Source organism: Hyalella azteca, unplaced genomic scaffold (genome assembly GCF_000764305.2).
Source record: "Hyalella azteca isolate HAZT.00-mixed unplaced genomic scaffold, Hazt_2.0.2 contig12391, whole genome shotgun sequence".
NCBI classification, from domain to species: Eukaryota; Metazoa; Arthropoda; class Malacostraca; order Amphipoda; family Hyalellidae; genus Hyalella; species Hyalella azteca.
The window spans coordinates 71930-131279 of record NW_025942351.1 but is presented as its reverse complement, the minus strand read 5'-3'; the positions used below and the strand labels follow the sequence as shown (position 1 = coordinate 131279).

At 37.5% G+C, this 59350-nt stretch overlaps 4 protein-coding genes across 7 annotated transcripts; 1 reads left to right on the top strand and 3 right to left on the bottom strand.

Annotated features, from left to right (window-relative positions):
* Positions 1–15832: 15832 nt before the first annotated feature.
* LOC108679628 (probable cardiolipin synthase (CMP-forming)) lies at positions 15833–22013 on the bottom strand. 4 transcript variants are annotated; one of them, XM_047883257.1, is made up of 7 exons: positions 21994–22013; positions 19130–19741; positions 18745–18882; positions 18232–18361; positions 17839–17924; positions 16692–16852; positions 15833–16296 (listed from the first exon to the last, which is right to left on the bottom strand). In XM_047883257.1, the coding sequence occupies exons 2-7, from the start codon at positions 19691–19693 to the stop codon at positions 16164–16166; spliced, it is 1212 nt and encodes a 403-aa protein (XP_047739213.1). In that variant the 5' UTR covers positions 19694–19741; positions 21994–22013; the 3' UTR covers positions 15833–16163. The 4 variants fall into 4 exon arrangements, with proteins under 4 accessions (XP_047739213.1, XP_018023775.1, XP_047739214.1 ...); XM_018168286.2 differs by having other exon boundaries at positions 21953–22009; XM_047883258.1 differs by lacking the exon at positions 21994–22013 and adding an exon at positions 21961–21980.
* Positions 22014–23861: 1848 nt separating this feature from the next.
* On the top strand, positions 23862–31851 carry LOC108679627 (probable glucosamine 6-phosphate N-acetyltransferase). The gene is made up of 6 exons (XM_018168285.2): positions 23862–24030; positions 24564–24729; positions 28678–28740; positions 29719–29849; positions 31075–31136; positions 31458–31851. Exons 1-6 carry the CDS (start codon positions 24004–24006, stop codon positions 31603–31605), a joined length of 597 nt encoding a protein of 198 aa, XP_018023774.1. The 5' UTR covers positions 23862–24003; the 3' UTR covers positions 31606–31851.
* A 1816-nt stretch (positions 31852–33667) lies between these two features.
* On the bottom strand, positions 33668–49281 carry LOC108679619 (prostatic acid phosphatase-like). The gene is made up of 8 exons (XM_018168278.2): positions 49057–49281; positions 44870–44968; positions 43508–43750; positions 42084–42269; positions 41409–41445; positions 40090–40355; positions 39365–39575; positions 33668–36524 (listed from the first exon to the last, which is right to left on the bottom strand). The coding sequence occupies exons 1-8, from the start codon at positions 49171–49173 to the stop codon at positions 36400–36402; spliced, it is 1284 nt and encodes a 427-aa protein (XP_018023767.1). The 5' UTR covers positions 49174–49281; the 3' UTR covers positions 33668–36399.
* A 622-nt stretch (positions 49282–49903) lies between these two features.
* LOC108679618 lies at positions 49904–58989 on the bottom strand. The gene is made up of 7 exons (XM_018168277.2): positions 58865–58989; positions 56609–56783; positions 55914–56036; positions 55172–55294; positions 54326–54467; positions 53192–54201; positions 49904–52877 (listed from the first exon to the last, which is right to left on the bottom strand). The coding sequence occupies exons 1-7, from the start codon at positions 58987–58989 to the stop codon at positions 51021–51023; spliced, it is 3555 nt and encodes a 1184-aa protein (XP_018023766.1). The 3' UTR covers positions 49904–51020.
* Positions 58990–59350: the final 361 nt, after the last annotated feature.

Below are 59350 nucleotides of genomic sequence, written 5' to 3'. Positions count from 1 at the left end.
AAGGGTTAGCATGTAGCAGCAATATAGAGCACCACATTACAGGGATCAGAACTCTAGTTCACATGTGAATTTCTTATCATTTTACAGAAGCTTCATCAGACCTCATTTTTATGGGACTCATATGACTCATATCCTGCGAGGCTATGTATGACGTCAGCAAGCGACTAGCATTTGCTAAGATATGAAATAATCCTGTACGAACCTTTATGGTTTGAATGCTTATCAAATAAAACGGCGCTTATCATGATGATATCTGACGTGTTCGTATAGGTCACGTCATCAGCCTGAAGTTCATTGCTATATAGGCTTTAAACTACTAGAATTATGCCCGAAATAGCCATCATATATTGATTTAATGGCATTTATATGATATATGATGCCTTTGATATAATATATTTTTTGTTAATTACCGAATTGAAACAAGAATTGTCATCAAAATTTATATATTCTGTATGTTAACATTGAGTTAACATACAGAATTATTCTGTATTATTACACAGTATATTCTGTGTGTTAACTATGTATATTCTGTGTGTTAACTATGTATATTCTGTGTGTTAACTTTGTATATTCTGTGTGTTAACTATGTATTTTCTGTGTGTTAACTCTGTATATTCTGTGTTTTTTGTATATTCTGTGTGTTAACTCTGTATATTCTGTCTGCTAACTCTGTATATTGTGTGTGTTAACTTTTTATATTCTGTGTGTTAACTCTGTATATTCTGTGTACTAACTGTGTATATTCTGTGTGTTAACTGTATATTCTGTGCGTTAACTTTGCATAATCTGTGCGTTAAGCCTGTATATTCTGTTTGTATATTCTGTGTGCTAACTCGTGTGTATTCGTATATTCTGCGGGCTAACTCGTATATATTCGTATATTCTGTGTGCTAACTTGGTAAATTCTGTGTGCTAACTTCATATATTCTGTGTGCTAAATCAACACAAGAAATATTTAGATGTCTTGTTTGTTCACTAATGGATATTGACAACCAAAAACAAATTTAATTCAAGTGATCACGAAAATTGAAATTAGACTATGAAGAAGTAGGAAAATAAAAAAACATGGGAATGTACCGTTTTTATTTCGTATTGAAGATTATGGAATTATTTTTTCAATTAATTAAACGACTACAGCATTTCTTAAAACAGCATTTAGTATTACTGCTATTCTGTTGAACTAATTAAAATCCTAACTCATAATGCTATTTCTACCTACCAAATCTTTATTTTAGTTACAAATAAAGTTTTTGGTGTAGAAGTAGAAGACAATACGTACACCTATAACATTTGCAACGTTCAAGACCATTCACGCGGATTCTTATCATTTTAATCATTGCTATTTTAATCAATACAATATTATAATATCACATAATATTTAATATTTATAACTAACATAATATTTAGAGCTAACTGTTTTTAAGAAGTTTTCGAAAATTGTCCCAGTCGTGCAGCTCTCAGGCTTGACATTGGAATACGACGACAAAATTGTTGACAAGGAACAACAACAATTGTACATCCGGCAGTTAAATTAATTTCGGAGAAGATTTCAATTTATGTTTTCGGAGAAGATTGTAAGCGGAGTGATACGTTATCTTAAACGTAGTCTGTCAAAGTATGTTATCTATTGCATGTACAACGGCAAGATAATAGAGCACCGTTGTGAAAACTTCATAGCTTACTAATAGATGGAAATGAAGGCTGAAAATCGAATTTCATAGTTTTAGTGCACGTATAAAACGAAATATAACTAATACCGGCGAATTAATACGTGGTTGATACTCCACGTCGATAATTAGAATTTTTCAAATCATTACAAGTTGATCCTTCGAGTTATCGAGCTTCTGGGCTTAATTTCACAAGTTTTTTCATCAAAACACGTTTCAATGGAATTTTTTTATCTAAAACCATCTGAATGTCTAGCAAATAGTTACAATTTAAAAAGAATAGCATTTCTGGGGCTGTAAATGAAACTGTATTAAACTGTAGCTTATTAAAATATATATTATGTATTAAAATATATATTGTGTAAAATCTCTATAACAGAAATGAAACTGGCAAAATTTTTCTTGAGTTTGGGCAGTTTCGATGTTCATAAACGATTTAATCTTGTAATTATTTTAGAATAGAATAGAAGTGTCGGCGTTGAAGAAATAGGCCCATGGCCTGTTGCCGATTCTTGAACTTTTCGTGACTTGATTCACAAGGGATCCGGCCTNACGTGTAAATGTGAACAAAATTATTTCAAGCTGGCCTAACGTTTGAAAATAATTTTTCACAGACAACTTTATGCACGGATTTACCATAAAAATTTCAAATGGAGCAAAAATTTCGACCTGATGGTCGACAGCTAGCGCTCGAAGTGTCCCACGGCACTTTTACCAATCAAATGTATATATGATCAAATTAATGTTTAAAATTGCAGAAATTTGAGTTAATAAGATCAAAAAATGTTTCTGTTGGTCTGACTCCCAACGCCATTTGTCTCTCAATTTATAGAAGAGCTTCTAAAGAAACTTCCGGTTTGACGAAAAACCAACAGGAGCAAGGTGCATATTTTTCATAATGCGTAACAAATCAATCGTTATTTGCCTCTGGCAAGATAGGAAGATATCGTAAATCCTTGCTTCTTATCTTGAACTAATCGCGTCACTAACGTATAGTTCTTTTCCTTATCATTAATCTTGTTGCAATAACACAAGTGGACGTCATGAAAACGATCAAACTATACGAGGAACGATGAACCAAACTCAAGCGACTCAAATGAATTCAATTTTTTGTGGTCGCAGATGTGTATAAGAGACAGCTTCTGGTGTGGTAGCAGCTGTCACCGCCACCAGCAGCGTCATCGCCGCTACAAGCGACCACAGAGGCATGCCTCTCGTCCTCCTCGAAATGAACTTCATTTCTGGAATGAAAAGTATTGTATCGAACCAGGAACTAAGTTTCTAATGATTCATTTTAATACATGCACATGAACCATGAGTAATGATTCATGATCAGTGATAAGATGGATCATGTGTATTGATTCATGATAGAGGTAACCTTCCTGAATTTTCAATTGACTACTAAATTCATGATATGCGCGTACAAAAGGCCAATTAATTTATTTTTATTTAGGTATTTGAACCCAGGCGGCAGGGAGTCTAATGTGCTAGAAGTAACCTGGCTACCACTCTCAACTAAATTAATTAATTAATTAACAGTTTATCAATTGTTCTTTATGTTGCAATCGAAGTACGACTAGTTATATTTTTTCAATTAATATATAGTAACGCATTGCGAATTTGGTTGTAACAACAACATCGTTAAATCTCGTGAAATAAATCCATGTTCAAAGCAACACAAGCCTGCGACGAGCCAAGTAGGAGGTTCATTTCAACTCAAACTTGTGGTCATTGTCATGGTGAAACAGGGTCTTTTGAATCTGAGGTTACGTTTCGGTCTGCGTGAAACAGAGGCTTTTGAATTTGATGTTATGTTGTGGTCTGCGTGAAACAGGGGCTTTTGAATTTGATGTTATGTTGTGGTCTGCGTGAAACAGGGGCTTTTGAATCTGATGTTATGTTGTGGTCTGCGAGAAACAGGGGCTGTTGAATCTGATGTTATGTTGTGGTCTGCGAGAAACAGGGGCTTTTGAATCTGATGTTATGTTGTGGTCTGCGTGAAACAGGGGCTTTTGAATCTGATGTTATGTTGTGGTCTGCGAGAAACAGGGGCTTTTGAATCTGAAGTAATGCTGTGGTCTGCGTGAAACAGGGGCATTTGAATCTGAAGTTATGAGTTATGTTGTAGCATCAGATTCAAATTTTTGTAGCAAATTTTTTCAATTAAAATAGTACACTTTTGTATTGTTTGAAATGAGAGCCAAACGGGGGTTCTATTAAAAATATGGATTTGACCAAACTTATATCGTCAATTAGCATATATAATCTTTATTATTATTGTTAACAGGACTCAGGAAAACGGGTTTATAAAATAACGCTAATACTTCGTAAGATTGAAGATGGTGTAATTTTTGTTATTTTAATGCACTTTTAGTGTCACGGTTTAACATTCTGTAATTTAAATCCTCATAAGAATGAATTAACATAAGCCGTTCATTGTTAACGATAAATATGCGCTATAATTACATACGTTAAATCTTATACGAGCGGTGCAACTGTTTCTAGTTTTTTTTCGCACAGACGTACGTGCATTTAATACAAAGCGTTAAAAATACAATTTTCAAAATGCATTTCAACGACTGAGACAATTGGTGACAAGTCACTTTCATAGGTGCATGATGCAATTCAAATTTAATGTGTCTCTGACTATAAAATATTTCGATGATATTATTTTCTTGATATAACAAAGTTAATTAGTACGCACCACAAAGCTGTTGGGCTCCATTTCTTGAATAAGGAAATACTTTTTTCCTGAATAAGAAGTATATTTTTTAAGTTAAAGGTATAATGGAGTCTTTTATTATACTTAAGATCATGCATCATAAACGAAGAATCTAAATCCTCAACAGAAACTTGTTATAAAGACGATCTAATTCTCGTAATATTAAGGTCATAATAACCTTCATAATAGTGAAAGCCATCACATTCTAATAATGTAAATTTACGGCAATTGCATCAGAATTACAATGGAAATACAACGTTTTCTGTTGATCTCCTAAACTTTTTAAACAAGAATAATCTCGAAAATATGTGAAGCTTGAAATGAGCCATAAATAAATGTATCATTCTATCGTACCAATGAGTCGCATTAAAAGGCTAAAGACAAGATTTATATATTCGAAGACCCTGAACCAATGCTTTAATGAACAACGATTTGTAGTCAGTACATACATATGCAAAGTATTCCCATGTTCAATTTATCATTTAGTGAATAAGAATATATATTGATCAAAAGTCTATAATAGCTTATCAGTGCAATATTTAATTATTATTTTTTCAGATGAAACGAATTTTTTATATAAGACAAGTTTACACTCAATGAAATGAGCGAAACTATGTCCAAGTAACAATACGATATAATTTGATCTTATATCGGTCAAATTATATTACTTATATTATCTTATACTATCTTATATTATATTACGATTACTTATATTATCGATATAAGTGTGTCATTATTAGGGCAATACGAGCTATTTATTTTTTCGTATGAATTATGTTTACGTTACCTAAGTGATTTCGGGATCAGGGGTGAAGATTTGTTCCGCAACAACAATAACGAAATTATTATTATTACGTAGTAATTATTAGGTATTTTTATTATTTATTACAAGTAAATTAGCACGTAAGCAGCCCTGAGAAAAAGGTTATGTTGTTGTGCAGCGTTAGCATCTTGGGTACTTTAAAATACCTAACTTAATACCTTTAGAAGTACCTTCAAGTACCATAAGTAGTTTCTGAAGTATGAATTTTATAAGCACCTTTAACCCTCTACCGCCTGACATGAGTAACCGGAGCAATATTGTCACAAGCCTACTTCTCAATAAGGATACGTTCTATTGAGCACAAAATGACTTGCACTGATGGTTGCCGCCACGTGCGACAACTTTAAAATGTTCTCTGTTGCGTACAAACGTAATCAGGTTGTTACATTCAATAGTTTACGTATAATTTAAGTTGAAAGTTATGTTCCCGGAGAGTGACATACGGCGATAGAGGGTTAAGCAAATTAAGTAGTACTTAAAGTAGGAATTTTATAAGTACCTTCAAGAACCGAAAGTGAGAACTTTTAAGTACGTAAAACGTACGAATTTGCCTTCACGCAAACGCAGACCAGACTTCAGCGCGTGAAGTCGATCGGGACAAGAATGAGATCTTTCATTCAAGCACCAGTCGCTTTGGAAGTCATAAAAATTTGTTATCAAACTTTTATTGGCACCTTGAAACTTATGGAGGCGTTTGAACGCGATGTCTGGGTCAAACGGCAATGGTGATGCCGATATCTGAGTGAATAATTTCACGTGGAATAAATTTAAATGTATCTTAAACGGAAGTAAAGCGTCGTACATCTTATAGCGACGAACATGTAAAACTCAACCCGAATATTTATTTAATTAATTTAGAAGAGATAGATCCTTTCCCTAGCGAAATGAGAATTCATTAATTTCTTGCAACAAAGTGTGAACTAAAAAAATCCCTCTTGCTGCTTTACCAACTTGTAATGTTATTAATAAAAAAAGTTTTTCTAACTTTCTTGAAAGATGGAAATAATTGGGTTGCATAAAAATCTAAGAGATTCAATTCTTTGAACATTATTTTTACATTATATTAAAAATGTTTAGCCGGTGCATGCTCAAACGACGTTGCCTCGAGGTTCTATTAATTACGTTGAAATCAGACTGATATTAGATTTATTAATGAAAAAAGAAGCAATGTAAGAATGCAGAATAATCATCCATTTTGCTTCACGAAATTGCATAACGTTACATATATTGCGTGGAAATAGTGTTCACGTTGAAGCAAATAGAGTTAATTAAAGCAGGTATTCCTACAATTTTCTAGGCACATTCAGCACGAATTTTGGTCCCGAAATTTTCAATTTTTTCATAAAATTTGGTTCCGAAATGTTCAATGATTTCCCTCGTTCATTCATCGCTATTTTTCTGCGAATAATTCTATTCTAGTTCTATTCTATTCTTGTTGAAGGACTCAAACGGATCGAAGAGCTACTAATCGGCTGATACTTCATATTTATATGAAATTATGCAAAAATTACATCAAATGAAAACATATGAAAGTATGTTAACTATATTTAACCCTCTACCAGCGTATGTCACTCTCCGGGAACGTAACTTTCAACTTAAATTATACGTAAACTACTGACTGTAGCAACCTGAAGACGTTTGTACGCAACAGAGAACATTTTAAAGTTGTCGTACGTGGCGGCAACCATCAGTGCAAGTCATTTTGCGCTCACTAGAACGTATCCTTTTTGGCTATGCTTGTGACAATATTGCTCAGGTTTATAATGTCAGGCGGTAGAGGGTTAACGATATTTAACCTAACTTCAAAGCCCTAATTAAGCTCGTAAATTGCGATAGCTCAACTCTATGATCTAACCAAACACACAACATCATTGCAGAAAACTCCATTATCTAACATAAATTATTATTCTTGTATACAATCTTGACCTGTCCTGTATCATTTTCCACACATTCATGCTCCCAAAACGCAAAAATTTTATAACATTTCTTCTTCAAAAGATGAAATCAGAAGGAAATAATCTATTTTAGCTTCATTGCAGCGTTTTTGCAGCATCATCTCGAGTCCGCCTTTTATTTCTTGAACGGAATTCGCAAAGAATTACTGGACGCCAAAAAATTTTAATTTGTGTTACATTTTTTCAACTTAGCGGCAACGAATTTTTTTTACGAAGCAGCGTGGGTTGCACAAGGCTTGACAAATTGACGAGTATAAATTCTTAAATTCGAAAAATTAGCAAAATTAAATAATCTAAATGAATGTTTGAATTAAATGAATAAAAAAATTCTAATGAATGCATATCAGTGGTTTTAAACAGATATAATTCATCTTACAACAAAATATTCACAACAGCCTGGTAACAATCAAGTTTTACATGATTTTTTTCGGTGTTTTGTTTCAAAATTGTTATTGGCTTAAAAAAAGTAACATATGTCATGAGCAATAATATTGTTTTGAACGTCACGATGGCATTGACTTTAATATTGTAGTATGCTTCTATTGTAGAATGCATATATGGGAGTTTATACCGTACATTCAGAAAAATAAATGTGTTATGTGGTTCAAATAGTGACTCACTTTATGCACATAACAGAAGCAGAGAGCGGACGTAGCACTGATACGACAAAATTAGGTCAAAAATGACCCATACAGGAGCAAAAAATGCACCACTATTTAAGTAAAAAAATCATTCATTTTTTTATTGTATATTATGGCGGTGATTGTGCTTTGAACCGCAGAAATATTTTTTTCCAGATTAATTAATATAAAGCTATGTTTAACATGATAATCGATTAATTAATGATCCGACATTTGTGCATTCAATTGATCTACTGTTTCAATCTGTTCACTATCAATTCTCTAGTAATAAAAGCAACGAAAATTTTTTCTGCGAAAAGCAACTCACTCAGAAATTGGTTCACGAATTCGCTGAGTACGCCGCATATAGCTTAAAAGCAAGGTACCTGTAAAATATTAATAAAAATTTCAAAATACGTCAACTAAAATCTTCGGAGCTAATATCTAAATTTTTTATATTCGTATTTTGTGTTAATAGCGTGCTGAGGACCTTCATTCACTGCCAAGCCTTGGAGCTTAACGTATTATTTTAATTTGGGTGGAGAATTAATTGAGATTTATTAGACCAAGAACATTAACAAACGTGGATCATATTTATTTTACCAACACCTTTGTCGGCTCATTCTATTGCAAATGACCAAATTTTCCCTCCGTTCATAAACATAATTGTTGTGCGAGATCCGCGGTGCCCGAAGTCCGTTATTGTAAAGTAAAACTTAAAATAAGGCACGTTGCATTTACAGGATCAACCTATCCGAAGCTAACTACATGACAAGGGTTAGCATTGAGCAACATGCATCACATGACAAGGGTTACATTGAGCAACATGCACCACATGACAAGGGTTAGCATTGAGCAACATGCACCACATGACAAGGGTTAGCATTGAGCAACATGCAAATTTAATGGCATTTATATGATATATGATGCCTTTGATATAATATATTTTTTGTTAATTACCGAATTGAAACAAGAATTGTCATCAAAATTTCAATCAATTTTCGAAAATGGAATATATCACCGACAAAATTCTCGTTGAGGCTATATTTCATAATTTAAAATTTTATTGAATTTCATCAAGTTTTCAGAGCCTAACTCTGTATATTTTGTGTGCTAACTTTTATATATTCTGTGTGTAAACTCTGAATATTCTGTGTTTTTTGTATATTCTGTGTGTTAACTCTGTATATTCTGTGTGTTAACTTTGTATATTCTGTATGTTAACTATGTATTTTCTGTGTGTTAACTCTGTATATTCTGTGTTTTTTGTATATTCTGTGTGTTAACTCTGTATATTCTTGTGTGACTTACGGAAAGTCATGCTCGGTAAAAGACTGTTTAGTATTTTATCGTTATCAGAAGAACTGTTTGGTGATCTATACACGACGCCTATGCTAAAATTTTTTTCAATCTGAACAAAGAACTTTTCGAAAAATGCCTTCGAATTATATTTAGACTTATAGTTATATTCCAAATTATAATTATATATAGAATAGAATAGAAGTGTCGGCGTTGAATAGAAATAGGTCCATGGCCTGTTGCCGATTTTTGAACTTTTCGTGACTTGATTCGCAAGGGATCCGGCATTTGGAACCTGATCTTTCCATAACTGACGATTGATTGAGATAGCTGCTGGTCTTATTGCCTGATCCGTAATTTGCTAGGCATTTTAAGACTGAACATATGCTCCTGCATTAAACATGACCTCATCTCTGTCGTAGAAACATGACCTCATCTTTGTCGCAATAACATGACCTCATCTCTGTCGTAGAAACATGCCATCATCTCTGTCGTAGAAACATGATCTCATCTTTGTCGTATAAACATGACCTCATGTCTGTCGTAGAAACATGCCATCATCTCTGTCGTAGAATCATGATCTCATCTCTGTCGTATAAACGTGACTTCATGTCTGTCGTAGAAACATGACCTCAGCTCTGTCGTAGAAACATGACCTCATCTCTGTCATGTTTCTACGTCATTCTTTTCTACTCATCTCATGTTCAAAAATATATTTATTTTTGTATAATTATACTTATATGCCATTTATAAAAGGTTAGGCGTTTAATTCTTATGTTCAAAAATGTCTGTTTTCTAAGCTTTGGCCGTACGTGGCTAGAATATTTTCAGAAATTAATTGACTTTTTTAATTGAAATTACTAGGAGGTTTGAAAGCATTTAATTTATTTGTTGGAACGTTATTTAATTAAGTTAATAAGAGTCTGTATCCTCACTCTCAATACTGAAGGAAACATTGTCTGTTGTGAAGCTGCAGTAGAACGAAACATTCCCCATGGAATGAACTCGTGATTAACAGTTTCACGTGGTCCAGTCATTTAGATCTAAATTCATTCCACGTCAATGATATACAATGTAAACAAATTAATAGAATCCTCCTGCATAAGGAAAATATTAACGATTTTGTAAGGACACTATAGTTGAAAACGTGTAAATGTGAACAAAATTATTTCAAGCTGGCCTAACGTTTGAAAATAATTTTTCACAGACAACTTTATGCACGGATTTACCATAAAAATTTCAAATGGAGCAAAAATTTCGACCTGATGGTCGACAGCTAGCGCTCGAAGTGTCCCACGGCACTTTTACCAATCAAATGTATATATGATCAAATTAATGTTTAAAATTGCAGAAATTTGAGTTAATAAGATCAAAAAATGTTTCTGTTGGTCTGACTCCCAACGCCATTTGTCTCTCAATTTATAGAAGAGCTTCTAAAGAAACTTCCGGTTTGACGAAAAACCAACAGGAGCAAGGTGCATATTTTTCATAATGCGTAACAAATCAATCGTTATTTGCCTCTGGCAAGATAGGAAGATATCGTAAATCCTTGCTTCTTATCTTGAACTAATCGCGTCACTAACGTATAGTTCTTTTCCTTATCATTAATCTTGTTGCAATAACACAAGTGGACGTCATGAAAACGATCAAACTATACGAGGAACGATGAACCAAACTCAAGCGACTCAAATGAATTCAATTTTTTGTGGTCGCGAAAAATTGTGCGCAGGTTGAATATCAAAATTCATGTAGTTACATTGAAATTTGGACAAAATTATTCTGCCTACGTAAAAAATCAAGGCTCTTTTACGAAAAAAATTCTATAATAGAATTTTAATAGAAAAATACAATTTAATTGATCTGAAATATCTGGCATTGCAGAATAGGTCAATAGGTATTCGAAATGCAGATGCAACAACAAAATATATTTGTATCCCAAATCATGCCAGTTTTGAGGGCAATACTTTTTCGCATGGCTGCACAAATTTTGTTTATTTTAAAAATAATACTTATTTTCTCACGAAAAAATCATAGATGACCATTCCCAAAACAAAACTATACAGCCCAAAATGGTCCTCACATAAATAGAATCCTTTTTAATTAAATGTTCGAGCTCAGTACCATAATGTAATTCTACAGTTGCTGATAAAAGATAACATATCAGAAGGCCTCTTAATTATCAGCGCAACTTGAAGCTATCACAGACATCTTCCTCTGCTGCTGCCGCCATTAGATTTCGTTACATTCGGCGCTCAGAATTCAACTGAAAAAAAAAATCGTCAATTCAACAACAATAAATTGTTAATTGGGTAGTTCTGCAGCTATAAAACGTTAATTGGGTATTTCTGAAGCCATAAGTCGTTAATTTGGGAGTTCTGCAGCTATAAGTCGTTAATTGGGTAGTTCTATAGCTATAAGTCGCTAATTGGGTAATTCTGCAGCTAAAAGTCTTTAATTTGGTAGTTCTGCAGCTATAAACTGTTAAGTGGGGAGTTCTGCAGCTATAAGTCGTTAATTGGACAGTTCTGTAGCTATAAGTCGGTAATTGGGTAGTTCTGTAGCTATAAGTCTTTAGTTGGGTAGTTCTGCAGCTATAAGTCGTTAATTGGACAGTTCTGTAGCTATAAATCGCTATAAGTCGTTAATTGGGGAGTTTTGCAACTATAAGTCGTTAATTGGAGGAGTTTTGCAGCTAAATGTCGTTAATTGGGTAGTTCTGCAGCTATAAGTCGCTAACTGGGAAGTTCTGCATCTATAATTAAGTCGTTAATCGGATAGTTCTGCAGCTATAAGTCGTTAATTGGGTAGTTCTGCAGTTATATGTCATTAATTGGGTAGTTCTGCAGCTATAAGTCGCTAATTGGAAAGTTTTGAAGCTCTAAGTCGTTAATTGGGTAGTTCTGCAGCTATAAACTGTTAAGTGGGTAGTTCTGCAGCTATAAGTCGTTAATTGGGTAGTTCTGCAGCTATATGTCGTTAATTGGGTAGTTCTGCAGCTATAAGTCGCTAATTGGGAAGTTTTGCAGCTCTAATTAAGTCGTTAATTGGGTAGTTCTGCAGCCATAAGTTGTTAATTGGGGAGTTGTGCAGCTATAATTAAGTCGTTAATTGGGTAGTTCTGCAGCTATAATTCTTTTTTCCACAATAAAAAGTCGTTAATGCAACAGTTGAAAATTTCAACTCATTGTCGATATTAACTCCTAAATCTTTTTCCATTGTCGACTTTGACATCATCACTCTGTCGTTGCAACCGTGTCTTCTCATACTGTATTCTTGCTGTCATTATTCTTGCCGAGGTGGATTATTTTACATTTGTCAGCGTTAAAACGCAGCTGCCACTTATCAGCCCAGTCAACCAACCTGTCAAGATCAACTTGCAACTGTACTTTTTGTGACGTTTTTTTCACTGTATCATAAATTTGTACTGTTGCGGGGAATTACTTGTACTACTTGTACAATTGTTGCTCGTAACAACCAAACGAGTTGTAGTGTTGCGCGTAGTGAACACATGAGTCATGGCATGGGCAGGCAGGCTAACCCGGATCTTTACTGCAATTTGTGAACAATGAAGCTATTTTCGTGCTGCACCGTGACGAACGTGGAACAAAGTCTACGGAGCTCACGACGAACATTTCATACCATCATTGAAATCCAAATTTCAGGACTCTAAATATATTAATCTTCGATTTATTTTGCTATAGGAAATAACTTAACCAAAAGAGAGAGAGAGTTTTAAAAGCAAATAGATAGGTATGGTATTTTCGGTCATTGCGTAAATAAACTTATTTTCTTAGGTAGATATATAACGTAATGAATCGTAAGTGTTCAAATTTCTGTGTCAGGCTGTTAGATTGAGCTGAAAAATGGATGCTCCTAATCAATGAAGAACAAGAAACCGGTGTAGTTTTTCCACAAACTTATGGTGCAAGAATTATTCCCACTGATCATCGTGTAATTTTTTCCAGCCAAACTGAAAATGGCCTATGCAATTGTTATTTGCATCACCAAAATTCATTTCTTGTTCGTTTACATTTTAATGCATCTTGCCACCGAAAGCTGCGGACTCTTCATTCTCGAAGTCACTTCTTATCACTGGTTGTTAAACCAAGTAATATTTTTGGAAGCGGATTAATTTTCTTCCAAATGATTTTTTTGATCAACATTCCGTTAAGGAAAAACGCCATCGCTGGAAAAGAAGGCCCGTTCTGGATTGCTTCATACCGTCGTAAGTGAAAGGCAAGACTCGGTGATAGTTGGATAAAATGTTTTACATTTCATGCTTCGCTCAATACTTCAGCGCAGAAAATTATTTTAAAAAATTGTAGACATTATAAATTTCTATTCCATATGAAAACAAAATAAATTCAGGTATCTCTAAAAATGTGACATGCAGATTTCGACACAAAAAGGGACATTCAAACGATCGATATTTTCAAGTTCCTCTTCAAGGAGCTTTACTTAACAATATTTAGCAGCATACAACCTGTTCTTTATAAGATTGACTCGCCTAATCTAAATTACAGCACAATTCACACCATGAATATAAAATAAAACAATGCACTGAACATTGATAACTGGACATTTGCATAATTGTCATGATTATTTAACATGTTTGACAGCTAGCTACTTGACAGAAAAAATTTACACTGACATTCTAGCTACACTGAACAAAAAAAAACTGTAAATGATTCAAGAAAAATCTGCTTATATGAATACTTACTGAGTAAAATTTCAAAATCAAACATCAGAAGCTCTTTGAAAAAAAAATCCAACACAAATCTAATATTTCGTTTGTAGTTTTCATTAACCGGCAAAAAATTAATTAATCAATTGAATCAAATTACAGGTTTTGCTCAAAGCGTCGCGGGGATCGTGACGAGTGCGACTCCAAATTCAAGGCATACAATTAATAATTGGCAGGCTATTTTTATAAAAAAATATTATTAATAATAACAGCCGACAACAATCATTCATTATTACGGAGTTGTAATTACGGGACTACTATCATGAAGCGCGGCACACAAAAATATTAACTCAAGGCCCCACAATTTAAATAACACGCACACATTATAAATGTTCTTAACATCTAATACACGTAACGAGGACTTCGTCACTCCCCTAGTGTAATAACCCAATAAATAATTACGTTGTCGTTCGCTTCCAGCAACTCGTTGTCCATGTTATATATATATATGAATCCTGGACAATGGCTACAAGTTTCTTTACTTCAGCAGCCAATCCCCAAGAGCTTATCAAGCTTAATTAATTCATCAAGCACAGACAAGAAATCGGCCGCTACGTGTACTTAGAACGTATACTTTTTATTAACAATCCTCTTATTTTCTTATTAGCATTACGACGTTTCGAATTTTCGATATTCATTCTCGCGTAGGCGAAGAGTTTTACAACACTTGAAATTTGGAAATGACCTAAGCACATGCAAAAGGTTTCGAAGACACGGTTTGAAATCAAAACTTAAAATTATTCCGAGTACAACTTCAATGTCCGAGAAAAACTTCAGCGTCTACGAAATGCACTCTACTTTTGTTTGATCAGCAAGACCCTGAGCCGCCGACTCACATGCTACCTAAAAACTGGTGGACCAAAGAACCATAAGCGGGAGGCTCATAATGAAACATCACTCGCGTAATGTTGGAAGCCTGCATTAGCATCATCATGCGGTGCCCCGACACCACATAACGCGATAGCAGAGGCTCGCATCGTCAGGACTAGTCTCCTGATGTCAACTTGCAGACCACCGGATTTGTCAGGACGTTGAAGTTGTTATCGGAATAACTTTAAGCTTTGATTTCAACCCGTATCTACGATAACTTTTGTAAGTTCTTTTGTCATTTCCAAATTTAAAATTTCAAGCGAAATGAAACTCTGCACCTACTTGATAATGAAAACCGAATATTCTATTCCGTCGTATTAAAGTAAAATGTCATTTGGTAACCTGCTGTTCGATCTCAAAGCAATTAATTTTGTTCGGCTTATTGGAAAAAAAAAAAACAACAAGAAAATTGTTAATAAAAAGCATGCTCTGGTCTTCAATCAAACCGGCACAAATGAAGAACTTCTGCCTAACTATACTAATTAGGACGATACGTGCATTTGAGTGTATTTTGAGCGGACGGCCCAAAGGCAGAGGCCTAACGCGCATCTACGATCATGACAAGTTTAATGATCAAATAATTATATAGAATCAGGAAGATCATTCAATTTGAAGTTAATTTATACAAAAATAACTAGCAACAAATCGCCGCTGTGTCCGACAGTTAATTATGGCAGTATAAAAAGGACAAATTAGCAGCTCAGAAAAAGTACGGACGAGTACAAGCAGCTGAACAGACTGAATTCGTCCTCGTCAGTGACAGCAATGACTTGCACTCATTATTGCAAGGAAGTTGCGCCGGAAAAATGAGCTCTGAGAAAACAGAAGCCGCCAGCGGTACAATAAGAGGATTCCACTTCGTTCAGGTTAGGAATAGAATAACGGTTGATGAAAAATAATTCCGTGATGACCAGTATTCACAACTTAAAATATATATACAGTGGGGGGAAATAAATATTCGTACACTTGAAAAATCGTATTTTAATGTATGTAAGTACACAAACTTAACAGGAAAAGAGTTTTAAATTATGTATAGAGACGCATAGTATTCAAAAATACTATCAAAAAAAATTAAATTCATAATTTAAATCACTTTTCCTGTTAAGTTTGTGTACTTACATACATTAAAATACGATTTTTCAAGTGTACGAATATTTATTTCCCCTCACTGTAGGTACTAGCTGATGAAATCAATGTCGTGCTAGCAACATTGATTGAAAAATAATTTTTGCTACCATAACTTTGAATCAATGTTGAGGTAGCAATAACCTTCGCTTTTGCATGTTGAAAAGACTTGCAACTGCAACATACCTATAAGAAAGAGACTCATTCGGGACAAGTTCCATGAAGTAGAAAAAGATCATAATACATAAGTAAAACTCTTCTAAATAATGATGAAAGCGGACAAAAAAGAAATTGAGAAAAGACTCGTACTGAACACCTTATACTTTGTAAGCCAAGATTCAATTCTTGCGTTGTTCTTGCTCGCGTTCTTTATCCAACTGCTGCTGAAGTTGTTTATCTAAGACGATGTACGTATTGCGAGAGAAGATATAACTCACACCAGATGCAATAGTCGTGATGATCGTCACGCACCTGCAATGTAAAAACTTCATGAATCTGTTGGCAATTATGTACAGCACTTTCATTCTTCCTAGCTCGATCATATCATCACTTTAACTACGGCAGTGTGGAAGGCCAAACTTTGAAGAACAACATAAAAAAGACACTCTTGAAAATTGGTTGGTACCATCTTTAATAACATTGACACGCACTACAAAATATGTAAACGTTATGTTTTAACTGATTCCTTAAAACTTATTCCCTTTAACATGATAAAACGAGGCATTTGAACGGGTGTCCCAAAAAAGAATATTATAGATTCTAAAAAGCATTAGGACTATTCCTTCGTTGCTGGAATATTCCAGTCAGTTATATACATTTACAGCCATGACCGAAAGTTTTATTCGGATGATAATGTTAGAACGTACCATAGAGCTGTCATGGCAGCGGGAGAGGGGAAATTAATCACAGGCTGGGCGAGGGTGGCAGTGATGAGGCTGAGTTGTACAGCTGTGTTCACTTTGCTGATGAGGGTGGGTGACAACTGCACGGTAGCGTGAGTTGCGTCGAAGTAGCGCATCAATGTCCTCTACATGGATGTTCAAATATAATTATTTTTGTAATTTTTCCACTTGTATATTAATTTGAAAGCAAATAAAATGACAAGTAAATTCGGCATAGCTCCATCGAAAACGCACCGGAGTCCAGTTCCATCATCAGTTCATAAATTTGGAGAATGAAAGTACAATCAATGTATAAAAGAAGTCAAATTTGAAAAAAGGAAAACCTAAGTTAGTGTGTACATATGCTCAATATTCCTAATTTAATTCGTAAGAAATTCGTAGGAAAGTGGTAACCAGTTTCGATGGATGTAGTTGCTCGCTCGTGTTCGTTGCATTAAGGTATCAAACTTGCATAGGAAATTATGAATAAGCATTAACAATTGACTGATTATGTTCTTAACGAAATATTAATGCGATTTTAGTGGAGATCTGGTGTTTAAATATAAGTATTGGAAAAAATTCAGATTTTTTTTTGTGCAATGACTTGACTCACTGGGCGGCAAATAGATCATTGCGTACCTGAGGAAAATACATCCTTTCTCATATAAACTGTCATTTATTTAAGGAATACTTACCGCCCTACAGTTGTAATTTAATTTACATTTAAATTCTGCATGAGATAGAGAGAACACGAATGATGTTTCAGTCTTTAAAAGCACAAAAATTGGTTCATAAATTTGATATTTATTTGTTTTTGGAAGCTAGGAAGACAAGTTAGTAGTTGAATTTGAAGCATAAAGAAAAATTATCGTAATTAAAATCACCAACCATTGTTGCATGCAGCATAAATGTTTTAGCCTGACTGAAATGTTCAATACTTGACAGCAGAAATTTCTTAAAATAAATATGTCTTAGGAAATAGTAACTGACAATGAAGACAGAGATACCGGTGCAGGAAGACTCCTGTAGTGCAAATAGGAGGCGGCCAGCAAATCTGAAATATTCAATACTGCATAGCGGAAATATTCTAAGATAACAATGACTTATTAATTGACAATGAAGACAGAGTTACCGGTGCAGGAAGGCTCCTGTAGCGCACGTAGGAGGCGGCTGCGATGATGACCACGTCACGATAGATGATGAGACCCGTCAGAGGAACTGAAAAATCACTTAATTTCTCAAAAAATACAGACAAGCAACGTGAATAATTCATACAAAGCATTTACATAATGTTTTAACTTGGTGCGAAGTTAATTTAAAAATGCAACACTAGGTACATATATATTATTTTATCAAAATTGTGAATTCACTTTTTTTTAGTTCAATGTTACAAGTCATATGTGTTTAGTGGGCTTTTTCATCTATAAATATTTCATGTATTAATTATTAGAAGAACTCATAGTTAATAATAGTTTCGCTAACAATATTTTATTGTCTTTTAAAACCTTAACGATCGATCCCGCACTTGGTATTAAGCCATTGCAAGTAAGTGCCAAGAACAGCACGGCTACCAGCACTTTGTCTGCCAGAGGGTCTAGAAAGCTGCCCAGTTTTGAAGCTTGACTTGGAAACACTCTGGCAATCCAGCCATCGGCCTGTGAACAGATGTAATTATTAAATGAGAACACTACTGTATCTTTAATTATTCAAATAGATAAAAAGGGTACATATATTTTGTGTGGATTTAAGTGAAAATGGACATATATGAATCTATTTGATCTCAAAACTTGTTGCACAACAATTACAAACTAAAAAATTATTAAATATAGTGTCATAAAGTTCATAAAATTGATAGAAAAAAGTAAGTACTATCAAGAAATTTCTAAATTATTATTGAAATAATTATTGGTCAAAAATTTTGAAAGTGATTATTATGAATGTTTTCGTGAAAATATAACGTTTTCACAAAAATGAATAAGACTGAAGAAAGAACTGAAACTGAACAAACAGTTATGTTTAACCCAAGCCTTTAACAAACCAGGTCTGTGGCTCCAGCAAGCATGAAGAGTCCCAAAGCCATGTCATAGCTGCCTGTCAGAACCAGGTGGCAGAGAAATGGAGCAGCAACAATTCGAGAAATGCAGAGAAAGTTGGGTATTGTGAAGATGTTTTCTCTCTGCAACATAAATACCTATTAGTTATTGGAGTGAATCAGACTAGACATACAGTACTGAGCAGTCTTAATCTATATGAGAAACTCTCTATCAAAAACATACCAGAGTCGTTGTTAATTATACATGCAATTGTGTTTAATGATTGATAATTCTACAATTCAAAACAAGAAATATAAAAAGATACAAAAGCCAGATATAAATTTTTAATCATTCATGAAAGTGAATATAACTTTCATGAAACTTCCTTACTTCAATTATTTCATCCATTTTTACTCTCATCCTGGCTTTAGTGTCCTGAATGTCCTCAATGAAGTTTTGCTTGGCATCCTCTAACTTGTGCTTGGCATTTTCCAGCTTTGTTCTAGTTTGTATTAGTTTATTACTTGATGATATTCTCCAATCCACAGTAGTATCTGTATCACTGCTAGCTTTGCTGAACTGTCTGGAGAAATAACACTGACGTGCCCTTTCAAGAGGGGTGAAAGAAACTGGAAAACTTGTTGGCAAACCAAAATGATTTCTGTGCAATGACCCAAACAGGTTTGGGACAAAATATTCGTGTGAAACTGCTGGTCTTTGTAAAGATGAGATTTGTTTTGCAAAATCAACATCTATATTTTTATGCCAATAATTTTCATTGAAACTACTCAGTGGAGAATAAATCCCTCCAAAAAAATTTGATATTCTCATAGAATTATAATCATTTAACAGCTTCCAAGGTTTTGTCCTTAATTTTGTGACTCCAACAACACATTTCTGCTGCATATATACAGCCTCTTTGCCAAGCTGCAACAGAAGTCTGGTCCTTCCCATGATGGTTCTTTTCTTTCACAGGACCAGATCAAAAGACTCAACAGTTATCTGAAAAAAAATGAATAAGAATCAACAAATAAATGCATAAATATTACAATGTATGGGCAACAAAACCAAATTATAGTCTCCACAGCACACAGTAAAAGAAAATCTCAAATTTTTAATTTTTTTGAGACTTTTTCATTGTCAAGATAATACCGTACTAAACAAGAATGTCATTCATGATTGGCATGATCAGTCTTTATTTACCATTTGATTGTTCTAATGGCACTACCTGGATACATTTTTTTAAAAACCATATCTCCCCAAATTTTAGTGAATATTACTAAAGCTATTCCAAAATCTATTAATTTGTTCAAGTACATGATTCCTGACAGGCAGACTTTCTATACTTAGCATTAGATCTCTTTCCTAACTATGAGCTGCATATAAAATGTGGCACTGATAGATAGTAATAATCTTTTGACAAATCATAATATGGCATTGCATGTCAAACTGGAAAATCAGGAAATACATAGATTTTAAGTGACTGCCACTGTCCACTGATGTGATTATCTGTCATCATGGACATAAATATCCATACTTATAAATTGCAGATAGATAGTTGCCTATCTATTTTAAAGCCCCATTTTCAAATGTCTTTATTGAAAAATAAGAAGAAATAATAAATTTTCCCAGCTATACTAAAAAATTACATAAAAAAATCATTTTTAGCAACAATTTTTAAAAATTATGCTTGTACGGTAGTTGAATGTTGAAACTATTCTAGATTTGTTAGCATGCTGGAAAATATTGTGCTCCTTCTTCCAGAATCTGTTATCTCTTTAAATTAGTATTGTAATTTTTCTACACAATCAGCACAAACTGCTTGCATTCTGCGACCTGCGTAGCGGCCATAGCCTAGTACCGTAAAATGGGGTAACTTAGACCACTTTTTGTTTTTTTAACAAAAACCCCCAAAACTCAAAAACTATTTGACATAGAAAAATTTTGTCAATGGGCAATAAAGGCCTAATACTGAGGCTACATAACACAATAGAAAGATTTAAAAAAATTGCATATCTAATAGGTTAAAAAAAGATGTGTATAAGAGACAGGCATTACGACTCNATTTGGTAGGTTTCCATTCCATCCAAAGGCTTTTTAATAAATATGGCGTTTCATAACATTTTGTGACGTTTCATTGTTGCTGACGCGTAGTGAAGTGTTTTGAGAGTCATGTGAAGGCAACAGAACTTACATAACGCACACGTTTTTTTTTATAGATTTTCATTTCTCAATGCGTCCTTAATGTGTTGGAATATACCGCGTTTACCCTATAGGGATTTGGTAGGTTTGCATTCTAAAGGCTTTTACATAAATATGGCAACATTTTGTGAAATTTCATCATTGCCGACGGGCGACGCGTAGTACGGTGTTTTGAGAGTCACCTAAAGCAAACAGAACTTGAGTAACGCATACGGTTATTTTTTTATAGTTTTTCATTTCTTGATGCGTCCTTAATGTGACGGAATATACCGCGTTTACCCTACCCATTTTTTGAGCCAGAACAGACATTTTGAATCCATAATTCAAATTATTATATACTTAATAGCCTAATAGCTAACCTTAAAAAATTTTATCAAGCCATGATTAAATTACATTTTGAACTAGGTAGGTAGTTCACTATAAATATTTATCGAACACTGAAAGTCTGAAACAGGCCCCTGGGCCCTAGGAAGGCTAGGACAATGAGGGTGAGACCGTGAGCATAGTGGCAAAGCAGAGAGTTTTTTAGACTCTCCCTCAAGTTCATTTTTGAGTCCTATAAGTAGACCAGTAAAGTATCATGCATAGTGGCAAAGCAGAGAGTTTTTTAGACTCTCCCTCAAGTTCATTTTTGAGTCCTATAAGTAGACCAGTAAAGTATCCTGGATACTAGCATTATCATACATAAGAAATTGGTTTAAATCTTGGGTAAGTGAGGAAATTAAAAATGAACTGATTCTAAAAAATCTCTGGTTTGTCACTATGAGGGTGAGACTTGAAGTTTTGAACTTTGGAATACCTAAACTGAATAAAATAAGAAATTAAAGAAAGATATTCTGAGCAATAGGCCTATCAGACATTAGTGGACTACCTATATACTATATATATAGGATAATATATGGTTGATTTTTTTATATTTCATTTATACAAATTCGATAAATAAGAAGTTTCGAATGCGATTCAGTTGAGAGCATGTACAAAAACTCCTCAAAACGAATAACAAAGGATTACTTATTCACTTGTTGAACCGACAGCAATTACAACAAATGCACAGCAATCACATTGCGGCCAGGGGGAGGGAGGGATTGGCTGCGCACCAGCACCAGCAGGCAGCAGGCAGAAGAGTCACCAGAGTGAGCAGACAGACAGCAAATCAACCGTGATGAAGTAAATCATGGACCGCTTTCCGCTGTTACTGAAAAATTGTGTGGCTGCTACTGTGGCACACTCGAACAAACTATGCAAATTTTCTTGAATGGGCATCTGTATTAGTTGAAATACTTTTTCTATGTAGAAAAGAATAATGCAGTCTAGGAAATAAAATTAAGTATCAGAGAAAACTTTTCAACAATGTACACCTAGAAGTTAGAACTTAAGAAAAGATTCGGGGTTAAGCACAAAAATTTTTTTCGAAGCCATACCAACGGAAAATCATCCGTTATGCACTACGCTGCATAATAAATAGCAAGGAAAGACCGTTCTTACATTTTACGATTCAGTTTTAATTTAAAGTTATTTCGGGTCAAAAATTTGGCAATTAAAATTCAAATTTTAGCCATGCATAACCCCGTCATGTTTGATTCGACCGAAACCAATTGAACTGCGCTTATTTCTATTCGAAGTGCGATGCCTCAATTGTTTTAATATATTTTTAAAATTGTGAAACGGGCACTTTTGACAAGTTAATTGCCCTTAATGGAATTAAATATGCTTGTTTTCATTCCAATGTACATAGAAGTCAATTGACACGAGTATTTCTCTGATGACCTTTCTCATGTCAATTTCAAGTTAAAATTAGCACTTGAGGAAAGCAATCTATGGGAGAATCATTACACTCATTTTAAACTGATCTCGAAAAATTGTAGCGCATGTAAACTCATGACAAATAAAAAATTTGTTCAACCAAGATGCACTACTCGTACTTTATCCTCTCCTAACGTTAAAATCGCATTTGCAATTAGCATTACAGCGGGCAATGTATTCACCAGCAATATTATTAAGCAAGCTTAATTTGATAATCAAAGTTAGCTCATATTATTTAGCACCTTTAGCTTAAAATTTCACCCGTACCCAATCTGATTTTGAAATGATTGCCACAGCGACGAGTTTACCATATATATAAAAACACGCCTCAAGACCATTTATAAAAAGTGGCAAAATTTGAAGATTTCTTCATTGGATGAACAGAAAATGAAAAAAAAAATGCATTTAAAAATCGCTGGAAAGTTTGCTGTAGAATATAAATTTTGTGAGTGCTTAAAGTCTTGAACATTCATTTTGCTAGCAATTGAAGGGAATCGAAAATGTTCACTGAACATACGTAAATGAATTAGCACCTCAGGAAAATCAGGTTCTTCGAATTTTTATCGCATTTTCTCATTTATGGAAAAAATGTACTATTGTGCTCGTCATGTCTGTCCGTCCGTCCATGACTTCACGTTTTCGTCGACGAGAAATGCGCTCTCTGTCACTTACTGCGGTGAGTACTGAGTTATATTTTTTATTATAGTTTGATTGAGGAATGATTAAATGATTTTTAAATAGACGCAATCTTTCCTATATTTTTTGTCCCTAATGTTTTTAACAACCAAACTTAGGTACCCTTTAAAAGTTAATCACTTGAAAATTAATAATTCCTCATATGACGATTATATTGCGCAAGCGTCAAACCGCTGGTCAATATAGAAATGAATTTATGGTTGACCAAATGAGAATTTCCAACTTGCCCCATTAGCAGAAATAGACAATTTTAGAAAATAGCAAACTACAGCATGACATTGAGGCCTAACTTGAAAATTCCAATAGATGCCTTTGGGAATTTGTGAAATAATTCTGTCATGATTTAAAGGTGTTCATCTTCAATGGCTTTGTAGTAGATTGAACGTTACATGGTAAGGAGCAATCTTCAAAGTTCAAGTCCAGCAATTTCGGTGTACGCTGCCGCTGGCATTGTTGGCATTGTGCAACGTGCGCGATGCGGCGATGACATTGCTCATGTTAGTTGGTGCGTGGCGGTTGGGAAGTGAGGGTGTACGCACGAAGTGGACACGAGTTTCCTCGGCATGGCAGTTCAAAACGGAATCAAAAGCGTCAGTATCATTGAATTCTTACTTGTATATACGGAAGCGGACTGCAGTATTTGAAATTTTAGGTTAGAACTTCCTCATGAAATTGAAGACAAACTGTGGGTATTCATCGTCTGCAAATTACAGCCGCACCATTTCTTTCTGTGGGCAATCATTCTCCTTGAAAACCTTAACCTTTTTCGACTTAAAGTTAAAGCTATCACTGGAGCTAATCCTTTATCTTTAATGCATGGTAGTACAAGTACTTGTAGTTTTTATATTAAATTTTTAAATCTCTGTAGGTCAGTTAGGTGTGTCTCTAAAATATGTGTAAGCTGAGTAAGCTTAATGATTTTACAAAATGCAGTGGTAACTGGTAAGCATGAGAAAGCGCTAGTCTTGGCGAACATACTATAGGATACACATGCATTCACTATTCAGTAAAAGTTTTCTAAAACTTGCGCACGGAATATTTATGATTTATGTAAGGTTTTTTACACTAGTAATCACTATCTAAAAATATTTTTAGATTTAGAGTTTAATTTTGATCGCGCCAGAACGGCTGGGTCGGCCCAGAGACGCGGGAAGAGCCGCTGTACGACCCGGCGTTGCTGCAGGGGCTGGACTGGAAGAGCGTGACTTGTATGAAGGATGGAGTTACTTCAGACAGCCCAGGTCTTGGCTTCAGAGTCCGGCCACTTCAAAGGGACGACTTCAATAAAGGTAAGGCTGAAAGGTAGAGAGTGATGGAGAGAAGCGAACATATTGAGGTTTAAAAATTCACAATAGTGGTAAAAAAATTGCATAGCGCATATACGTATCTAGTTCAAATTTATGATTTAATTTAATAAAATTTACAATCGCATTAAATAAAGGGACTAATGCTGAGAGTTATTTTGATTTGGAAAATTTATTATAAAGGGTAAGAACATGTAAGTCATGGCTATTTAGTTCGTATGCATGACTTCTAAAAAATTTTCAACATCAGAACTCGCCTTCATTGATAACCCCTCCCCTCCGCCCCTTGTTGATCCTGTTCGACTTCTCAACAAGTCATTTGCTGTTTATTTTTTTTCTAATATACTGTTATATTCATCCTATTGATCAACTTCCTCGTAATGGCCAGCCATGCTTATTTCCGTGTTTTTTTTCTTCATTCACTGCGTTTTTATGTTCCTGGCTCTAAATGCCGCTTACGAAACTTCTTCCTGCCCGTTTTCTCGCGTAGACAGGAACACTACTTCACAGCTGGAATCTAGTTAAGATTATTTAAAGCGTTTAGTTATAAGTTTTGTAGTACAAGTTATTAAAATAACTCCCTGTGCTGACGTCTCGTATCTACAAAATTAAACTGTTTGAAAATTAGATATGAAAAAAAAGTTCTTTTTAGTATCATTTCGACTGAGAATGGCAAGTGCGCGCTAAGCTTGCAAACGACGTAGGATGCTTCAATATTAAGCGTCGGTGGCTGATATTGAAGCCTGATGACCGCATAAAAGGACAACGGTAGGCTCTGATTGAGCGATGAATTAAACAACCAAGTCAGTTTGACAGGCAACTTTGGATCATATATTAAGGTATAACGGATTTTATTACCATTTTTTACGATAGAATGCAGGAGCAATGTAATCTTATCTCTCGCGCCGACGCGCTGTCAGTTTTCTCCTTGACACAAGATAAGCCGGAATGGAAGTTGCTCAGAAAAATAAATGGATCATATTGTCCTAATAGTGACACTTTCTCGCCACAGCACGAACAGGGAGCAGAAGTAGCGCTGAAATGCCCTTCTGTCTTTGGGACAAGATTACCCATCCGAGAGTAAAAGATCCTTTTTGGACCAAGTTTAGATTATTCATCTGAGAGTAGGAGACAAGTTCAAGTTAATCACTAGATTGTTGTTGATTTTGTATAGAAAAATTAGGCTCATTAAGAAATACACGAATATATTGCATTAGTGTATGACATTTTGGATGAGAAAGATGCAGTGTAAAATGATGTCAAGTTTTCAGTACTATATATCTTAAAAAAATGTCGAATATTGCCATGGGCCTATTTCTTCAACGCCGTTACTTCTATTCTATTCTATTTCCAAAGACCCTTGAAAATGTTTCGTAAATTTCGACGCGTTTCAAACAACAGCTCGTAAATACCGGTGTTCTTCAAACAACAGCTGGTAAATACCGGTGTTCTTTAAACAACAGCTGGTAAATACCGGTGTTCTTTAAACAACAGCTGGTAAATACCGGTGTTCTTTAAACAACAGCTGATAAACACCGGTGTTCTTTAAACAACAGCTCGTAAATACCGGTGTTCCTTAAACAACAGCTCGTAAATACCGGTGTTCTTTAAACAACAGCTCGTAAATACAGGTGTTCTTCAAACAACAGGTGGTAAATACCGGTGTTCTTTAAACATCTCGTAAATACAGATGTTCTTCAAACAGCAACTGGTAAATACCGGTTTTCTTAAACAACAGCTGGTAAATACCAGTGTTCTTTAAACAAGAGCTCGTAAATACCGGTGTTCTTTAAACAACAGCTCGTAAATACCGGTGTTCTTTAAACAAGAGCTCGTAAATACCGGTGTTCTTCAAACAACAGCTCGTAAATACCGGTGTTCTTCAAACAACAGGTGGTAAATACCGGTGTTCTTCAAACAACAGGTGGTAAATACCGGTGTTCTTTACAACATGAATGAGACGCGCCGTTGTCCAGCCTGCGTAACGCTTACGTTTACGTAGCATGTGTGGAGGTCAACGGGAAGCTGCATGAAGTCGCCTGGCCACTGCGACGAACTGGAGCCCGCTCTATTATATCTTTATACCATTGACCTTCTGCTTACTTCACTAGTTCAGCATCAATGAACTAATCAAATATTTTATATAACATTATTAATTATCATTATTAACCAGATAAATTAATTTTACTTATGTTTCGGGTCGAAAAGTCGCCATTGAAGGTGTAAATTAAAAAAAAACTTCTGTTATTTTGCACGAGTGCGTCTGGCACTAACATGACGTCGCGACTTCCTGACTTGCTGGTAGCGACGGCGTCTCGTATTGATGCTATCGCGAGCAGCGGTACTCTTGCCAGTGCCTTATTTTCTTGCCAGTGCCTTATTTTCTTACCAGTGCCTTTTTTTCTTGCCAGAGCCTTATTTTCTTGCCTGTGCCTTAATTATTTTCTTGCTAGTGCCTTATTTTCTTGCTAGTGCCTTATTTTCTTGCCAGTGCCTTATTTTCTTGCCAGTGCCTTATTTTCTTGCCAGTGCCTTATTTTCTTGCCAGTGCCTTATTTTACGCCTAGTAATCATTGAACGTCTCGTATTAAGCAATTAGTAATAATTAAGTATTGTAAATACTAAATAATATTAATAGTATACGTTTCATTATGATTTTGGCAGACTTTGTATCTAATATAGATTCATGAAATTGCTGGTGCTGGTGCTCTAGCAACATCACCCTTGCCTACATTGTTATGCAGTCTATATATCCTCGCGAATTGTGAATGATTGGGCCGTATATCGTATAAAAACTCTATGGTAACGTATTCAAAGTAACATCGGCGTTGAAGGTTTATCACGCTTTCTTATCACTGTTTAGGTCGCTTGTATGTTATTTCTGCAGCGTTTGAATATGAACAGATTTGACAAGACCGATATAAGACCAATTTTTAGGAACAGTAGTTTTAGTAAATACTACATCGTTACTGGAATCGTGTGTTATGGACTATGTCGTTTCTGCTGTGTAAGGTATCGGTTCTAAGGGTTTTGTTGCTAACAAAAGTTATCCATATTTTAAAATATTTAATTGAGTTTTCATTGATTGCATTTCAAAATTATATTCAAGTGAAGGCATTCACGTATGAATACAAATTCATCGTTAAGTATATTAACCGGTTTTAACTCATTTAAAAACATCTTGTACATCCACCCCATCGACCACTGCATTGGTATCAGGTTTAGATATTCTATGCTTACACAATTTAATTTGTATATAACTTTTTTGTTTCAATAATTTTATGCTGTAGGCACTCGAAAATTCCTGAAACATTGTCACTCCAACAGCCAGTCATTATTCAAGGTCTAAAGTAGACTCTAAATGTCCTGGACAAAACATGCTCCAATGACCTTTGTTGGACTAGCCATCCTGTTGAGAAAACCGCTAGTCGTCAACCTTGCCTTTTTATTGTAAAGCCTATTGACACATTCTGGCTGCGTGCCTATAGGCTTAATCATTATTCTCAATTTGATGTGATCATACGTTGTTTCGTCAGACATGAAGGGTTCTTATCGAGTACAGACGCATGTATGCTGTAGGTATATACCACTTGCACTCGCATTGCGCGCTGTTTGGGTGACAGTTCACACACACTACGACGCTCAACTTACACAAAGCTTCCCCGCAGTGCACACGTGTAGTGCACGAAGCATAGTAGTGCTGCCTGACTAGTGTACAGACAGCATAGTATAGTGCTGCCTGACTAGTGTACAGACAGCATAGTAGCGCTGCCTGACTAGTGTACAGACAGCATAGTAGTGCTGCCTGACTAGCGTACAGACAGCATAGTAGCGCTGCCTGACTAGTGTGGTTAGCGTCGCGACTGATGAAAGCCTGCATAGTCATTCACCTCGTCTCACGTCAAATTTATTGTATTCGCTCTTCTATTCCAGGTTTCCTGGAGCTGCTAAGTCATCTTACGAAAGTTGGGGATGTAACCAAGGAACAGTTTCAAGGTTTGTTTAAAAAATTAGTTGAATTTCTCATGCAATATTATTGCTATATAAAATTTTATGGACCAGTGCACCTTCAATTGCTGAAAAAAACCTTCAGTAGTTTTGACGCTGACTTTATTAAGTATTTTTCATGAATTACTGTGATTTCATTCTTGTCCTAGAAATTAGTTAAATTTCTCATGCAATATTATTGCTATAAAATTTTATGGACCAGTGCACCTTCAATTGCTGAAAAAACCTTCAGTAGTTTTGATGCTGACTTTATTAAATATTTTTCATGAATTACTGAAGTTTTCACAATATCCCCATAATTTGATTGATGCTGGGATTTTTTCCAAGTTCTACTCTGAATTACTTTGGACCCTCTCCACATCTTACGATCCTGCCTAGATGTCCCAGCGAGGTCTGCACGTACTGAATTAATCTCACCTGATAACAGCTCCTGTATGAACCCTCGTGTCAACCTAGAGCTGCTCGTCACAGATTATGTCTCTTTTTGATGAGCAGGCAACCGCGATATCTCTGGTGACGTGATTTCTCGTGGTAATCTTGATGCTTCTGATGGCATGATGTCTCGTGATGTTTGTGATGGCATGATGTCTCATGATGTTTGTGATGACGTGATGTCTCGTGATAACCGTGATGTTTGTGATGACGTGATGTCTCGTGATAACCGTGATGTTTGTGATGACGTGATATCTCGTGATAAACGTGATGTCTGTGATGACGTGATGTTTGTGATGGCGTGATGTTTGTGATGACGGGATGTTTGTGATGACGGGATGTCACGTGATAACCATGATGTCTGATGACGCATCACTCGTGCCTCTTACAAATGGTCGGTCACTTGTGTCACATGCTTTTGGAGTTACTAATGACACCTTAAATTCTTTGACTACGTTTATAAATATTATAATACTTATGATATTTATATGTAATTATTTATATACAGTATATTAAGAAATTGTGTTCCATCAGCTCGGTTTGACGCGATGCGCGCGTGTCGTGACCATTACTACGTGACTGTAGTCGAGGACCTCAACAAGGGAACCATCATCGCTTCTGCTACCCTCGCCGTCGAGTTGAAGTTCATCAGAGGGTGTGCCAAGGTAAGCATCGTTGCTGTAGTTATCTAAATATCGAGATAACTTGTTTTAGAAGGCAGAATTATCCTGTTGAAACACGTGTTATTATTGACCAGAGAATGCATTATATTACAATTTTCAGGGAGCCAAAAATTCTTCAGATGACATACGTATTCTATTGATTGTTCTACTTGTTCTAACTATGTTAAGGCATTGATTTAAAATTTTCGGTGGCTGTAGTGAGGTGGAACTATAAATGTTAAAAATGAAACGCAGAAAGAAACAATACAGATAAATGTATCGAATACTTGGTAAAGGTTCTTACTTTTAAAATATTTTAGTATAAAACCATCACGAGTTAAGGCTTTCTTCGTACGTAACTGAAGTTATCTTTAATCGTGATTTGTTTTCTGCGTTATCCTAGAAATGCTTCTTTTGCATTCGAAAATCCGTTCGTTCAAGCGTTTCTACTCCATTTACATCATCGGATTCAATTGCTTTAATTGCCCAGGATTAATTTATATATAATGGTTAATATCGTCATCAAGCTTCTAAGATATCTAGGAAGTTTGGATAGACGAAGGAAATTTGTTATAAGTTGTGGATTGAAGGGGCTTGAACTGAGCACGTATTACGCTCGCCTACGTGTCGATAATGAAGAAAATAATTAATTTTTATTTCATGATCCATTGTAATTAATAAAATTACCACATGTGAAGGTTAATTGTGCGTACAGTGACGATATTTTATGTCATGCAGTGTCGTTCATTTCATATTGAAAGCAACACATAAATTTCTTGCATACACACTGCACAGATTACTATTAGAACCATAATAATTCGCAGTGTAATGTTGTAGTTATTTCATTATAACTTGTGAACATAAACTATGTATAGCTCCCATGCTGTACACACTAGTAATATTCTACGGAGCGCTGTTCATGCTGCTCGTGGTATGCTACTGTTGCGTGCTCACACTCGTGCTGAACACGATGTTCGGTCAGCATTGGTGAGTTATCATTACGAATGATAAAATACCATGAAGCGATGCAGTTTTGTATTCTAAAATTAAATAAATAATTGTGATTTCAGTTATATTCTATTGAAACTTGCGACATTTTGCATTTGTTAGTTTCATTCCATGTTGAAGCTTGTGACGAGCGGTTGCCAAGCCACATTTTGAGTTTGGTTCAGTAGTTATTAGTTATATTCTCACCATGAATTTGACACTATGTTGGTATAATGTGCAGAGAGGACGACTGGAGGATGTCGTGGTGAGCGAAGAGTATCGAGGCCGGCAGCTGGGCAAACTGTGAGTCCCGGGAAATTTATCGACTTTAATTCTAAATGTGGGACTCCAGGGAAATTTATCGGCAACAATTCTAAGGAAATTTCTTAAATGAATTGTATTAAATTCTGTGCTTTCCAAAGTTGACTGAGCTGATGCTATGTTCAGGCATTGATTTAAAATGGTGGTAGTAGTGCGGTGGAACTATAAATGTTGAAAAGAAAACGCACAAGGAAACAAAATCAGACGGCTCAAGTGTCCAGTAAAGAGAAGGGAAAACTGAAATTATCGTGTGAGGCGAAAAGGCGATAGGTTCAGTTATTGAATGAATTGTTTGCTGAACAGAATCGTTAGCACGATCACGCTGCTGGCGAAGAAGGTTGGCTGCTACAAGATTGGACTCGACTGCAAAGACAGCATGAAGGCTTTCTACAACTCCTTCGGCTATGCTGGAGAGAAGGGCAACGACAACACAATGATTATCAGATTCTGACGTCATCCTAACTCCAAGCTCTAGCCAATTACTAAGCAACGCATGCTGAAGTACGGTATTATATTTTTACGAGCTTTACGCTGAAACCTTTGTATTATTACATGGGAAGGTTTAGACTTGAGCAAACCAACAAAGCGATCAATGTTCTGTTAAGTATTGTACTTTAAGAGGTTTATACAGTTGTACACGTTAGTATTTCGAGAAACTTTATGCCAATTCCTGATTCTGTGATATTTTAAATGTGCAGCTGTGCTACACAGCGAGTGTTTTGTGTGTCTGTGTGTGCGGCGCATGTGTTCGTAGAATTGTTTTTGAATCCACGATGAATGGCGTGAACACTTACCACGATTTTTTAATCAATCACTTAGAATTTATTATTAAGTTTAGTTCCCATAAATGGCAGCAATGTGTAAACTTCGAGCTGTAGTGCCAAAGCAATAGTGCTGCGATGCCTTGCAAAGTAAGCGTGAATCACTTCATGAATGTGGCATACAACCGACCCATGTTAGAACAGCAACCTAATGCGAGTGTTCCTCTTCTAAACCGGTGTCACTATTAACCTCATCATTAAATTGGCTCTCTTTTATCAACCTGTGGTTTATAATAAAGTCATTCAGATAACGATTCGTAAGTTAACATAAACATTTATATAATGATCAGATTACACTCGCAGGCTCCTAAACCGAACGCTATGAACTTTAATTTCAAGAAGATCTTACGTCGAAAATAGTGAATGTTTTCTATTACTGTTGAAAATTGCTTTGAATTTAATTAGTCTAGCCCATTTGATGATATAAAATTATGATTGCACAACATGATGGCAATTTTCTCATTTTAAATTAATTAAAGGACACAGTAATTATGAATATAAAAACTACAAGTCCCGACTTAATATCTTTTTCTTTAGGATAACTGTGATATTTTTTTGGCAGTTGACAGGTATGCAGAAGTGTGTCGTAGGAAGACTTGACGTTCGTGAATTAATTTTAAAATATATGTAAACTAAGATTTAATAACGACACTTTCGAAAACAATGTTGTTTTGATGTCATACTTCCATAAGTTTTTAAACTCGCCCATACAGGAAGCAAAAAAATATTTTTTTGTAAAATTAACACAAAGAACTTTTCGCGCGTACTGTAAAGGTACGACGGACACTAATGGCGTGCGCGGACGTTGTATTGCTGGGGACAAAATGGTGTGCTGGGATAAAATATTATGCTGGGACAAAATATTATGCTGGGACAAAATGGTGTGCTGGGTCAAAATGGTGTGCTGGGACAAAATGGTGTGCTGGGACAAAATATTATGCTGGGACAAAATGGTGTGCTGGGACAAAATATTATGCTGGGACAAAATGGTGTGCTGGGACAAAATATTATGCTGGGGAAAAAAGGTGTGTTGGGACAAAATATTATGCTGGGACAAAATGGTGTGCTGGGACACAATATTATGCTGGGGAAAAAATGGTGTGTTGGGACAAAATATTATGCTGGGGAAAAAAGGTGTGTTGGGACAAAATATTATGCTGGGAAAAAATGGAGCGCTGGGACAAAATATTATGCTGGGAAAAAATGGTGTGTTGGGACAAAAAAATGGTGTGCTGGGAAAAAAATGGTGTGCTGGGACAAAATGATGTGCTGGGGAAAAAGATATTGTGCTGGGACGAAATTGTGTGCTGGGATAAAATATTATGCTGGGGAAAAAATGGTGTGCTGGGACAAAATGATGTGCTGGGGAAAAAATATTGTGCTGGAAAAATATGCTGGGGAAAAAATGGTGTGCTGGGAAAAAATGGTGTGCTGGGACAGAATGGTGTGTTGGGAAAAATGGCGTAAAATTCAATGCAAGAGCGAACAGGCCAAACAAAGCAAAACCTTAATCTGAACCGCAAAAAACACTTCCTTGAGATGACATTCCTCATACAAAACACTAATGTGATGGATGTCATCTCACAATTATCTAATTGTTTAGAGTTAATCAGTCTAAGCAGGGCTCTCTGTTCATAAAAATAAATCATTGCAAATAAATATAATAATTGGAACCAGAAAAAAGATACAAAATTCACAATCACTCTGGCTTTATTGACACGAGGAGCGAACTCCGAAATATCATCATAATTCCTCAATATTCCGCATAATGCAGGTTCTAGAGGAAGCTTAACGATCAAGAACGCGTCAGATTTTCACTATCGTGCAACTCTTATAACCACAAACTCGTATCGAGAAAATCTTAACCAAACTCGAGACTTTAGTGCTATCTTCGTACATTTTAATTCAGGTTCGCGAAAAATGATCAAATCTGATTTACATATCTATCAATTCGAAGATTTCTTTGCTATGCAATTTAGATAATTATAGCCAAACTTTTAATTATATATATCCCGAAACGAATACCTGGCAGTTATATTTCACTTTAGTTCAGCAACACACAAATCGAAGCCTGCTGCAAATGTCTCAACGAACATCGGAAAATATGGTCTATTGCCTTAAAAATGAAATTTAACCTTCTGATGACATACTATATGGAATTTCCTGAAGATGAAATACAATACAGATTGCCCACAACTATGTAGAGCTATTGAGTGTAACCACAGACCATCACAAACAGCACGGAAATATTTGTATCGGAGATAAAACGTGCGATACCCCAATTAAAAAAACCAACACGTGATTTAAAAATTCGCAAGACAATGAAGTCAACGCATAGAATTCAAAGAATTCAAAGCATGATAAAAAAAAAACATTTCAAACTTCATTAAAAACAGTCGAAAACACAAATAAACCAGACCAATCCTCATAAATTAAACCATTCCAGCTCTGCGATAAGTAAACGCATTTATAATGTTCAGTACGAACAAGACTAAAATGAATAAAAAAAAAAATCCAGAAAAAACACACGATATAAAAAATAACACATAGTACGTAAAAAATATTTGCTCTGGAACCAGTATTCGAATCCCCTTGAAGGTACGGACTAGACAGGACAAGCTAAGTACGGAATTCGGACAAGGTGTATTCGGCCACTGTTGTGAATAATTTGTTCATTGGATTACGTTACAGCGAAAGAAACTACGAAGGAAACAACGAAAGAAACTTTTTACGACATTTAGTACTACTTTTAGTTCACGTGTGAACAATTGTTTTAAACAATATTCATGCGATTCAACTGTAAAGTTCAACACAACTAAAACTAAGCGCCTTTTGATTCACGGAAAATGAATATGGCTTAGAAATTTTTCCTGAGCTTTGGCAGCTTCAGAATTCCTGTGCCAGTATATATATGCGCACACAAGGATATATATACTTGAGCCAGTATATATATGCGCACACACGGATATATATACTTGTGATAGTATATATATCCTGGCAAAAAACTAATTAAATTCAAAAGTTAGTCTTCGGAAAATCTTGAACCTCGTTGAATGACATCATGGAATTACGACCTAGCCGAGTCAAATGAGATTATCCCTCATTTATTCTTGTATTTAAAATGGTAAAAGCAGTGTAGTATGCGAGATATTCGTACTGACCATATTGATAAGGACATTTTCACGATAGTTTTTAACCCCATAAAAGCTTTGGATGTTTAAAAACACCTAATTTCATTTACGATTTATACACCATTTTTTTTGTGTCAAGGTCGCAAAGACACTTTTTTATTATATTAAACACTATTCATTGAGTTACGCATACAAACACACTCAAATAAACACCGAGACAATATATTTTTAATTAAAAACTAAGTACTATACATTGACTAACACGAAAAAATTCGCGGGCACAACCTTGGCACAGCGATGAACAACCTTACGCACACGAACCTATCACGTAATGCAGGATTAAAAAAATAAATTTACTATCACACAAATTTGTTCTATTTCTCCTAAGACTGCCAGTATAGTAATAATTACGTACTGTCATACGAATTCGTTTTTTTTTTACCTTAAAGACCCCGAGAATAATAATCACTGCGTAGTCTCGAAAAATTAAATTCACGTCTGAGTAACAGGGTGTTATTCGTATACTATGACCGTTACTTGTGTGATTTTATAAGTAAAAAACACTCTTTAACTCTAACCGCTTACTATATATCAATGCGGGGTAAAAGGAATTGTTTTTATTAAATAAATATCGTAGTGCAGAACGACTAATCCACACTTCAAGTTCATCGAGACTGTAACGGGAGCGTCGAGAGATAACGCCCACGATGATTAATACAAATGAACACATAAGAAAATAAACATTCAGTACTTAAAAAAAGTCTCGGACATTTATTTTAAAAAGCAAAGGATGCGAAAAAATTATGAAAGCGAATGTGCTCAGTCATTACCTAAAATATCAACATTAAATGCTCATTTCATTATTGGCTAAAAGCCTTATTATGTTCATAATTGGCTAGTAATAACTGAAGGTGCCTGATTGTTTTTGCCTTCGCCCTTCATTTACGCCGCTAATCATTACCAAATAAGCACATAATTATGCAATTTTTCGCCGATTTAGGCAGGTACGTTTTTGTCACTTAAGATTTCTTTAGTCATGGATGAAAGCAGAGGCAATCGTTAAAAATTTCACTACTAATACTAGGTACTACTCGCTGCCTTCAACTACTGAAACTGAGGACCGCACGCGCGGGACCACAGACGTGGTACCACGAGGCAAAGCTTGGGATCACAAATGCGGGACCCGCAACGAGGAGTGACGAGGCAGAACATCGGACCACAGCAATGGAGGGACGACGAAGCACAGCGTGGGACCACAAATGCGGGACCTAAGACGTGGTCCGATGAAGCGAGTCACGACGTGTCTTGCGCTAGTAAGGTGTAAGCCTGTAGGTTCTTGAGGCGTCGTCTCCAGGACCACACGAGACACAACAGCGTTAGAGACACCAGCGCGTTCAGCACCAGCAGCACCGCTGACACTGAAACGACAAGCTATAGTTAGATTACATTTCAATAACTCCTAGAAAAAGAGGAAATCTGCTGATGTAACACAAAATATTGTTTTTCTTTAGACAACAGCTGGTAAATACCAGTATTTTTTAAACAACAGCTCGTAAATACCGGTGTTCTTTAAACAACAGCTGGTAAATGAAAGCAACAGCACTCACCTTGCAGAGTCGACTGCCAATGAGATAACAGTATTCAAAGCAGAAAACGTACGTTGCTCTGCTCGTTGTATAAGCTTATGATGGTGAAACATTATATGAAATAATAACAGCAACGACACTGCGGTGTCACTTGAAGCACAAAACCGCTTGATAGTAAAACATAAACCAAAGGTCAGGAAAGGTAAAATTTTGAAGTCAATTCTATTTTACATGAAATTAACAAACTCAAACCGCGTTAATTCCATGATAGTTAGCACACAAAATATTAAATATTATCACTACTAACGTAGTAATAAGAAGAGGAACTAAAAAAAAACTTTATAATTTACAGCTGAACAAGAATAATTTCACATAACAAAAACAAGTTATAGTGAAAAAAAAGCAGTACGATGATTTCTGATCAGGTGTAAGCAAGAAGATCACTCAAACAATAACCAGTAAAATTTTAAAATAGATTTATAGATTATTTGTAATCAATTAAGACGTTATTTTTTCATAGGAAGTAATAATAAATGGTTGAATGTGGCTGATTCACTTGCCCACGGGTGAATTAAGCAGCGATGGCTTAGTCAAAATTGATATTAAATATAATTATATAAAAAGTGTTTAGGGGAATAGAAATTTAAGCTGACTGCTCTGCAGACTTCTACTGCTGAGCTAACAATTTTCAGATGTCGCACATACTTGAAAAAAATTACTTTTAACGGGACATCCATTCAATTCAGTAGAAGAGACGTTAACTACGCTAAATTCAAGTAAAAAAAAACAAGTTACAACCGCTGAAGCGTATGCGAGTTGAGACCACTGCAAACAAAACGCACAACAGGCAGGTTATCCTCAAACGAAGACTAACTATTATTATTATTATCACTATGAAATAATAACAGCAACGACACTGCGGTGTCACTTGAGGCACAAACCCTTTCGATGGTAAAACATAAAGCAAATGTCAGAGAAGGTAAAATGTTGAAGAAGTCAATTCTATATTACACGAATCAAACAAACTCAAACTGCGTTAATACTATGATAGTTAAAACACAAAAAATTAAATATTTACAGACAAACAAAAATAATTTCACGTAACAAAAACAAGTTAAAATAGTGAAAAAAGCAATACGATGATTTGATTGATTTCTGATCAGTTGTGAGATCACTCGAACAATAATTAGTTAAATCGTTAAATAGATTTATTTGAAGTTATCTGTAATCAATTGAGAAAGTATAGGTATTTTAATAGGAAGTAAGAATAAAAGGTTGAATGCGACTGTTTAACTTGCCAGCGGTTGAATTAAGCAGAGATGGTTTGTTCAAAATTTATTTTAAATATAATTATTTGCAAAGGTTTTAGGGGAATCGAAATTCAAGCTGACTACTCTGCAGACTTTTACGGCTGAGCTAACAATTTTCAGATGCCGTACATACTTAAAAAATTTCGGTTAACGAGACATTCATTCAATTCAGTAGAAGAAACGTTAACTACGCTAAATTCAAGCCAATAAAACAAGTTACAACCGCTGAAGCAAATGCGAGTAGAGACTACTGCAAACAAAATGCACAACAGGAAGGTTATCCTCACACGAAGACTAATTATTATTATTATTATCACACGTGTTAGAAATTCGATACTGACAAGACTTCGTGAAGTACTTGGAGCTGCTCAGCTACCTCAAGAAGAGCATCCCTCCTCCTGCACCACAAATACAACCTCCGTCAGCTGTTATAATTTTTATATCCTAGATTTCCTTTTATATCCTGTTATCATTTTTATATTCTAGCTTTTCTTTTATATCCTGTCTGAGTGCTATCATTTTTATAGCCTAGATTTCCTCGATCGGTTTGGTTCACAAACCAAAATTATCGAATAATTCTTAGCAAACATCCCGCATATTCGCAGTTATTCTTCAATATAGCTTGGAATGATTTAATACACAACTAAGGGGTAAAATCGAGCCGCTAACCTTTCAACTAACGCACAAACCGATTTAGATTCGGATTACGCGCGATTAAATGTGAAAGATTATTCTTGAAAGAGGAATTTAATAGATTTTCCTTGAGCCACAGTTTGCACTATATCGAATTTGCGCAGGATTAGAGAGCACAGCGCGGCTGAAGTCTAGTTTCGGTACGTGTGTTTTCGACAAACTGTTACATCATCATACACGATGATGTTGTCAACGCTAATAATACTAATCAGTACAAGATGATATCAGAGTTAACATCATAGTTGGACGCAACCTTTATCCCTGAACCTTACACAAGCAACACGAGCCTTATTTATGTTAGAGGAAACCGCCAAAAAAAGAAGTCTTCAAAGAATCGTCGGGAAAGAAGGAACTGAAAATAAGTGTCTACTAAATAGGCTGTATACGAGCGGCCGAAAAAATTGCTGAGGAGAATGTGCTGCCAATCATTGGTTGAAAATACTTACGAACAATGATTGAATACAAGTAATTGGCTGAAACAAATCGACTCGAAAAAATTTCAGAAAAATTTAACAACTAAAAAACCGGCGGTTAAGAGTAATAAATAGCCTAAAAAGAATTTGCCAAGAAAAATTATCCGAAAAAATTTACGAAGAATACGGATTCCGTAGAAACGCCCAAGCTGTAATAAAAAGTCCAAACTTTCACGACAATAGTATCATCTCCTACCTGTGACTCCGTAAGATAGAAGATTAGCAAGCCCGGCCATGACGCTGTCGTGGGTGTCGGCCACCTCTTGGCCAGGGACTTGACACTCCTTCTCGAGGTCGGTGGGGAGGACTGGCGCCAGCAGCGACTCGAACTTGTCGATGGGGCAGAGAGCGTCGCAGTCTGGCAGCGTCAGCAAGTGAGTGCTGCTCGACTCGTTGTGGTACAGAACCTGCAATACGAGCGATTATCGTAAAATTCCACAATAACAATGCAAGTAGAGGCCCACACAAAAGATCTGCATTACAGTTCAAAGTCTCCACAAAAGATATACACAATATTCCGAAGTTAACGCCCCGGATAAGCACCACACATAGAGCAAAATTGTAATTTTTTGACGACTCAACACTGGTTTACGTATCTTTCTACATTACATGCATGAAATATATGCATAGTGAGGAAAATATACAACGCATTTACTTCATACATGAAGTTTATTCATGCCACGAAATATAGGTACCTCTTTTAAATAACTTCAAAATCTCACAGAATTAATCTCGGCCTTAGGGTCATTTATTTGAAATGTGAAAGAAAAACGAGCAGGAATACATATATATTTGATAAGTCAAAAAATGGGGTGAATATTTGACGAGCCAATAAATGGGGTGCACATTTGACAAGCCAATAAATAAAAACATTTTCACGGTTCACGCGATTAGAAGAACCGAAGTCATCACCAAACTGACCTGCACATAAGCTTTGCCCTGCACCACATGAAGCTCGTAGATGACGGTGGCAGCATACGGTGGGTTCTCATGGTTGTACACGCCGAGGGCCTGCAGGTTGGCAGCGACTGTCGTGTCGTGGCCGCTGTACATGAAGAAATTTGCAGTCGAGGAGGTTTGCTCGCTCTCACCGCTCGTGTGTTTCTGTGCGATGCTTCGGTTCGGTAGGTTTTCAGCGTTGGTCAATTTAACTTTCATGTCATCCACGATCTTCCTGAGTAACGGACCTGTAACGTGGAAATAGAATTTATTACCCTCTTGCCTCTTCGAATTCTCATCCCTAAAGACTGTATACGTACGTATACTCATAAGCTAGCCAAATAAATCATTTTTTCAAGAAATAATTGTTTTCCTTCAACTTTCAAGTTATAATCAAGAACGTTACTGGAACCGGACTCTCATGGCGTGAATAAATACGATATATACAGAGTATGATAACAGCTGTGAGCGCACGCATGTGCAAAAACATGAGTATTCGCCGACGACGTTTGTTTGTACACTAGAGTGCATACAGACACGGTATCAGGCCGTGCACTTCTTTGTCGCGATACATCACACATACACGTGAAAAATCACATAGACACACTACAATCTACACGCGACAAACAATCCGCACGCGACACACTACAATCCACACGCGATGAATACAACAATCCACACGCGACACAACAATCCACACGCGATGAATACAACAATCCACACGCGTACACNCATAGGGTACATGAGTACAGTCTATTACATGACAATTATTTAGATTAGCTCCATTGTAAAATAAATCTTCAGTTAACTAAATCCGGTGAAAAGCAGCGCGTACCCGTTGTCCAGCTGTAGGGTCATAGGGTACATGAGTACAGTCTATTACATGACAATTATTTAGATTAGCTCCATTGTAAAATAAATCTTCAGTTAACTAAATCCGGTGAAAAGCAGCGCGTACCCGTTGTCCAGCTGTAGGGTCATAGGGTACATGAGTACAGTCTATTACATGACAATTATTTAGATTAGCTCCATTGTAAAATAAATCTTCAGTTAACTAAATCCGGTGAAAAGCAGCGCGTACCCGTTGTCCAGCTGTAGGGTCATAGGGTACATGAGTACAGTCTATTACATGACAATTATTTAGATTAGCTCCATTGTAAAATAAATCTTCAGTTAACTAAATCCGGTGAAAAGCAGCGCGTACCCGTTGTCCAGCTGTAGGGTCATAGGGTACATGAGTACAGTCTATTACATGACAATTATTTAGATTAGCTCCATTGTAAAATAAATCTTCAGTTAACTAAATCCGGTGAAAAGCAGCGCGTACCCGTTGTCCAGCTGTAGGGTCATAGGGTACATGAGTACAGTCTATTACATGACAATTATTTAGATTAGCTCCATAGTAAAATAAATCGTCAGTTAAGTAAATCCGGTGAAAAGCATCGCGTGAAGATTGTCCAGCTGTAGGGTGATGGGTTACATAAGTACAGTCTATTACCTGACATCTATTTAGGTCAAATCCATAAAGTAAAACCATCATGTTTAATAAATTAAATGCAGTAAAGGCAGTTAGAACCCTTGTGCAGCTGACGGGTCATAGGGTAGTACACAAGCACAGTCTGGTCGGGTTAATCGATTCAATGCCACTTCAATAAATACGCTCCAGTTAATGGGACCAATGATGATATTAGTCAGAATAAAAAATAGGAATTTAGCTAACATTTCGAATGTTTCAATTCGAATGGAACATAGCATGTATTAAAGATGTTATTAATTTAATATATACAATATGAAATATTTTTGAAATATATAAAATATATTCCACTCCCTGATAATATAAACCAACGAATTCTCTGGTCATCAATCGCACGAGTGTAAACAAATATGAAATACATGAATGTAAGTTCTGCTATTAATTTAATATATACTATATGAAATATATGAATGTAATTTCTGCATTAAGAAGAATAACGTACGAGTATCTGGAAGTAGTCGTGCGCGAACTCGACTTGCTCGATGGACTCGACGGTCTCGCCGAGCCTCTCTGTGAGGAGCTTGAAGAGGGGAGCGCACTGCGCTGTGAGGGCGGCTACGACAGGGTCATCGTTCAGACGCTCAACCTCCTTCGGGATACGGGGGCACCAGTCGTCCAGGTACAGCAGCTGGACAATGACAATCATNACTGAACAACAATCAAGACGATGATGGTCAATAACTGCAACTGAACAACAATCAAGACGATGATGGTCAATAACTGCAACTGAACAACAATCATGGCGGTCATGATCAATAACTACAACTGAAAAACAGTCATGGTGATGACCAATCATAACTGAACAGCTATTATTATTCTACAAAGAGATTCTGCAAGGAAAGAATGTCCAACTATAACTGAACAACAATCATAGTGATTATCAACAATAACTGAATATCAGTGGTTTGAATGGATTAGTGGAATAACGCGAGAAGATAATATCTGAAAACGGATAGACTAAGGCTTGGTGCATACCATAGGTACTGCTTGGCATACGTATGCTAGTCACGGTTCGTTCACTGCCAGGAGCATTCACATTTTCAGTCCGGTCACGTGACGTCCGCACTTCAGTTCCTATCGTATCACGTGCCATGCCAGTCAGTTAGCGTTGCCAACTGGTATATTTCTATACCAGATTCAACTAATCTGGTATGTTAAGATTGTGTCTGGTATGGATATTCTTAATCTGATATATTTGCTAAAGTATGATATATTGAGCTTGCAATCTGATATACTCGGCACAAAAATGTTGGCAACGCTGCAGTCACGATCCGGTCCAAATATTTTTTGTCAGGTGCCTTGCACGGCTGGTGTGAATGTTTTTATAGAAATGCATTGAAGAATATTGGACTGGGTCGTGCCGGGCAGTATGGAGTGAACCAAGCCTAATTCTTCGAGGACGTATATTACAGAAGACCTTCCAGGCATTCACGGTATAAGTACCTACCACCGCACAGTAAAAATAACCCGCGTTGAAATTGAAGCATTTGAACAAATAAAAATGAAGTGTATAACAGCACTGAAAAAATGACCCGCAGCGAAATAAACGAAAAACGGGGAATAATCATTAGTAAAAGCACTACTATTGCTCGAGCTCCTCAGCGCCGTAATAAAAAATTTCAAAATGTGAATAAATTCCTTCTCTTACAACAAACAAATCAAGGGAATTGCTCACACGATCGAGAAAGATACGATGATTTTGAAAATAATAGGGAATCGCCAGATCACTTTGTCGTATAGGAATTCACTCATAACAGTACCTAAAATACTGCGATTGACCAATATTCTGAATACTCTTGCAATGAGAATATTTAATGTTTGTATATATTCAGAGAATTGGCATAAATACATCCAATAATCCCCTACCCGATCCTCAGCCATGGGTGTAGTCCTGACAGGAACAGGACTCCAGTTGAGTGTGTCATCGAAGCGTCTGGCAGGGTCCATGTCAGCGTAGAGGCCCTGCAGGTTGGCCTGAGCAGAGTTCAGGGTTCGGTCTACTGATGTGCTGGTCACCGATATCTGCGATGCGTTCCAGTGTCGAGATAACAAGCGGTCGTATCGCTTCCTGAACCATCGCCCGAGGGCTTGTTGGCGCTGCAGACCAGACTGTGTGAAGGTTTATATGTTGTACGAAACTTAATTGATGAAGGAAATTAACATTTCCAAAATGATTCACGACTATTTAGAAATATTATTCGTGACGGCCCAGATTCTGTAGTTGAAGCAGTCATGGGTTACCGTATACTTTTCAGTAAACTGGCAGCAGCTCAGTCCCAAAGGCGGAAAGTTTATAGGTGACCGAAAAATCAGAGAGTTTTACTAAGATTTACTTCCATTACATATACCATTCACTATTTATTTTTCCTTGCTTTCAGGTTTACTACGACAGTTTCCACTGCCAAGGATCGATAAGATACGCGTGAGTTAAAAAAAAAAATAACGAGATTTTTTACATTCTACTTATAGCTTACCTCACGTGCCGCTCGACGGTCACGTACAAGAATTAATAACTTGAACGTAGAGAATATTGTACAATAAAAAGAATACAACTTTATGAAGCAACCTGACTAACTCGTGACAAAACTACGTCGCTTTGATCCGTTCTAATATGATTGGAAAAACCTCAGGTGGATACAGACTATTTACAGAATTAAGTATAAGTCTTATGGTTAGTCTGATATGTCTAGTAAGGCTTGGATGTGACTCGGATAAGTAAGATAGAAAAAAATTTGTTTTGAAGGAAATATAAATTTATGTAATGGTAAGTTATGAGTCCATTACAGTAGACGTGTCCGATTATATTCCGACGAGACAATTTAATTCACCAAGTGCATGGGGCGGGTTTAATACTTCAGCCAGAAGAACTCCCACATATTAAAACATTCTATTATTAAATAAATTCAATCAAGTTAATATCATCCGATTATATTTAGCCCAAAATACACTAGTTCAATTAATCAAATATCTTTTAAAAGCATTTGGCATATACGCTAGTTCAATTTTCAACATGGTTCAATCACTTGAACATCTTACGTTTGACCCCTTATACACTAGTTCAATCAATTCATTATCTATAATTATCTTCGGTGCCACATCCTAGTTTCAATCATTTCAACATTGTCTAAGCATACTAAGCATAGGTACTTAAATCAGTTGTCCATCTTACTTTTAACCTCATACTTTAGTTCAATCAATAATCTATAATAAATGACAATTTTTACTCACCTTGGTGAGTTGGGCGAAGCCATTGGGCCACAGAGACTCGGAGTTGTGGGGGGCGAGGGGGAAGGACGAGACGGGGGCGCGGTCCCCGTGTCGGAACAGCTGTGTCAAGAGTATATCATCACACTCAGAAAATTAATGGGTAATATTGTCCATATAGTGACACATATCATTATCCACAGCACGAGCGGAGAGAGGTCGTATAGCACGTATATACTAAGTTTGGCTCGGTACCTTTAGCCGGGCCAAACTGGGTCAGGATGACCCACAAGAACGTCAAATTCCGGCTAGGAGTAGAATATTTGAACTTTAATTAAAACTCTTAAAATAATCGATCGGAAATCCCATGCATTAGGACAAAGCCGTTGTCAGCGACTGTCACTTCGTGCGATTAGCAAAAATAAGACGAATCGATCATGCAAACTAGTGGCATCAAATACCAGCAATGGTGGATCATGTGTAAGAAATTAGCATTACAAATAACTACAGTACAATAGTTTCAATATTATAATTGGATATAAAGAGCAATTCACTAATACGCCCACGGAAGCAAGCGCGTAACCATGGCCCCGGCTCGGCTATCGAGCTAAATGCGTCAGCAAAACAAACTCACAACCTACGTAGTTGGAATTAAGGCACTGCAGGTCTTTTTCTGACCTTGGCAAGCGAAAGCTATCATTTACTTTACCAACATTAGTGTTTGTGAACTTCCATGAAATTTTGAACCATATATTTATAAAATATTAAACCATATTGTTTTTGAACACTGATCATAAAAGGTAGTTCGGTTAGCGCGTTTGTTAAGGAGCTAAGCGAGAAGACGGAGAATAAAAAATATTCAACATAACAATACATGAAAAAGCTGGTACCAACGAATCCCGTAGTTTCGGAAAACAGCTTAAAATTTTAAAGCAACATAGACTACACAAATTTCAAGCCTCTTGCTCAACTGCACTCAAAAAATGGGATGGGTCATGTAGCCCAAAGAGAGAATTTCCGCACATAACACTGATATCGGGCCAAAATAGGTCCGAATGATCCACTATAGGCAAAATTACATCGCTATTTGGACAAAGTCTCAATTATTTTTCTGAGTTTGCTCATGTCCGTGAGTAGTTTGTGGATTCAAATGCTCATGTGTTTACCACTAGACCTAGTTAGCTATGAGTCCACTGTGTCACTGACAGCTTGTGTAACTTCCGGACACTCAAGAAACAAACGCGCTGTCATTAGCAGCGGTAGCGCACGCAGTAGCGACGTGCTAGACAGGCGCTCGTTAAAATTAAATAAAGAAACGCAGCACACTAGGAGAAATGAGTGAGATCTTGTCCAAATAGCGATCTCTTTTAGCCGTTGTGTGGGTTATCCTGATCCAGTTTAGCCTGTCGTAAGGGTGTATCAAAGCGACGTGCAGAAAGTATGGCACTATTTGGACAATATGAGACATCATTTTTTCCGAGTGTGCGTGCGCCACATCGGGCCACGAGCTTTGGCATTGCACAAGGCGAGCATGCGTGATGACGCTGTTGCGTCTGTAGCGGTGCACGGATTTATTTTTTGCATTTTTTTTCGCGCGATATCGACGGTAGCGTGACATTAAACAGCATCAAACATAAGAAACAAATCTCGCTTTGAAAGCACCCAGGTTATTTTGCTCTTCGCCCACGAGAATAACAGAGAAATAAATACACGTTAGGTCACAATGGATTGAAGAGGAAACTGCAGCCTACACAGCACTGAAAAATTGAGAGCAGCATCGGCAGGCAGATGTTTCAATGTACTGAATACTTCATTGCAGTCAAGGATAATACAAGCAAGAAACTGAACCAAGGCCAAAGTGCATTGTGTTTTTGCCAATTCTACATTATTTACTGATTGCAACAAATAAATTTTCAGTTTGGATTGCATGAAATTGTTAAAGACTGCTTGAGGGACATAACTTGACTCAAATGACAGCTGAAATCAAAGGTAAGCATCATGATCTGTAAACGAATCGTAAAAGAAAAGATTTATTGCTGTAGAAGAGGAGTCATGTAAAAACAAGGTTATTCTTTGAAAAAAAAAATACGAAAATCTAAATTGTCATACATTGTTTCTTTGGTCATTTATTATCTTAATGCAATTGTACAAGATGGCAGCATTGCAAGGGCTAGCAATAATTTTGTACTTGAAGTTCTCTTTGAGAATAGAAGAACTAAATGACACAATAGCAGCAATAAAGTATATTTTTTTAAAGTGAAATTTTTCACCCATGTTTGAATAAAAACAATTTGGAGTTGAGTGGACACTTGGGAAATTAAAGTTCAAAACTTCAAATACTGACAAAAGTTGTAACATAAAAAAAACTAGTAAATAGTAATTGCTACTAAAGGCCTAAGCTATGTGAACAGTTGATCCATGTGTTGCCCTGAACACCTATATAATCATTTCACAAATGAACAAATTCAAGTCATAAGTATGTATGCTTGCAATTCATATACTGTGTACCTGACTTGATTTTCATTGCACAAATTAAGATATAGGTATTATTTTGCATGAATCTTCAATAATGCAACTCAAAAACACATCTTCAATTTGATGAGTTGCAAGAAATTTATTGTCAATAAATAGCAACCACTAGGAAAATTGAAGTAATGGGATTTCTTTATGAGTTTGTGAGTGAGTATTTTTAGAATTATGAAGGCAGTATGGATGCACCTAACACAGTACTGACTGTACTGTACATTTATCTAAGTGATAAATATTTTGAATGGATTTTAGGAGAAAAAAATTATTCATGTTTATTTTTAGCGCCTTTTCTCATTTATGGAAAAAAGGCGCTATTGTGCTCGTCATGTCCGCCCAATGCCCATCTGTCCGTGAGACCGTGACCACGTTTTCCTCAATGAGAAAATGCGCTCTCCGTCACTTGCTGCACTGAGTACTGAGATATATGTTTTAAAAGTCACAGGCAATACCTAAATGATTTTTTCTGTTTTTTTACCAAAGACATTAGGCATGACCAAGGTTCATAAAATTAATTGAAATCAATTCTAAGTACTGGCATTTTAATTTTTGTTTCATTTTCTTGCAGGTCATACCGTCATATCAGCCAAATTTTACAGAATGAGAATGAGGCAGGAAGGTGCGCCAGGTTGGTGCCATGTACCTTATTGGTATGGTGGTACATGAACGCAAAAAGTTCAAAATTTCATGAAATGACATGTCAAAAACTGTTTTTTTCTATTCAACCAAAACTCCTAAAGTCTTTAGACTTTTAGAAAATTAGATTTCAATTATTTCATATCTACCATAATAATATGATATTAGAGGAGAGCAACAAAATAAAAAGATTATTCCTATACCGTACTGATTTCAGTCTTCAATGCTGTCATGTTGAGAACTTGACATTGTACCATCTTTAGTTATTTATTTACTTCACTCAGCAGTCAGCACCAACCGCATGTTCACGGCAGCTCATGCTGGTAGGCTACGGTAGGGTAGGGTAGGTACTAGTACTAGACTACTAGTCACTACTAGGGCGGTAACGCTAACACTAATGCCAATGGTACAAGTTACAACTACCTATAAACAGAGGTGGGCAGTAGCGCGCTACATGTTGCGGCCGCTACATTTTCAGTAGCGGTAGCGGTAGCGGCTCTACATTCAAGGCAATGTAGCGGTAGTGCCCGCTACATATAGAGCATGTAGTGATAATTTCTTAGATTGGTAGATTAAAGTTCACATCCATCATCCATGTAGGGAAGGTAAAACATAAAAATAACTGTAACTTTTATTTACTGTATCATATAAAAATATGGGGTTCCCTGGGGGTAAACCTACTAGTTCGGTTAGGTTAATTGCAATAAAGTTGCATTGATATACTTTAAAAATGTTTTATTATCATTAAATGCTTATGAGTAAATCCCAATAGCAGAACAATAAATATTAAGAGATTTCTAATAATTTTGACCATTGTAGCGGCTAACCGCTAATGTAGCGCGCTACATTTTACTGTAGCGGTAGCGATAGCGCCCGTTACAATCTAGTGGATGTAGCGGTAGCAGTAGCGCCCGCTACATTTAGAGCATGTAGCGGTAGCGGCGTTACATTTCAAAGTAGCGCTGGCCGCTGCCCAGCTCTGCCTATAAATACTAAATAGTAGCAAAAAAATATTTCAACTTCTTAAAACTAAAATGAATGATACTTACTACATGAACTTGGTGTACATTTTTCAAAGAAGATTCTTCAATTCCGAAGGCCAATCCAAACACAAAACATAAAAGAACATTCACGGCCATGATGATACTTGCTGCGGTAGACGACATGCTCCTTAAACTGCGGTTAGCGGCGCACTGACAGTCACAGTCCGAGTCTCTGAGAGTCTGTAAAAACCAACGGCGGACGACGGTGCATACTACATATCGGATTACTGAATAGATTAAACATTCCGAACTAACGGAATATCTAAGAAAGCCATGACTTCTTTGTTTACATGTAACGCGCTAAACGCTAATCTTTAGCCACCTTTACACGTCTAACTAACTAACGTTTCTTCAATTCCGAAATTAACCTGAAAACGCATAAAATATTTTTTTAAACGCTTGCACGAGCGCATTGGGAATAAAGAGCTTCATTTATGACTTGTTCGAGATCGATTTTGATTTGACAAAGAATGCGTGAAAAACCTGTTATTAAAATTCGAAAAGTGCCGTAGGTATCGTTCGTACCTTGATTAGAGTCGTTCGAAGTACCACATTCAGACGATGTTCATGATAAAAATTTCCTGTCAATGCTTGCATAAAGTGAAATAATTAATATTGAAATGACTTGATGTAAAAAGAAAATTTATTTTAGCAAAGCTAAGCTCAAAGTAATTGCATGTTGCAAATTTTATAATCACTCATGTCATTTCTATGACACTATGCACATCTGAATATATTAGCAGTTAGGCCTATCAGATATTTGCTAATAAAAGAATGTCAACTTTAGAAAAAAAACTTTCAGAATTGCTGCCCTATCTATAAGGCAGATAAAATCATTTCATATCAAATTTTATTCATGTCGATAAGTTCATAAATATTCTTTTAAAAGCTAGTTCATGTTTACTTTAATGAATTAGATTTTTTAGCATCTGAACACGCAATTCTGAAGGATATTTTATTGTAAATCATAGCCCTGAATTCAAAGAAGTTGTTGTGAATATACGGCGGGTTATAACTATCTTCATTTTACATGGAACAATTAAAAACGTTTTAGGCGGCAACTGAAAACAAACCATGACGTTTATATTCGTCCAGACGAATTATCTACGAACGAAGCCAGTGGAAAACACTGCAGCCCATTTAATTGCTTTTGAAAACCCAGGGCGGACAGGTTGACATCATTCAAGGGAGGTGCTCCAAGCTGCACGATGTTATTTCAGATGATTGAAAAATTTCCCGCCTCATTTGATGCATTTTCTTAACGTGTCACATGAGAGCACCAGTTCATTCGATTAGAGAAGTTTCATGAATAATTTAAGGCAGTTAAAATTGTTGATAAAGTATGGATATAAAATTTTCAGAGCCGTATTCCTTTTTTACAGACCCTTCTCCTATGATAGCTCTACCTGTTAAAAATGCATACATAGAAGAAAATAGAAGCATCTATCTAAGCAATTAATTGAATCAGACAATGAATAAATAACCAATAAATATTATGAAAGTTAGAATAGATACGAAAAAGTGCAATTTCACGATATGACGGCAACCAGTTGACGACTTGCGGAAACGCGTGGTTTGTGTACAAGAACATTGTATACAATTATGAATAAGTACCACCTCTTACTTCATGATCACGATAGAGTCGTTTTGTGGTGCTTAACATTGTACAACCTATGTACGAATCGTACGACACCTCCTAGATTATGATAGTATTGCGGCATTGATTTTACTTCTCAAGCAAACGTATGGTATGAGTGAAACTTTAGCTCTCCTGAAACAATCGTCAAACAAAAGCGATAGAAACTTCATTGCATGTTATCAATCATTGGTGGTAAGTATCAATTTTTCCAAGTTCAACCTCCAACATAAGGTCCTTATTCTATTAGAAGTAAACTATTAATGAGACACAAAGTAATGACTTATTTATATTGAGGCTACGGCATTTCTTAACAATAAGAGGGTATAGTATATTAGCCTGACTTGTCTAAGTCTGCCTCCGCATCAAGCTGTTGGTCATTGATGACTTCATCTTTGGTTTCATTTTTTTCGTTTCCGTCACTAACAAGAAATTTGCCGGTTTCTGATGGTTTAGCTGTTCCATCTTCCACCAGTTCCTCATCAGATGCGGTCGGATTATTTCCCGGGAGCGATTCACTTGCGCATTCATCTGAGTAATCATTCACAGGGAAAGCTTCACAGACATGGTCTCCTTGCGGAGAAGAAATTTGAACAGGGCTCCCACTTGGATCCACATTCTCATAACCATGCAAACTGCTGGTATCAAAAGCATACACTCGCTCAGAAGGAAATCCGGAACCTGTAATAGAATCCGTGTCTTCAACAGAATCCATTGACATAGCTGAAGTATTATTTTTCTGTTTTTCACTCATGCGGCCTGCGAAAATTTCCGAAACGCCCGAAGAAGTTTCCGGGACTAGGAGGCGTTGATCAGCGCCATTAGAAGAATCTGCTGCGATAACGGTTTCTAGACTAGCGTCAGATGAATCAAGCGTCGTATTGCTGGCCGAAGAGGACGGTCTTTGCCCCGGTAAATAAGCGCTGCACGAAGCTGGAACGTATGAATAATTGTTGGGAAAGGAATTAGTGCTAGCTTGTCGTCTGTGTCCAATGCCTTTAGAGGATCCAAAGCCTCCTGCCAATGGAATTCTTTCCGACGAATTCGGAGAAAATCTGCATGGCTCATCACTAACAGAAGCATCCACTCTACTGTGAGGATACTTTTCTTCAATACCCAGTGCACCAGAATATTGATGATCGAACTTTGATCGTAGCCGATCATTGTGAGCGAGTACAGGTAAACCGGAACAATCCTCGGAATTTCGTTGCAAAAAGTTTCCTCCGAGGAGCCACTGATTTCCTCTGCAATAACCCATGGTGTTCGCTGAACTCCTAACTGCCTCAAGGGCTGACAAAAATGGTTCGAGTTGCTTGCTACTGACCGGTTGAGTAGGAAGAGGCCCGTGAAAAAGCTGCCGGGAATTAGTAAAGTCTTGATTTCTACCGAAGAAGTTTCTCTGTTGTTCTGGACTGCACCTAATTGCAGCACAATTTTGCTGAATCACGCCGCGCTGTTCAAGACCACCGGGCTGGTTTAAATCTAAATCGTATTGTAAAGATCGTTGTTGTCGTATCTGTTGTTTTGATGACCTGCCAATGAGTTGGGAGTTCTGAACCACTCCTTCTTGATTGGCATGACTTTCTCCGATAACATATAATCGGCTTTCTAGTCCTCCTAAGCTACTTCTTCTGTAGATGTCACAGGTGGTTTCCTCTAATGAAATATGTTGACCCCTATCATCTGCAGCTAGGTCGCAATCGGTTGTTTTGCCATCAGTAGAACTAGACCCGTGAGCTGCACTAACTTGTATTGACTCACCTGTACATAACTGTTGCTGCATATCGTTCCTGATGCTACTCGAATTAAAATTATTGGTATTGATACTGTCTGTTGGCTGATTTGAAGTACTCTCCAGCGTTTCGCTACTAATATTACTTGGCAAGGACATTTTACGACTCTGTTCCATACGAACGCTATCTACGTTTGCACTGATTGATTGATTTACAACTACATTATTACAACTTAAGTTATTAGAAACACAATCACTATAATTATTCTTTTCTAAGGTATCAGAGGCTTTCCCGCCATCATTGTTTAGCAGTTCTTCCTCGCAGCTCATTTGTGCTCTAAAATTTGCATCTCGTCCTTGGACGTCCACGCATTCGGCCCCCGGGAGCTCGATGCGGCGGTGAAGGCCTCGGCAATCCACCCTCCTGTTGCCCTCACTGTGATGCTGCACCTCCACACTCTGGAAAACACCACACACAAAGGTTTATGAAGCATTTAAGGCGAGTAAAACGATTGTCATTTACTTTCCATGCAAATAATTAAATGTGATCACACAATCACTCCTTTGCTCGCTTTGGCATTTTTCTTCACTTGCTCAACTCTCTCAATTCCAGGAAACATGATCAATTGCGAAATCCGCCAAGACCGGTAAGCCACATTCTTCATATAAAGAAAGAGTGAAATTCATATAAACTGCAGAATTAGAATGATTGCTTGGCACCAAAACTGAACTACATCCATCAACAATCGAACAATCGTGATACAAAATCTCACCATCATTTGGTGTTCGGCTTCTTCACTGCTCGACCCTTGAGGAACTGTCCTCAAAGTAGCCCCGTTGAGCCAGTAAGGCCAATTATACGAAGGTAATCCTGCTCGAGGGTACATGAGGCACGTCTCCAGAGCTTGAGAAGAAGATCCTAAGTTCTGGTGCAGGACTCCTGGTCTGGCAGACGAGGGCGACGTCGAAACTCGTGCAGCAGAAGGTGCGCTCGAAGACGGATGTATGCTGACGCTGCCTGGGCGCATAGGAGCATACGTGGCGGGACAGAAGCCGTTCTCGCTCGAGGAATGACTGTGCCGCAGAAATTTACCCGGCGGGTACCTCAATTCCGCTTCATTCCTGTCGCTGCGGGGGAACGCATCCGCAGGTTCATTTCTGTCCTCTAGATTCGCGGCAGCGTCTGCCGATCCGACAACCTCCAAAGATCTTCGAACGCGGTTCACCAAACCACTTGCCCCTCTAATGGGACCGTTGCGAGGGTCTGACTCGTATAAGTGACCGGCAGATATGCTAAAATTTGGAGCATTACATCTTTGATAGCCAGAGAGGGAGGAATATGGAGATGAATATGGGGAGTAACTTGGAGGAGGACTGTGAGGTTCGGTGGACACTGAGCTTGGGGCGAGAAAGGCATGGGAATATCTTGGTGGTGGGCTGGACGGCGAAGGCGCCAGTTGGTTGTACATAAGCAGTCCGTATGGGTCATGAGAGCACCCAGCTTGAGTACAGCTCCTTGTCGATGAGCTTACTGGGAATGGCCTACTGGAAGGTGCTGGATGTGGAGATGTGGGAGCACCTCCACCACCAGGAGAATGCAGAAGGTGAGGAACTACGTAACGCCCGTCAGGAGAGCCCGAATTTGGCATAAATACCCTGAGGGGGGCAGGAGGATGGGGAAGAAGGGAAGGACGGCCAGGGTAGAGAGGGGGAGAAGAAATTGGATCGGATTCTGGAGCGACCGTGGTGCTGGTAGGAGCAGGTGTATTCTCGTAGCAGCAATCTGCGAAAAACCCTAGCTTCAGAGCACGCTAATAAAATCAAATGGTGAACGAAATATTTATATACCACCCAAATATTAGCACTGTTATAATTTTACGCTTAAGACCATAGCTGTAAGCACTGACCGACGATATTGTAGTTACACAAAGGACAAGTTCTGTGCTGCAGCAGCCATGGGTCAACGCAGCTCCTGTGGAACTCGTGTCTGCAGGGCAGCACCCGCAACTCCTGAAGAGGTCGGTACTCTTCAAGGCACACCACGCACATCTGCAACGTAAGGAGGCAGTTACCACCTTTGATTCGTGATGTAAATAAATTAAACTAAGAAATAAACTATATTGTATTCTAGAATGAGTGTCTGTGTGTGTTGATATTTGAAGCCTACCTCGATTTCAGAATACAATTGTCTGATTTTATCAGCCCTTCTGAAGATAAGGAATTGTAATTATTAAAAACGAGTGAATGAAATAATATTAATTATTATACAAATTCTATTTCAAAACGGCTGAACTGACTTGACACTCGTGAAATTTGAATAGATTTTTCCGTTTAAAAGTGAATAAATTTTTAGGTTTGGGTGAACTCAGAGTTGAATTTAAAAAGTTATAAATACTAATTTTATTTCAAAACGGCTGAACTAACACTAGCGAAATTTGAACTGCAATTTTGCCATTATAGAGTGAATAAATTTTTGGGTTTGGGGAATTTTAAAGTTAAATTAAAAAGTTCTTAATAGGCTACTAATTCTATTTCAGAAATGGCTGAACTGATGCTTGTGAAACTTTGGAGTACAAATGAGGCACTGAGGCGGGCACTGAACAGGAGTGGTCGGCACTAGAGTACAAATGCCCCACGGGCGCTGAGGTGGACACTGAACAGGAGTGGTCGGCACTAGAGTACAAATGCCCCGCTGGCGCTGAGGTGGACACTGAATTAAAATAACCTCTCTCTGCACCAGCCCCAAAACTCACATCAGCGCCGCCCGACTTGTCGGTGCCGCTGCCGTGTCGGCTGTTGTTCTCCTGGTCGTCGTCGTCGTCGGTCCTGCCCCGACACCCGGTGAGCACCCGACCGTCCCCCAGCGTCAGGTGAACCTGCACCAACAACCAGTTCGGGGTGGTGCTTGGTAGGTCAACTAGTGGTTATTGGCGGGTTATTTGGCGTTTATTGATAGGCTAAATATGGATTATTGATGATTCAATTAGTTATTGATCAGTGAATTAATGGTATTTGATACCGCAAATCGTGGTTAACATGAACTTTCATTTACGTAGCGATAGATAATGCAACTCATGCAAAATGCAACGTAAAGTGAAAAGGATTCTTGCAAGACATGTGTCCATGTCACAATAACTGGGCGGAAAATAAATGTACAATAAAATAATAAAATTTGGGTACAGATTTGAAAATCTCGACTGATATAACTGATATTGTTTATCATCCATTACTGAAAATGAATAATAAACGAAATAAATAATAATTCCGGTGTTTGTACACGCGCACATAGGAAAATATTGTCTAAATAGTGAAACACCTTTTTACGTTTCACGAGTAGAGAGCGTATACGTAGCACTGAAATGCCCTTTAACCGGGCAAAAATGGGTCAAAATGAACCTGCCTGAATCTAAATTCAAAGCCAAAAAAGCACGTCGCTATTTGGTCAATTTCACTTATTTCTCTGAATGTAACTAACGAAATAAGTGGATGACTTACCTTGAGAGTCTTCATCTTGATGTGAACTTTGGATGTGTTGTCTTTGGCAGCCGCGGCGTCCTTATAGCGCCTGCACTCCATGCGGGACAGGGCCCGCTTCGCCTGCTGGGCCAAGTAGCTCGCCTGCCGGCAAAAAGACCAGTCAGGCGATTCATTATCCGTCAAAGATCGCCTCTCCATCCACAGACGATTTTGTCAAACTCGGATGTCATATTTCACGATAACGATTGTCTATTTATCTTTTGTTTTCGTCAGGTTTCTCGTCTGGTCACGACATTTAAACTGATTAAACAAACGACAAATGGCATCGCTGGACAAACGTCATCGAATGTTTGGATATCAATTTCGTTTGATGGCTGAACTTATTGTGTGCCTGGGAGACCTGTTTGAGTTTCTTATTAATATACAAGAGTAAATATTCAAAATGAATAAATAATCAAACGTGAGTGGCGCTGGGAGTTGAGACGGTCCCAGTTGACACGCACCTGCTGGCGCTGGGAGTTGGGACGGTCCCAGCTGACACGCACCTGCTGGCGCTGGGAGTTGGGACGGTCCCAGCCAACACGCACCTGCTGACGCTGGGAGTTGGGACGGTCCCAGCTGACACGCACCTGCTGGCGCTGGGAGTTGGGACGGTCCCAGCCAACACGCACCTGCTGACGCTGGGAGTTGGGACGGTCCCAGCTGACACGCACCTGCTGGCGCTGGGAGTTGCGGCGGTTGCAGCGCATCTTGACTAGGATGGCTAGGCAGACGCCTCCCAGCAACAGGAAGCAAGCTAGGAACAGCGCCAAGCGGAACTGATCTTTCTGCGTCGCCGTCGGGGGGCCCACGCTGATGCGCGCGTGCAGAGGCTCCGTCCCTGACGACCTGGGGACACATGGGGACCCTTGTGATGTTGTGGGACACTTGGAGGGTGTAGAGACACATTTATTGTACAGAGATACTTTTCGTGCTTAGGGACACTTTTAGGGTATAGGAATACGTTAGCTGTTTAGAAATTCATTTACTGAATAGAGATACGGAACTTATGACACACGTGACACGCTATGACTCATGACACACGTGACACGCTATGACTCATGACACACGTGACACGCTTTAAGGTATAGAGGGACGTTTGTTGTAAATAGATATTTTTGGGGTTTATGGACACTTTTAAGGTATAGAGACACGTTTGTTGTAAAAAGAAATTTTTTATGTTTAGGGACATTTTTAGGGTATAGGGACACGTTTGTTGTACAGAGATACTTGTGGTGTTTGGGGACACTTTTAGAGTGTAGTGACACGTTTGTTGTACAGAGATACTTTTGGTGTTTAGGGTCATTTTTAGGGTATAATGATACGTTTGTTGTACAGATATACTTTTGGTGTTTAGGGTCACTTTTAGGGTATAATGATACGTTTGTTGCACAGATATACTTTTGGTGTTTAAGGACACTTTTAAGGTATAGTGACGTGACACGCTTAACGCTGTGACTCATGACACACGTGACACTCTATGACTCATGACACACGTGACACGCTTAACGCTGTGACTCATGACACACGTGACACGCTATGACTCATGACACACGTGACACGCTTAACGCTGTGACTCATGACACACGTGACACGCTATGACTCATGACACACGTGACACGCTTAACGCTGTGACTCATGACACACGTGACACGCTATGACTCATGACACACGTGACACGCTTAACGCTGTGACTCATGACACACGTGACACGCTATGACTCATGACACACGTGACACGCTTAACGCTGTGACTCATGACACACGTGACACGCTATGACTCATGACACACGTGACACGCTTAACGCTGTGACTCATGACACACGTGACACGCTATGACTCATGACACACGTGACACGCTTAACGCTGTGACTCATGACACACGTGACACGCTATGACTCATGACACACGTGACACGCTTAACGCTGTGACTCATGACACACGTGACACGCTATGACTCATGACACACGTGACACGCTTAACGCTGTGACTCATGACACACGTGACACGCTATGACTCATGACACACGTGACACGCTTAACGCTGTGACTCATGACACACGTGACACGCTATGACTCATGACACACGTGACACGCTTAACGCTGTGACTCATGACACACGTGACACGCTATGACTCATGACACACGTGACACGCTTAACGCTGTGACTCATGACACACGTGACACGCTATGACTCATGACACACGTGACACGCTTAACGCTGTGACTCATGACACACGTGACACGCTATGACTCATGACACACGTGACACGCTTAACGCTGTGACTCATGACACACGTGACACGCTATGACTCATGACACACGTGACACGCTTAACGCTGTGACTCATGACACACGTGACACGCTATGACTCATGACACACGTGACACGCTTAACGCTGTGACTCATGACACACNCTTATGTTCCTACAATAATTAAACCAGTTCAGCAAGCAGGCTTTACCGAATCAAGTTTTCCAATGTAAATAGAGCTTTTAAAATAATCTCATACAAAAGAATACGATATAAAGTAAATAGTATCACATTATAAAAGTTCATTTACGAGCATGATACCTATAAAGCCTTGCTCTCTGTGTTTTACCAAAAAGAAGACATTTTTGATAATTAATAATTCTATTTAAAACGTACGGCATTGATAACTATAATAAATGGTTCGTAACAAAATAGGTTAGTTTCACTCACTTCTTACACTCATAGAAGGACTTCATCCATTATGATGGATGGATGAATGGATCATCATCCATCATGATGGATTATGACTTCATCCAATTTATCCATTAATATTGCAGTCAATCACTCAACTCATGTGAGGTCATATTTACTGTCAACAACTATTGATTGCTGCGACTCATGACTTATTGGCAATATAAATGATGAGTAATGTTGATATTATCATTGGCCAACCGCTGGACCCATGACCCATGCCACCATGGCCCGTGCCTCCCAGCTGGACCCATGACCCGTGCCTCCAGCTGGACCCATGACCCGTGCCTCTATGACCCGTGCCTTTGTGGCCCGTGCCTTCAGCTGGACCCATGACCCGTGCCTTTATGACCCGTGCCTTTGTGGCCCGTGCCTTCAGCTGGACCCATGACCCGTGCCTCTATGACCCGTGCCTTTGTGGCCCGTGCCTTCAGCTGGACCCATGACCCGTGCCTTTATGACCCGTGCCTTTGTGGCCCGTGCCTTCAGCTGGACCCATGACCCGTGCCTTTATGACCCGTGCCTTTGTGGCCCGTACCTTCAGCTGGACCCATGACCCGCGCCTCTATGACCCGTGCCTTTGTGACCCGTGCCTTTGTGGCCCGTGCCTTCAGCTGGACCCATGACCCCTGCCTTTATGACCCGTGCCTTTGTGGCCCGTACCTTCAGCTGGACCCATGACCCGCGCCTCTATG

Excerpts from the sequence above, each read along its gene's own strand:
- LOC108679628 (XM_047883257.1), bottom strand. The coding sequence starts at position 19,693 with ATGGGAAGGACCAGACTTCTGTTGCAGCTTGGCAAAGAGGCTGTATAT. Across the intron at positions 18,883-19,129 it reads AAATGGATGAAATAATTGAA|AGAGAAAACATCTTCACAAT; the intron begins GTAAGGAAGTTT and ends TTTATGTTGCAG. Across the intron at positions 16,853-17,838 it reads ACAGGAGCCTTCCTGCACCG|AGGACATTGATGCGCTACTT; the intron begins GTAACTCTGTCT and ends ACATCCATGTAG.
- LOC108679627 (XM_018168285.2), top strand. The coding sequence starts at position 24,004 with ATGGCAGTTCAAAACGGAATCAAAAGC. Across the intron at positions 24,730-28,677 it reads AAGGGACGACTTCAATAAAG|GTTTCCTGGAGCTGCTAAGT; the intron begins GTAAGGCTGAAA and ends CTTCTATTCCAG. Across the intron at positions 29,850-31,074 it reads TCATCAGAGGGTGTGCCAAG|AGAGGACGACTGGAGGATGT; the intron begins GTAAGCATCGTT and ends TATAATGTGCAG.
- LOC108679619 (XM_018168278.2), bottom strand. The coding sequence starts at position 49,173 with ATGTCGTCTACCGCAGCAAGTATCATCATGGCCGTGAATGTTCTTTTA. Across the intron at positions 43,751-44,869 it reads GCTTCGCCCAACTCACCAAG|TCTGGTCTGCAGCGCCAACA; the intron begins GTGAGTAAAAAT and ends ACCTTCACACAG. Across the intron at positions 42,270-43,507 it reads CACCCATGGCTGAGGATCGG|CTGCTGTACCTGGACGACTG; the intron begins GTAGGGGATTAT and ends GTCATTGTCCAG.
- LOC108679618 (XM_018168277.2), bottom strand. The coding sequence starts at position 58,989 with ATGGGTCCAGCTGAAGGCACGGGCCACAAAGGCACGGGTCATAGAGGC. Across the intron at positions 56,784-58,864 it reads CATGGTGGCATGGGTCATGG|GTCGTCAGGGACGGAGCCTC; the intron begins GTCCAGCGGTTG and ends ATGTGTCCCCAG. Across the intron at positions 54,468-55,171 it reads ACAAGTCGGGCGGCGCTGAT|ATGTGCGTGGTGTGCCTTGA; the intron begins GTGAGTTTTGGG and ends CTTACGTTGCAG.